Source organism: Capsicum annuum, chromosome 4, assembly GCF_002878395.1.
Source record: "Capsicum annuum cultivar UCD-10X-F1 chromosome 4, UCD10Xv1.1, whole genome shotgun sequence".
NCBI lineage: Eukaryota > Viridiplantae > Streptophyta > Magnoliopsida > Solanales > Solanaceae > Capsicum > Capsicum annuum.
In genome coordinates this window covers 56,939,642-57,011,730 of record NC_061114.1, presented here as the reverse complement: position 1 = coordinate 57,011,730, position 72,089 = coordinate 56,939,642, and the positions used below count along the sequence as shown (strand labels likewise).

General features: G+C 35.2%; 1 protein-coding gene across 1 annotated transcript; it reads left to right on the top strand.

The window, feature by feature from the left end:
* The first annotated feature begins 50,667 nt into the window (after nucleotides 1-50,667).
* Nucleotides 50,668-56,916, top strand: LOC107868161. Its single transcript, XM_016714766.2, has 3 exons — nucleotides 50,668-50,941; nucleotides 51,814-53,662; nucleotides 54,804-56,916. The coding sequence occupies exons 1-3, from the start codon at nucleotides 50,907-50,909 to the stop codon at nucleotides 56,892-56,894; spliced, it is 3,975 nt and encodes a 1,324-aa protein (XP_016570252.1). The 5' UTR covers nucleotides 50,668-50,906; the 3' UTR covers nucleotides 56,895-56,916.
* The last annotated feature ends 15,173 nt before the right edge of the window (nucleotides 56,917-72,089 follow it).

Genomic DNA, 72,089 nt, shown 5'->3' with positions numbered 1-72,089 from the left:
CTTCTGATTTCCCCCGTGGAGTTCCACTGGTCTCCACTGACCCTACTCTAAAAGGCGAAACTCATGCCTAGTCACCTCAGAGAGATGTTACCAATGTCGAGTTTTGGCATTCTATTTATCTGTTAACCTAAATAGTGGTCTCTCTGTCACGACTGTTTGGTCCTATTAGTGTGAGAAAGAATAAGGCAAGGGCGAGATATAGGTAGAGCAAAAAGTCCCAGTATTCAGACCGGGAGAGGGGCCGGGGCCAAAGAGTGACACAACCCAAAATGGGCCATGTTGTTTGGGCACCTCAAGCCCACATGAACTGGAGTTCACCCCGATAACCCAACCTAACAATCATCTACACCACAAGGGTCGGGTGAATCCCGACCATAAGGTTAGATAGCAAAAGAATTCTATAAGTCATAACTTAAACATGTCTAACACTTCATTAGATTCATCAAACTAGTCTTTACACCCAAGTCCACAATCATCCACAATACCTCTATACAAACCGATGTTTAGAAATGTATATGCCGAGACAGGCCCCCGACAATAGACAAACCAAGTTAAAATAAGAGTAAGTCTAAAGATAGGAGACCAAGAATGAATGTTTTCCAAATTAAGGAAGATCACCACTCCAAAGTCAATGCATGAACTACTACGATCACCTAATCACTTCACAGGAAGAGAAGATGATGCTCCGGCCCCTATGTTGCATAGAGACATAACGTCCAAGAAAGTTAGTGGTTAGAGCACCAGGATGTAACTCACGTATAAGGATAAAATAGCATCATCAATCAATAACAAGTCAATATATCATATTCAACCATATTCATGACCTTATCCATACATATAAGTATATCACAAGCCAAACAAGTCTTAATAACATCCTCAAAGCACTCAATCATGAGACATAAAGTAGAGGACTCCGACCTCCCACACTTAGATTCAAATAATTCTTATTAGGTATGGGACTTCAACCATATTCACATATTACTTAAAAGAACGACTTTAACCATGTATGCACTCATTAAGCAAGGGAATTTAAACACATACATATTCATTCAAGCAAGGGACTCTAACCACACATACACATTCATTAGGGCAAGGGACTCTAACCACATGCTCACACATTAGGCAAGGGACTCTAACCTCTTGCTTTATTAGATAGGGTACTTTAACTCAAGCCATTTCACTTGGCAAGGCACTTTATCCTCAAGAGATCTCATTGTGCAGGGTACTTTAACCACAAGTGATTCTATTAGGCAAAAAACTTTAACCTCAAGCCATTTTATTAGGCAAGGGACTTCAACCTCAAGACATTACAACTATCCTTAGTCTACATTGGGAATTTAACCCTTTGCCCATACATCAAAATCTATTCAATTCACACTTAAGGACTTTAACCCATTTAGCCAATTCAACACTATACATGACCACACGGACCTCATGGGAGCCTTTATTGCTCAACCATTTCAATCGGTAAATGCCTTAACTCAATTCATCATACAATAAAATTTAGGGTCATAAAGACCTTTACAAATATTCACATATCATGAGCAATCTTATACCACATTCTCACCACACTTTAGTTCAACACACAATTCAAGTTCATATTCATGTTTCAGGACTTTAACCCCTCATTAGCCATCAACCAACAAGGTCATCAATTTCACAATACATGGTTTATAATACATTTACAATATCATTTAAAAATTATTCATAATTAGTGGGTCGTTGCCCTAGTTCAAAACATCACCAATATATGACTAGATAATTCACTTAGATATTTTCACAAACACCTTGTGTGCATGCCTTTACTAAGGCCATTTTTATGGTAAAAATCATCAAGATTAGGGTTACTCAAGACCCGCATTTTAAACCACATACAACAAGCACCTACATGTGCAAATCATCAACAATAACATGTATAAATACAAGTCTAAGCAAAAGTCAACATTATTCATCATTAGGCAGCAAAACCCTTTTTATTTGATTTCAAAATCACCATGTACACTTACTAATCCAAGTGTAAAATACATGGTTTTAGAGTTATTTATCAAGGGGAAGAGTTACATGCCTTAGAAAACCTAATTCACCAAGAGTATTGACTTTACTTTGACTCGTGAAGATCACTCTTGAAACCCTAGCCTACAATTCTACACAAATGAGTTTGAGAGAGTATTTAGGATGTTTGATCTATCAAAAATGGATGTTTAAGAGACTATAAACACTTATATAGTGAGGGTACTTAGGGTTTTGGGTGTAGGAAATGACCATAAGGTCCTTAACTTAAGGCTGGAAAATAAGCCTGTGTAAGGGTATGACTCACTTAAGAAACCACACCCTAGGGTACGAATGATGCCCTAACTTATACCTTAGGCTCATCTTAGGACACCTACACTGGTTAGGGTATGAATACACACCACTGAGCAGTATCCAAAGGGTATGACTCATGCCCTAAACCGTATCCATCAATCATACCAAAAATAGTCCACTCTAAGCTAAGGCTTCACTCTATACGATTGGTCTTGGTACGACTCATACCTTAAGGTACAATTGGTTGGAGGCTCTCCCGTACCTAAGCAATGAGTAACCCTCACCATAATTCCTAGGGTATGAGAGGGGAGGGAAAATATGATATGACTCATATCTAAGGGGAACGACTTATGCCCCTAGTCGTATCTAGCTTAGAGACACCAAATCAGGGAATTTTTTAATTATTCATAGTCTAGGTGTTTCAATTCTCCCCCACTTGGATCATTCATCCATGAATGATGGTTAAGGAAAGAATAAACATAATTTTACACATTGTCACACATCAAACCAACCTTTAAACAAGTTGTTACAAAGCACACCGCAAGAATGCAACACGTATTATAATCGTTATCAATCAATCATTCATTTCATTGGCTTTGGAACTCAAAGCCATTATTTATCAAATGCACTTGTTCATTTCAAAGATTAGGGACTTAAACCCCTTAGTTATCAACACTTACTCATTTCACAACTTAGGAACTTTAGCCCATCAACTTATCAATGATGTTTACTCAATTCAAGGACTAGCGAATCGATCTCATGATTGGAGACTTTAACCCATTATCTAAACAAGGCATAAATCAATTTAACACATTAGGTAATTTAAACCATTTTCTATCAAGACATAAATTAAGGCAAGAAGATTGACACATAACTTCATCACAAGTTTCCAGGACAGGAAAAAAATGAGGATACTTGAACTTCATGTCCTCTTCCACCTCCTAAGTAGCTTCCTCAGACTTTTGGTTCCTTTATAGAACCTTTGTCAAAGCTATTTCTTTCATGTGCAATAGGAGAAATTTCCAATCCATGATCCTCACCGAGATCTCCTCATAGGACAAAGAGTCCAAGATATAAAAATCCCTTAAGGGAATAACCAACGAAGGATCACCCATACATTTTCGAAACATAAGACATGAAAAACTAGGTGAATGGAGTTCATGCTAGAAGACAACTCACACTCGTAGGCAACATTGACAACCCTCTTCACAATCAAGTAGGGACCAACATACCGAGGACTAAGCTTTCCCTTTTTACCAAATCACATCACTTCCATCATGGAAGACACTATCAAGAATACCCAATCACCAACACTAACCTTTAAGTCCCTATGACTTACATCCATATTGAAGTTTTGGCTTTTGGGCATTTTTCAATCTATCATGAATTACCTTCACCTTCTTTAAGGTTGGTGAACTAAATTGGGGCCAAGTAACTTACCCTCACAAACTTCGTACCACCCAATAGAAGATCAATATCTCCTACCATACAATGCCTCAAAAGAGGCCATGTGCTAGAGTTGTAACTATTATTATAGGCAAACTCAATCAAAGGAAAGTGGTCATACCAACTACAACCATAATCAATCACACAAGCCCACAACATATCCTCTACTATTTGGATGGTCCTCTCCACTTGCCCATCTATTTGCAGGTGGAAAGCAGTACTAAGGCATACTCTAGTACCCAAATTATTTTGAAATGACTTCCAAAAGTAAGATGAAAATAAAGGACCATGATCTGAGATAATTGAAATTGGAGCATCGTACAACTTCACGGTCTCTACAAGATACAACTTAGCATAATTTTCTACTGAGTAATTAGTCCTCACGGACAAAAAGTAAGCAGACTTGGTTATTCAATCAACAATGACCCAAACAGAATCACATTAATTTTGAGATTGAAAAAGACTGGTAATGAAATCCATATTAATTGCCTCTCACTTCCATTTAGAAAACACAATTTCTTGGTACAAACCACTGGGCCTCATGTGCTCAACCTTCACTTGTTGACACACCAAGCACTTGGTCACACACCTAGCCACATAACATTTTATATTTCCACACCAATAGAACTATCTAAGATCATGATACCTCTTGATAGAACTGGATGTATAGTGTACCGAGATTTGCGAGCCTCGGCCATGATTCTTTCCCTCAATCCATCAACGTTGGTAACACATAGACTACATTGATATCTCAAGATACCATCACCTACAATCATAAAGTATAAAACTTTGTGCTGACCCATATTACTCTTGATCTTCACATATCATGAGTAACTTATACTATATTCTCACCACACTTTAGTTCAACACATAATTCAAGTTTATATTTATGTTTAGGGACTTTAACCCCTCATTATCCATCAACTATTCATACTTATTATACCATTTACCTAGTTTACAACATCACCAATATATGACTAGACAATTCACTTAGATATTTTCACAAACACCTTGTGTGCATGCCTTTACCAAGGCCATTTTCATGTTAGAAATCATCAAGATTAGGGTTACTCAAGACACATATGTTAAACCACATATAACAAGCACCCACATGGGTAAATCATCAATAATAACATGTATAAACACAAGTCTAAGCAACATTATTCATCATTAGGTAGCAAAACCCCTTTTATTTAACTACAAAACCACCATGTACACTTACTAATCCAAGTGTAAGATACATGGGTTTAGATTTATTTATCAAGAGGAAGAGTTATATGCATTAGACAACCTGATTCACCAAGAGTCTTGACTTCACTTTGCCTCTTGAAGATCACTCTTGAAACCCTAGCCTCTAATTCTTCACAAATAAGTGTTTGATCCATAAAAAATGGATGTTTAGAATGCTACAAATACTTATATAATGAGGGGACTTAGGCTTTTGGGTGTATGAAATAACCATAAGGAACTCAACTTAAGGCTAGAAAATAAGCCCGTGTAAGGGTACAACTTACTTAAGAAATCGTACCCTAGGGTACAAGTGGTACCCTAACTCATACTCGAGGCTCATACTAGGTCACCTATACTGGTTAGGGTATGAATACACACTATTGAGTTGTATCCAAAGGGTATGACTTATGTCCTAAATTATATCCATCAACAGTACAACAGTACCAAAAATAGTCCACTCCAAGCTAAGACTTCACTCTATACGATTGGTCTTGGTATGACTCATAACTTAAGGTACGATTGGTTGAAGGCTAAATCATACCTAGGATAGTGAGTGAGCCTCACCATACTTCCTAGGGTATGAAAGGGAAGGAAGAGTAGGATACGACTCGTATCTAAGGGGTACCACTCTTGCCCCTAGTCGTACCAAGCTTAAAGACACTAAATGAGGGGATTTTTTAGTAGTTCAAAGTTTAGGTATTTTAGAGAGATAGTGTTAGAGATGGTGGACAATGGTCTAAGCAAGTTAATTCGGGGAGTTCCCATATGGTTGTTAGTGTCCCTTATCCTCAGTCTTCTAGTGAATTGCATTTTCAGACTGATGGAGCTCGGTCAGCCCCACCCTACCCTCACTACCAGTTTTATGGTCGGTTGCACTGTAGTTATTTCTATGAAGGGAGGAATTAGTGTTTTAGTTATGATCAGTTGGGTCACACCTAGTGAGAGTGTCCCACAAGGTTGCCACTAGGGAAAATAGGATCTTGATTTCTGCTTCTCTAGCTCCTACACCAAGGGGTGATGCTTCTAGCTCTAGCACTGACTGAGACCATCTTTATGCTCTCACTACCTTTTGGGAGTCCGAGGCATCTCCTGATGTCATTACTGGTATGTTAAAACTCTTCTTTCATGGTGTGTGCTATTTACTTGATCTGGGGGGTCAACTCTTTCTTATGTGACCCCATAGGTGGCTATTTATTTTGGTTTTGGTCTTGAGTGTATTTCAGATTCCTTTTCTATTCATACTCTAATGGATGACTTTATGGTTGCTAGGAGAGTCTATAGGAGTTGCATGATATATGTTGGTGGTAGGGAAACTTCAATGGATTTGATTAAATTAGATATGGTTGATCTTGATGTCATCTTAGGAATGGATTGGTTGCATTCATGCTATGCCTTTTTAGATTGCCAAACTCATAAGGTCCTATTTAAATTCCCTAACGAGCTAATTTTAAAAATGAGAAGGGAGATCCCTAATGCCTTAGGAAAGGATCATACCATATCCTAAAGCTTGGAAGATGATTTTTGAGGGGTGTATTTATCAATTGGTCTGGGTTAAAGATTTTAATTCAGAGGGTCTTTCCGTACAGTACATTCTCATGGTTAGTGGATTTTTGAAAATTTTCCCTGGTGACCTTCCTGGTATCCCTCATGATAGAGAAATTGATTTTGGGATTGATCTTTCTTCAAATCCTTGTCCTATCTCTATCTCTCTATATAGAATGACTCCAATTGATTTGAAAGAGCTTAAGAAATAATTAAAGGATCTTTTTTATAAGGTTTTCTCCACTCTAGTATTTCTCCAAGGAGTGCTCCTATATTTATCATGTGTAAAGAAGATGGGCCTCTTCATAGAGGTATAGACTATTGGCAGTGGGACAAGGGGTTTAGGGTAACCTCTATATTGGTTAGAATTTGTAGGATTTAGAGGTGTATGGTGGTCATGCTAGACACTAAGTTTGAATCTTAGATATTGATTGTGGTGAAAACTTTTGTGACAGTGATTGAAGGTGCTAATTTTGGTGGGGATATCCATAAAGTGAGTGTAGTAAAGATAGGCTAGAGTGTGGTGATTGATAAATACCCAATCATTTTGTTATGCAGCTATAGCTCATTGATTAAGACCTACGGTTTCTTAATTATGGTGATAAATTTGAGTAGTATTATTGGATAGGTGTAAAGTATAGGGTCACATGGATTACACTAGCACCTTTAACTTTGAGTTAGGCTTTAACATGAGAGAAATTTGTAGTTATACTTAGGCTTTGTAGTTATGTATTTTGCGGGAGAAATTAGGAGATTGAAATAGTGGAGTGTTGTGTTCAGAGTTGAAAGCATAGTGGTAAGCATGGTTAGTTTAAGGGTTATTATATGTGATGTTTGGAAAGTGGAGGATACTTCTATGTTATTCTTATGTCCCGCAAGAATTTTGGTTCGTATCTTGTATCAATGTCCCATAGTTTAAATACCCAAGATCGTGTCTCTGTCATGTCTCGTTATCGCATGGTTGGTGTTTATACTATTCACTTGGGGGTGTCATGAGATCCAATATCCAATCCTATTTCCCTATTCTAAAAAATAGTACTCAAGGTATGTGTTATCTTGACATCTTTATTTTCTGACTTTGTTAAAGAAAATTGTGATTCCTTAACATCTTTGTTTTCTAACTTTACTAAAGGCAAGTGTGGTTATTAGTTGTGTTAAATCATGCTAATACATGCCTTGTCCTATCATTGAGGATGAATAATCCTAGGGGTGAGTATGAAACGCCTTGGGTTTTGTCCCTAAAAATTTCTTGAGCTTTGGGCTCACTGCCTTGGTTATGACACACCCTACGAGCCATAGGGTGTCTTGACAGGTCATGAGACCCTAGTTGTAAGGAGTCCAGTGGATATTTCTTTAGTTACTGTCCTGGGTATGACTTATGGGTACGAGTCATAGGGAGTGGTTACGGGTCCTAGGGACCCAAGTCGTAACCAAATTAAAGAGTTAGTGGCTAAGTTCTTCTTTGAGCATGAGTGGCACACTAAAAGTCATAAGGACTTGTTACAAGTCATGGGATGAAATCGTAGGGTGTTCCGTGTCTAACCCATTTGGATTTTGTGTTGACTACGAATGGACCCTATGAGTCGTAGGGTCTCCTTATGAGTTGGTTGGTTGAGTTGTAAGGTTTGCAGTGTGTGGTGTCATAGTCACTGTCTTTGTTATGATTCATGGTGATGATTCGTAAGGAGTGGTTACGAGTCAATGGTTGACTCGTAGTCAAAGGCGACACTTTTTTAGCTTTTAAGTTGAGGGCATTATGGATATTTCCCCTCTTGTACATCTTGAAACCCACGTCTTTTAACACATTTAGGGTATCATTAGCACTAAGAAACAAATCAAATAACCTCTTTAATCTCTCTAAAAAAAGAAACTTAGGGTTTCCAAGAAGTGGTCACCTTAGGGCTCAAGGGGTCGATTTCTCTTCGTAAATCTTTGTAATTCGGGTATGTTACTTTTTCCTTATTGTAAAATTTGTAAAAGCATATGATTTTTAAGTATTGTTCATGGGGTATTAATGTTAGGTTCTGAACTATGGGTTGAGGGTTTTGAATATAAATGGTTTAAATGCCTCTTCTCTGATATTTGTGAACTTGTTTTGTTAAAATTAATGATTGGTATATACTTAGGGGTGCATGGGAATGGTAGCCGGACATGGTATAATGGAATCCCTAAAATTGGTAAATTATGGAATTAGGGGTACAAAGGAATCCCCAAATTAATTAGTTTGGTATGGGAATTGGTAACAACCTCAACCCACTTGCATAATTGATTTTGAATATGCATCATCACTTGGTTTGATTTATTTCTTGGTATTAATGTATGGTATAATTGGTAAATTGGATGGTAATGGTCTTGAAAACCTTACGAGGTACACGAAAATCCCCCAAGTAATTTTCTTATAATGGAGTCTGCGGGGTACACGAAAATCCCTAAGTCTTGACTTAATAACATTGTCTGCAAGATATAGTCTGTTTGACGATACCACTTAATAATACCTTAAAAATTGACTCCTAGAATTGGTGGTTTGGTTATGTGCTAAATATTTAATTGGGTAATAATGAAGGTAGTGCTAGCTAGCCGTAAAGGTGTGAGTCCAAAGGATGGAAACTGAAAACTCTTATTTGCTAACATGAGGATTGGTCTTGATGACCAAGTTCTTATGGGGTACAATGGAATAGCCCAAGTGCATATACATACATATGTATCATAGAGGGTGAACGGTAAAAGGGAATCCTCGGCCACTTATGGTATCTTCGATTTGTGTGGATAACTTGCACTGGGGCTCGTCTGCGGGTAACACTAGACCCATATAGCCCATGAGTAGATTTATGATGGTGAAGATACACAACCCAGATTAAGGTTTTAAAGTGCATGCTAAACTTGTTCCCTATCCTAGCTTGGTAGGTATATATATATATAGATATATTTATATTTATGTATATATATGTATATATATCTATTTATATTTTTGTATATATATGTATATATTTATATATATATATATATGGTATTTTCATATGGTTGTGTGCATTGGTTTGACTTGGTATTGGATTGATGGCATTACCTTATCTTTATCCCTAAGTTACATGCTAGTGTTCAACCTCCTAATCATCTTCGAATGCTTTATCCTCATGCAATGCAGGAATCGACCATACTTTCACTTATCATGTATAGTGTCTAGGTGATTTGGGGACAACTTTGAGTCAGACTTAAGTGGTGAGCTTTCATACTTTGAAAGACCCAATTTTATGCTATGCATTTATTTATATCTTTACTATTTATTTAGGTCTAGGTTTTGGCTATGGCCGGGGGCATGTCTTGACTAGATATTCTTTGGTTTTGATTAGAGGCTTTGTTGGACTACTGTGGACATGGGAGGTATTGGTTGGTTGTATGGTTGTTGGTGGTTGGTTTTAGTTATAGATTATCACAATGTCTTAAATTAATATTCTCTTATCTTGTTATATGTTCAAAATTCATCTGACATAAGGTGTAAGGTGGTTAATGGTTTGGGGTATTAGGGGTGGTCTCTGACCCTAGTTGGACTCGAGATACCCATCATGGTCAAGCCCTGTTTTGGGTCATAACAGAGTCATAAATACTAAAGATGAGTCATTATGTCCTAATCGTAGGGTTTCTAGTGTGTCATCCTAAATTTGTTGTTGTCTTGAGTACGAGAAGTGGTTCCGAGTCATTAAGTGTGGTTATGTCTCAGTGGTATGAATTTTAGCCAGATCAGTATGGGTCCTTGGTGGTTCTTTCTTGAGTACGACTCTTTGCGATGAGTCATAATGTATCCTTACGAGTCGTATAATGACCCGTAGTCACTGACGACTAAATTTTAGTTTTTGAATTGAGGGCATTTTGGATAATTCCCTTCTAACACAATTAAAACCCCATGTCCATAAAGTACTTAAGGGGTGTTATATTTTATCCTTAACGTACTCAAACACTTTAAAAGCTCTCTCAAATTCCCTTAAGCAGCCATACTTAGGGTTTCAAAGAAGTATACCATCCAAGGGCTCCAAGGTTGATTTCTTTCCGTGAAACTTGGTATTCCAGGCATGTTACTCTTCCATCATTGTTAATTTATTAAAAGTATATGTTTTAAAGTATTGTTTATGAGATATTTATGTTGATTTTGAAAACATGGGTTGAGGGTTTTTATATAACTATTATTTCTAAGATGTTTCATGTTTGTTCCAGCATGGATTGAGTTTAAATGATGGGTTTAAAGTCAATTTAATGCATGGGGATGGTGAATGAACTAGGGTTGTGATTTCCCAAACTTGTGATTTTTGAATTGGTTATGACCCCAACCCCATATTGTGAAATTGGTTTTAACTATGAGGAATGTGGGAATTTGAACAATCCTTGAAACATTGTATTATGATTTTAAATTAACCTTATGAGGTTATGTAATTCCCCAAGCTAATGTAAAATTAAACCAAGGGGGTAGCGAATTTCCCAAGTAATGTAATTGGTTTGGCAAGTTAATGTTATCTTGAGAGTGTAGTTGGTATGATGTTACCAACAATGTATGCCTTAATGTGTAATATGGTTCAATAAATGAGAATGTGTGATACATGTTTAAAATTTGGATTAACAGAGAGTTGTGTAGCTGAGTCGTGAAAGTTTTGGTTCTAAGAAACCAACATTGGAAACCTCGATTGCCGATACGGGGGTCTATATAATATCGGGTGGTTTGAGTCCCCCTTATTACTATTATTTGATTGGGAGGTTCGAGCCCCCCATATCTTATTACATGATTTGGTGCTCATGTTACCTTAGTATACAGGGAGGTTCAAGTCCCCCATAGTGTATATGTATGTCCTTTGGTTTGTGCAACCACACATACTAAGGCCCTTCCAGATGGAGAAGAGTTGGGCCCACATAGCCCATGGGTGCCTTGTATGTTATTACGGTTGAGCTACATAGTCCAGGATCAAGTTTTAAAGTGCATAACAAGCCTTGTTCCCTATCTCGGTATGTAATATATATATATATATATGCAATTGATTATATGCATTGGTTTTGAATGATTTTGAACTATCGATCATGACATTATGTTATCCTTATCCCTAAGTTACATGCTAGTGTTCACCCCACTAATCATGTCCGAATATTGTATCCTCACGTGATACAGGCACCAAAGCTAATTCTACTTTTCCTGTACAGAGTTAGGTGGATCAGCTCTGTTCGTCGATTCATTGTAGTGAAGTGGTGAGTTAGCATACTTTGGAAGACTTAGACATTTCATTAGTTCTTATCCTAGAATACAGTTGAAAGATTCATTATCATTAACATTATCATTTTTATTATCATTATCCTCTGTCAGGGTCGGAGATATGTCCCGACCAAGACAGGTTTTTGGTTCTTGTGTTAGAAGGTATTATTTGGATTATTGTTGATATTGGGCAATTTTGGTTGATTGTTTGCCCGGTCAACGGTCGTCGGTTATACACATGTTTTGAATTTTCTTAAGCTTGTTGCATGATATCTTGTTATATGTTTGAAATTTATCTAACATTATGGAATGTTGTTTTTGGTTTGGTTAGGTGGACAGGGTTGATCTTTTATCTATGTGGGACTTGAGACACCCGTTATGGCCATAACCTAGCTCGGGTCTTAACAAAGATCATATCAGATCCTAGGTTTGGTGTCATTAGGTGTCTAACAAAGTTGTGTCAAGTAGAGTCTCGTTTATAGGTTTGTAGCATGCCACACTTATAAGAGAGAGGCTACAAGTCATTTAGGAATATTTACCTATCTTGTTGTTCTATTTCAAGCTATAGAGTCTAAGGTCTTGAATCTTCTCTAATTTATATGTGTTCACCTTTTAGATCATGCCTCCCAAAAAATCTGATGTTCATGGAAACTCTTTTGTCCTATCTAAGGACAATATGGATGGAGCTCGACCTACTCCAGGAGTTCAGACCCGATCTAAGTTCATTGCATCTGATTACCCAGATGGAGCTCCAATGATTCCCTCTAGCCCTTCTTAGGAACCTCAAGTTGATGTGTTTAATGTTGAGTTTTTCCAATCAATTAACTTGCTTACTTAATTTGTGGCCTCCGAGACTAAGCAGGCTACTTCTATTGCTTTATCTTCTGAGGTTACTAGAGTTGGCCAATTAATGAGATTGAATCCTCCTACTTTTACTGGTTCTAAAGTTGAGGAAGAATCTTAAAATTTTATTAATGAGATGGAAAATATCTTTTGTGTGATATATGTTATGATGTGGAGGGTGTAAAGTTTGCTACTTATTAGTTGAAGGATATAGCATATCAATGGTATGATGAGTGGACCAGTCTAGGGGTGACGATGGTAAGTTCGCTTTGTGGGGTGATTTCTCTAGTGCTTAAGACTTGAAGTTTCATCAGTTGTCGCATTATGCTCCTGAGTTGGGGTAGTATCATGAGTTATTCTTGGAGAGCAAGGCTGTCTTGATGAACAGGGATATGGACATCTCTGGACCTGTGGTGTATATGCAACAAGTAGAAGAAGAAAAGTAGAAACAAGCAGAGATGTGTGAAAGGCAGAGTAAGAAGTTTCACTATTCAGATTAGGGTGGAGGTTAGCAGAAGAGTGGTAGAGATGGTTAAAGTGGTCTAAGAAGAACAGGTGAAATTCTGGTTCCTACTCTACGGCTAGTGCTCTTTATTCATCGGGTGATCGTCATTCTTAGCATCATAGTGGGTTTAGAGCACCAGGAGACCAGCCTAAGACTAGTGGGGCTCAATCAGCTCTATTGTATCCTCCTTATAGATTTTGTGGTTAGGTGCACCATGGCGTTTGTGAAGAAGGGAGGAACAAGTTCTTTAAATATGGTCAAATTAGTCATATGTATATGGATTATCCTTTTAAGGTCACTTCTGGGGCAAATAATATTCCTATTTCTACTTTTTCCGCTCCAGTACCAAAAGGTGCTACTTTTGATTTTGGCTTCGGCACTGGAAGAAACCGTCTATATGATTTTGCCACTCACAAGGATTCTGAGGCATCCTTCGATGTTGTTACTGGTATGCTTAAACTCTTATCTCGTGATGTATATTATCTAATTGATCTAGGGTCTACTTTCTCTTATGTGACCCCTTATGTGGCTATTTATTTTTGTTTTGATCTCGAATGTATTTCAAATCCCTTTTCGGTGTCTACTATGATGGGGGACTCCATTGTAGCTAGAAGAGTCTATAGGGGTTGTGTGATGTTGTCTATGGAAGAGATACCTTGGTAGATCTGATAGAGTTGGACATGTTAGACTTTGATGTGATTTTGGGGATAGATTGGTTACATTCGTGCTATGCATCTCTTGATTATTGGACCCGAAGGGTCAGTTTTTATTTCCCTAATGAGTCAGTGATCGAATGTGAAGTTAGTTCCCTAGTACCTAAGGGAAGGTTCATTTGTATCTTAGGTTGCCTCTATCACTCAGTGCATGTTAAGGAATCTAAATCCAAAGGTCCTTCTTTGCAGACTGTCCCTATAGTCTGTGAATTTCTCGAGCTATTCCTTGATGATCTTCCTAGTGTTTCTCCCAGTAGGAAAATTGATTTTAGGATTGATCTTCTATCGAACACTCATCCTATCTCTATCTCTCTTTATAGAATGGCTCCAACTAAGTTGAAAGGACTCAAGGAGCAATTGAAATATCTTTTTGACAATGGTTTTATCTTCCCTAGTGTATCTTTATTGGGTGCTCCCACGTTCTTCGTGCATAAGAAGGATAGTTCTCTCCTAATGTGTATTGATTACTGCCAACTGAATAACGTGACCGTAAAGAATAAGTATCCGCTTCTGAGGATTGATGATATGTTCAATCAGCTTCAGGGTGATAAGTTCTTTTCTAAGATTGATCTTCTGTCGGATTATCATCAGTTGAAGATTAGGAAGGTGAATATCCCTAAGAACACTTTTCAAACCCGGCATGGTCAACGAGTTTTTGGTGATGTCTTTTGGTTTAAACAATGCCCGACTGCATTTATAGATCCTACGAATTGGGTTTTCCATCAATTCTTGGATTTGTTTGTGATTGTCTGTATCAATGATATTTTGGAGTATTCCAAGAGTGAGGAGTATCATGGTGATCACCTTCGCGTTATTCTACAGACCTTTAAGGATCAGTGGTTGTATGCAAAGTTCTCTAAGTGTGAGTTCTGGTTGAATATTATGACTTATCTGGGTCATGTTGTTTCTATTGAAGAGATCATAGTGTATCCACAAAAGGTTGTGGTGGTTAAGAAGTGGCCTAGACCTATGACTCCGTTCGACATATGGAGATTCTTGGGTTTAGCCGATTATTATAGAAGGTTTGTGGAGAGTTTATCTTCTTTGCAGCCCCATTGACTAAGTTGACTAAAAAATATGAAATTCTCGCAGTCTGATGCTTGCAAGGGTAGTTTCGAGAAGCTGAAGGATAAGTTGACTTCAGCACAAGTCTTGACTCTGCCTAAAGGAACTAATGGTTTTTATTGTCTATTGTGATGCGTCTCGAGTAGGACTAGTTTTTGTGTTAATGCAGCATGGCAACGTGTTTGCTTATGCTTCTAGATAGGTAAAAGTTTATGAGAAGAATTATCCGACCCATGATTTAGAATTATTAGTTGTGGTGTCTGCATTGAAGATTCGGCGACACCATTTGTATCGGGTCTATGTTGATATCTATTCTGATCATAAGAGCCTGCTAAACGTGTTCACTCAGAAATAATTGAATCTCAAGCAAATGAGATAGCTTGAGTTGCTCAAGGACGATGATATGTGTCTTTACTATCATCCAGGTAAGGCTAATGTGGTTGCTGATGCTCTTAGAAAGTTGTCCATAGGAAGCTTATCTCATGTGCACGAAGAGAAGCAGTATTTGATAAAGGTTATTCACCATTTGGTTAATCTTGGACTTCGTCTTTTGGACTCCAAAAATGATGTTGTGATTATTCAAAAGGTGGCGAAGTTATCTCTTGGTACTGATGTAAAGGAGAAGAAGATGTTGGATCCTATCTTGTTGCAAATTAAGAATGATGTGGGTAGGCAAAAAGGTGATGATTTTTGAAATCGGTGATGATGGTATCTTGAGGTACCAAGGTAGATTATGTGTTTGATATTGAGGGGTTGCGAGGAAGAATTTTGGCCGAAGCCCATGAGTCATGTTATACTAGTCATCCTGGTTCGACAAAAATGTATCATGATCTTAAGGAGATTTATTGGTGGAATAACATGAAGCGGGATGTGGTCAATTTTGTAGCTAAGTGCATGGTATGTCAGCAAGTAAAGGTGGAGCACTTAAGGCCCTGTGGGTTGACTCGAGAGATTGAGCTGCCGGTGTGCAAATGGGAGATAATTAATACAGAATTTGTTATAGGTCTTCCGCAGTCTAGCCGTTAGTTTGATTTGATTTGGCTCATCGTGGATAGGATGACTAAGTCTGCTCACTTCTTTCTAGTGAAGACTAATTTTTCTTCAGAGGATTATGCCAAGTTGGTCATTGAGGAGATCATAAAGTTCTATGGTACTCCAGTTTCAATCTTATCTATCTAGGTACTCAATTCTATCTCACTTTTGGAGGTCATTCCAGTGAGATTTGGGGACTAAGGTGACCCTTAGTACTGCTTTTCACCCACAAACGGATGGGCAAGTGGAAAGGAAAATTCATACCTTAGAAGATATGCTTCAGGCTTGTGTGTTTAATTTTGGTAGTAGTTAGGTTGACCACTTGCCTCTCATAGAACTTGCCTACAACAACAGTTATCACTCTAGCATTAGTATGGCTCCGTTTGAGGCCTTATATGGAAGGAGGTGTATATCTCTTATTGGGTGGTTTGAGGTTGGTGAAATTCACCAATCCATGGAGAAGGTAAAGGTGATTCGAGATAGACTTAAGACCACCCAAAGTCACCAAAAGTCCTATGTGGATGTAAGACAAAGGGAGTTAGAGTTCAGTATTGGTGATTGGGTGTTCTTAAGGGTGTCTCCCATGAAGGGAGTGATGCTATTTAGTAAGAAGGGAAAGCTCAGTCCCCGTTATGTTGGTCTGTATTTGGTTTTGAAGAAGGTTAGTAATGTTGCATATGAATTAGAGTTGTCTTTTAGTTTGAGCTTCATTCATCTGTTGTTTCATGTTTCAATGTTGAGAAAGTACGTGGGTAATTCTTCAATGGTTGTTACTTTAGAGAAGGTAGGTATTTCAGACTCCTTATCTTATAAGGTGGTCCCAGTAAAGATTTTGGATCAGTAAGTCTGTTGGTTGCGGACAAAGGATGTGGCTTCGATAAAGGTTCTTTGGAGGAACCAAAAGGTTGAGAAAGATACTTAGGAAGCCGAGAAGGACATAAATTCCAAGTATGCATTCTTGTTTCCCGTTCCAGATAATCGTGCTTGAGGTATGTGTATTCCCTAACATCTTTGTCTTCTGAATTTTTTAAAAGAAGTGGTGCTTTCCTTGGCATCTTTGTTTTTTGTCTTTGTTAAAGGTAAAAGTAGTCGTATGTGGAGTCAAATCATGCTAATAAATGTCTTATCCTATCATTCGAGGATGAATGATCCTGAGGGAAAGGAGGTGAATATGTAACACCTTGGGTTTTTGGTCCTTGAAAATTGCTAAAATTTTATCCTCATTGTCCTGAATACGACTCCCCTGATTAGTCATAGTGAGCCTTAATGGGTTGTAGGGACTCAGTCCCAACTTAATCAGAACAAGTGCCTTAGTATTCTACTCTGAGTACGAATGGCTCTCAACCAGTCGTTAAGACTTCTTACGGGTCATAAGGACCAAGCCATAAGGTGTCCAGTAAGTTTGGCATAAGAAACTGTCTACTTTACAACCTGAGGCCACGATTTGTAAAGACTCATAGTGAGTTGTTATGTCCCAATCATAGGGTGTCCAGTGCGTCGTCCCAAATTTGTTGTTGTCTTAAGTAAGAGAAGTGGATACGAGTCATTTAGTGCGGTTACAAATCGGTGGTATGAATCATAGTCAGACCAGTATAGGGCCTTGGTGGTTATGCCTTGACTATGACTCCTTGTGATGAGTCATAATGTATCCTTACCAGTCATATAGTGACCTGTTGTCACTGACGACTAAATTTTAGTTTCTAAATTAGGGCACTTTGGACAATTCCCTTCCCACCCAATTAAAACCCTATATCTATAAAGCACTTAAGGGGGAGCGGGGGTTATATTTCATCCTTAACGTACTCAAACACTTCAAAAGCTCGCTAAAATTCTCTCAAGCAGTCATACTTAGGGTTTCGAAGAATAGACCATCCAAGGGCTTCAAGGTTGAATTCTTTCCGTGAAACTTGGTATATCAGGCATGTTACTCTTTCCTCGTTGTTAATTTGTTAAAAGCATATGTTTTAAAGTATTATTCATGAGATATTTATGTTGATTTAGAAAAAATGGGTTGAGGGTTTTTGTATAACTATTGTTTATGCGATGTTTCATGTTTGTCCCTGCATGGGTTAAGTTTAAATAGTAGTTTTAAAGTCAATTTGATGCATGGGAATGGTGTGAAGTTCAAGAGGGGTGAATTGAAATTTTTCTTCTGTGAGTCGACTATTGACCCTTCACAGTTGACTCGCCTGCATATCATAACACTTTACAAACAAATTAAATCTAAAACAATTAAGAAAGAAAATAATAAGAAGTAAAGTAACAACACGAAGAGTTATCATGGTCTGGCACACCAATATAGTGCCTACATTTAGGCCCCTTGGGTTTTGAAGCTTCCTTAGATCTTTGAAATTTTGGCTCGAGTACAATAATAGGAAACAAGTTCTAGAGACTTATTTTGCTCTTTAAATCTTGTGACACAGCTTCAGTTGATGTTAAAAAGTTGACTCGATCCTACTCTTTATATAACAATTGTAAACTAAAGTTACAGAGCTTTGTAAGAGTAAGAATGAGACACTTTGAATTTTCTCCTAAAAGTTGTGTAAGTAGTGTCTGCCTATGGTCTTCTTCTTTTATAGTCTTCGACTACTACTTTTCATGGGGAAACCCAAGATATTTCTTCTCAATCAAAGATTTAAATTGATTCCTTAATTGAGGAATATAGCAGTATGATATGTCCATATTAGATATGTCCATCTGTGGCTTTGGATCACGTCCATATTAGATATGTCTGTGATCTATTTTTTTTTTTTCGATTTTGTAGAGATTAATTTTCTTCCAAATGTGCTTGTAATCTTTTCTTCCTGATTGATGTGGTCTGCCTTGATTTTGGGATTGTGATCCTTTTTCCATTTCCATGATATTTTTTTGATCTTCTTGTAATATTCTTTAATTGTTTTTCGGTTCCATTTGCCATGTCGTGATCTTCCATATCTTCCAATATCTTGAAATGATTTGGAAATTAGATTCTCCTTTCATTTGTTCTTATTGTGATTGATTTTCCTTGGATACGTGGATGTCCTTCTATTGCTCCATTATCTTTAGCAGTTGAACTGATACACTTGTTAGTTTTTCATTATTAAAACATAAACTTAGGAGACTAACAATCTCCCCATTTTTTATAATGACAACAAGAGTAAACATCAGTTAACTTCCATGTTTCTTAGCTTGATCCCCTTGACTTGTGTAAGTATTAGCTGACTTGTGAACTTGCTCTGCTCCCCCTGACTGGTAAGCTACCAGGCTACTCTATTGTTCCTGCTTTACTCCCCCTTTGAAATAATAAAAAGAAATAATATACAGGCAATTTATAAACATAGAAATGCACTAAAAATGAAGCAATTTTTCTTTTGTTAAATATCATGAATGCTAAGAATACCAAGTCTTTTTCATAGAGAGAAAAATATTTATTCTAGCAGAGGTTTTGTAAAGATATCTACTAGTTGATTTTCAGAGTCAACAAATTTTAGACAAAAGTCACCATTTTCGACATGGTCTTGAATGAAATTATGCTTGATATTAATATGTTTAGCCCTAGAGTGATGCACAATATACTTAGGTAGGCTGATGGCATTGGTGTTATCACACATAATAGGAACAGATTCAAAAGATAAATCAAAGTCAAGAAGCCGATGCATAATCCATAGGACTTGAGTTCCATATCTTCTAAAAATTATATTCAGATTTTATGGTCGAGAGAGCAACAAAAGTTTGTTTCTTGCTATGCCATGAAATAAGAGAATCACTAAGAATTTGATATGTTCTAGTGGTGCTCTTCCTGTCACTTTTGTCTCCTGCAAAATCAGTATCTAAATATCTGATTAAATCAAAGTGTGAGGAGCAGGGATACCATAAATTAAGATCTTAAGTTCCTATTAGCTATCGTATGACTCGTTTGACGGTAGTGAGATGAGATTCCTTAGGAGTCAACTAGAATATGGCATATTTACACACACTAAACATGATATCTAGCCGACTTGCAGTTAAGTATAGTAGAGATCTGATTTTTCCCCGGTACATATTTTCATCAATATCTTTTCCAGCCAGATCTAAATCAATGCTTGTGGATGGGCTCATGGGTGTTCCATAGTCCTTTCCCTTTTCCATGCCGAATTTTTTGATGAGTTCTTTCGTGTATTTCACTTGACTGATTTAGGTGACCTTGGGTGTTTGCTTGATTTGTAGTCCCATAAAGAATGTGAGTTCGCTTATAAGACTCATTTCGAATTCTCCTTTCATCAAATTAGCAAAATTCTCGCACATAGAGATGTCAGAACTACCAAAGATGATATCATCAACGTAAATTTGCACAATGAGGATATTTGAATCAAGCTTTTAAATGAACAGAGTTGTGTAGATTTTGCCTCTTTGAAAATTATTTTTTAATAGAAAAGTACTCAGTCTCTCATACCAAGATTTTGGAGCTTGTTTGAGGCCGTAGAGTGCCTTTGATAACTTGAAAACATGATTTGGAAATGAGGGATCTCCAAATCCAAGAGGTTGTTTTATGAAAACTTCTTCATTAATAAACCCATTTAAGAAAGAACTTTTAACATCCATTTGATATAACTTAAAATATTTGAACGAGGAAAAAGCTAATAAGATTCGTATTGACTCTAACCTTTCCACGGGGGCAAAGGTTTCATCATAGTCAATACCTTTCTGCTGAGAATAGCCTTGAGGTACGAGCCTGGATTTATTTCTGATAACCTTACCTTCTTCATTTACCTTATTTTTGTAAACTCATCTGGTTCCAATTACTGAGCAGTCTCTTGGTCTATCAACTAGAGTCCAAACCTGATTTCGTTCAAATTATTTTAGTTCTTCCTTCATAGCTTAAACCCATGATTCAATATTGAGAGATTCATCATTTTTCTTTGGTTCGATATGGTACACAAGGGTAACGGATGCCTGTCTCCTTAATGACGCTCTGGTTTGCACTTTTTTTTTGTATTTTTGATGATCAGTTCATTTGGATGGTTGGCATAATGCTTCCCTTCTTTTAGAATATTTGTCTTCACTGTTTCTGCTGTAGGAGTCAACTTTGTCGGGGATGTAGTCTACTTGTCTTGGGAGGGCTCTGGAGTTGTGATGTGATTTTCTCTAGTCGGTATAGTACTCACCTACTCTTCATCAACACTTATACTCGTAGGGAGGTGGTTAGATTCATCAAAAATAATATGTATAGATTCCTCAACACATAGAATTCTTTTATTAAAAACCCTGTAAGCATGACTAGTTGGGGAGTACCCAATAAAAATACCTTTGTCACTTCGTGGGTCAAAGTTTACTAGGGTATTCTTACAATTCTTGTTAATAAAGTATTTCTAGCCGAAAGGGATGGAAGTAGCCGATGTTGGGATTCTTTCCTCTCCAGATTTCATAGGGAGTTTTATTTAAAATAGGTTTGATCAGACACCTATTGATGATATGATATGTTGTACTACCCCTCCATTTAAGGACTGGTTCATTTGGAAACTGAAAATAAACTATTCTATTTCTATAATCAATGGAGGCATAACATGAGTGGAGCCAATCCATGCCAAGAATGACATCAAAATCTATTATCTTTAACTCTACGAGATCAACTGAGGTAACTTTTTGAGATATTATGATCGGATGGATCCTGTATAACTGTCTGGCTACAATGGAAATACCTATTGGGGTAGACACTGAAAAGGGCTCTACTGGAGTTTTGGGACTGACTCTGAAATTGACGGCTATATATGGAGTTACAAAAGAAAGAGAAGCTGCAGGGTCTAGTAAAGTATAAGCATATAAGTGAAAGACCTGCAACATACCAATAACTACGTCAGGAGAATTTTTCTGATCCTGGCGGGACTAAAGAGCATATAACCTATTCGGGTGCTGACCACTAGTAGCACTGGAAGCGGCACCCTGCTGAGCTGGGTGGCTGAATGGAACTGACGACTGATGGGACTGGCCATGTTGGTGCGCATCCCTACCTTTCTGAGAAACTACCCAACACTTCCAAATATGATGGCCTGGCTTGCCACACCCAAAGCACACATCCCTACCTACTATACACTCACCTTGATGGTGTCTACAATACTTCTGACATAAAGGATTGGTATAAACACTGCTAACACTGACCTGGGACTTAGGGCCTGGTTCCCTATCCCTATTATCATTTCTCAATTTGGGTACTAGGGTATTGGCTAAAGAGGGCATTGGGCTGAAGACTTTTGATAAAATTGAGGACGGTTACCACCCTCTGACTTTGGCTGATTAAAATTAAAACTACTCGTCCTAGCTCTCTTGTTCCCTCTCTCTCTCTCTCTCTCCTTAATATTCTACTTCTCTATCTGTTGAGCATGGACCATCAGTCTAGACAAGTCCATCTCACTAATCAGCATTGTGGTCCTACACTTCTTGACCATACTATCAAACACGCCAGACACAAACTTACCCATCTTGAACCTACTGCCAGCTACTACATGAGGAGCATATCTAGCTAACTGAGTGAACTTGGGAGAATACTCCCTCACATTCATGTTGCCTTACCTTAAATTAATAAATTCTAACACCTTGGTCTCCCTCAACTCCAATGGTAATAATCTATCCAAGAAAGTCATCGCAAATTCTTCCCATTCTATAGGCCCTGCATCAACACCTCTATTAACTTTCCATTGCTTAAACTAAGTATAGGCTATATCCTATAATTGATAGGAAACCAACTCGACACTCTGACTAGACGTCACCCCATAGAATCCATTACCTTTTGAACCATATCTAAGAATTCCTGTGGATTCTCTTCAGACATGGATCTCGTGAAGGAAGGAGGATACATCCGGGTGAAGTCCTAAATTTTAGTTGCAGCAGTATTGACCAGTTGGTTGGCAGGAATAATAGTTGGTCGTTCATTTTGTGCTGCTATGGAGTTTGCTAGAGTAGTGAACGCAGCCCTGAGTTCTATGTGAGAGACATGCTCGTTTAGAGGATTTACCTGGACAGGCTGAGGGGCTGGCTAAGTTCATATTCTTTTTCCGTTCTTCTTGGGAGGTATGTTCTATAAACGAAAGGAGGGAATGGATTAGACTAAAAGTTTAACTTGAGATCATGCTCAATCGCATGACATGAATAATGAAAGAAGAAAAACTTTCCTAAATGCCTTGTAGCCTCTTGGCCATAAGTATGGCGGCTAAACACCCATCCACAAGACTCTACTCAATGCGACTTTCAGATTTTCTAGGACACTTTAAAACTTTAGGCTTTGATACCAAGTTTTTAATGACTCGAGACTACCCCCTAGTCGTTACACGGTGCTTACGATCCCGAGGGACCACAAGCTAACCTATGAGCTGGTACCTGCTGTGAGCACTGAATAATATATCATGAATGCGGAAGAATAACTGAAATACCATAAGGTTTTGTTAATGAAACTACTACTGAATTATGAATCTGGCATGATACTGAAATCTGAGTAATTTGAATAGCTAACTATAGTGTATGAAAAGCCTCTAAACTGAATAATGTGAGTTGATGGGACAGGCCCCCAACTAACTCTACTAACTACAGAGATAAATACATAAAGTAATATAATCTATCCTCAGATGATGAGGACTCACCACTGCTACTGTACTGCTGATAATCTGAGAACCTAGGTGTGATCCAAGAACTGAGCGTCAGCACCTACGATATGAAATATCATAGTGCAAAATAAAAGTTATGTGATCAGTACTTTGAATGGACTAGTATGCTAAATGAGGTAGGCTGACATACAAGGTTTCATGAATGTGAGTAATAAACTATCTGAATATACATATAAAGCATGAGGTACTGAGGTACTGAGTATAGGACATGAAACCTATAGATACTAGAGATATGTAAAGCACGTAAAAACTGTATATGCATAAGAGTCTATAAATACTGAAAATACATGAAAATCTATAGACCTTGAGGATTCATGACCAAGCATATAACATGGAATGAGTAAAATCTGTAAATTGAATTACTGATAAAATATTGATATCTGTATGCTTTGGTCGAACAACTCTAAGACTGCATAACTAATCTGGGACTATATCTGAGACTGTGGGAAGTATCATCTAACCGAGATGCTCCAATCTAAGCTAATCGGGGTCCAACCTATAACCCCAGTTGGATGGGTGTTAATATCGTACAACATATACTAACTTGGCTATGTGGATCCACTAGACTGATATAATGTCAAAAGGACTAAGGGTGTCAAGCCTGAACTGATGGGTAACCCCTATAAGATAGTCAAGCCTAATCTAACGGTTAACTTCTCATATCCTATGCTAGCTACACAGTTCTAGAGTATAGGGACTGCTAATAACGACTCTGCCTATCTGACGGGGAAGCCGCCATCTCTATACTCGCTCGATGCTAAATCCTACTCCCAACTGAAAGACACTGAGATACTAGACTGTTCTAGGTTTAATGACTGAGATCTGACTATTCTGATAATGCTCATAGTATAATCTAAAGACTATTTTGTAATGTATTGAGACTAGACTAAATAAAAATCTATCGTTTTTTGGGTATTCAATACCCCCAGGATTCAAAACAGCAATACTGAAGAGACACTAAAACTTGAGGGACAAAGCATGAAAGCTTTTATTAAATCCATCACTCCTGTAGGCATTTTGTCAAACACTTGTAGTTCATGGTTTAAAACAATCATAGGAATGTCATGAAGATTATAGAAATAGCATGAATTCAACATGGAGGATTGGATAACAATAATAATTTCATTGAATCATGGTATAAAATCAATAGTACATGGAAATTCATGGGTGAAATCACAATTTAAATCAATTAACTTGAAAAGATAGTAGATTTGTAATTAAAATGGATACTTGGACTCCATGGATTAAAGGGATCCTTGGAAGAACATCGAACATACCTGGAATGATGAATTTGGAAGGATTGATGGAGAGTTCTTGAGATTTGACCTTGATTCTTAAGGGTTAGAGTTTTGCTAATTGAGATAATGTTCTTGATTTTGGGGGGAAAATGATTAGAATAATGCCCAATTAGGTTATTAGGGACTTAATTTCATGTTTAGGGTTGACTGGGTTAAGGAAAAAGTACTTAAAAGCCCTTGGAATTAAAACTCGGAACAGATTGAAAATCCTAATTTTCTGGGCTGGTGTGACTTGGCGTTATCACGCCGTGTCACTGGAATCAGAAAACTAGGAAACTAGTCTATGACGCAACGCGGGGAAATTGCGGTCCTTCACTGATTAGGACCTTGAAGTTCACCGCGATGCGGTGGTATCACGCTTCGACACTGGAAATGGACAAATGTGAAGTGGGACTATGGCGCGATGCGCCAGAATAGCGGATCCTCACTAAAATTTTCCAAATGGGAAATTAGCCTGCTCCGCGATGCACTAAAAGTTAAAATGATGATGTTTAACGACTGAAACTTAAAATCTCCATAACTTCTTACCCAGTTATCGGATTTGGGCGAATTTTATATCATTGGAAAGGTAATTGAATTTTCAATGCAATGGAAGGATCTAAACTAAAAAATAATGAGTGTTTCAAAAATTTCATATATGAATACTCACGTATTAGGTCTTGGATTATGCTAGGAAAATACGGGGTGTTACACACTGGCCCTCTTAAATCTCGATAATACTAATAATAAAGCTTCAACTTTTGTATGCATCAACTTAGCTGCATAATTACCAGCAAAGTATTATTGACCTCCAAAAATGCATATCGTAAATAAGATGGGAGGGCTTAGAACTCTAAGACTTGTGGCTTCTCAATAGACGAGCGATTAGGTGGAGTAGTTCTACTCTTTAGATCCAAATCAAATTTCTTTGGTGAAAAACTATATGAACCATTCCCATAAAGTGCACATACTATCTCATCGTAGTCATCAATACCATCTTTGTCAAAGTTCATAAACACCCAGACTTTCTTTAATAGGAACAACCACAGAAGTATCATCCCAAATAGTCATTGCATTAACATTATGGAATGAATCCATTCCTCATCATAAAAGTCAATAACAGATACTACCCTTAACTTATTAAGCTATTGCATGGACTAGCATACATTGAATATCACCTTCTCATTATTGAATCTGAACATCAGATATCCCAACTCTATATCAATCAGAGTCCTTCTTATAACTAGGAATGGCATGCCTAAAATAATTAAAACTTGAAAGTCCACTTCACAATCCAATATCACAAAATCAGCAAGAAAGATGAAAGAAGCCACTTTCACCTATACATCACATAGAATACCAACTAGCTTTTTCACCGTTCGATCTACCATCACTAGTCTTATGGTGGTTGGTTTGGGAGCTCCCAACCCTAATTACTTAAACACAACTAGTGGCATGATATAGATACTAGCTCCTAGATTACATAGTGATCGAGTGAAGATGAAAGATCCAATGGTGCAAGGAATAGTGAAAGAACCAGGATCCTCATTCTTTTCTACCAGTGATCTAGTAGTGATAACACTACAGTGATGGATATTATCAGCTGGCTCATAACTGACTCTCCGCTTCTTAGTGACTAAATTCTTCATAAACTTTGCATAACCAGGCATTTGTTCTAATGCCTCTACAAATGGAATATTCACAGACAGTTCCTTTAACATAGATAGAAACTTAGGATATTTACCCTCTTATTGCTTCTTTCTCAATCTCTGAGGAAAACAAGGGAGAGGACTTAGGATAATTTTTAAAACAGGCTCCTAAACCTTGTCATTTCCTTTGTTTTGCTTGTTACTTCTCTTACCATCAATAGGATCATCATCATTCTTTGACTTGATCACAATAGGTGTGGGAAGATCCATGGTGGTTATACCACTCCGAGTAGTAATGGCATGACAATGACTATCATTCTTTGGGTTTTACACCATATTACTAGAAAGAATGCTAGGCTGCCTTTGACTCAATGTGGCCGACATTTGGCCATACTAATGCTCCAGTTGTTTGATTGTGGTAGCATGTGACTCAACCTTCTAATTCATCCCTGATAGGTCTACTTTAATCTCCTTAATACAACTCTCTTGACTTTCTTGGCCTTTGACTAGTTTCAACAACATTGCCTTCTTTTTAGACTTGGTATCCCTGCTACCTGGTGGGATAAATCTATCACTCTTCTCTTTATAGTCATTCTTACTTCTCCAATTACCATCTATATATTTGCTCTAGTCTCAGTATCTATCATTATAATAGTTACAACCTTGATTCCCTTGCCCTTGGGCTTAGAAATCCACCAACTGACGATCAATATACTTTTTTTCCTCTCAAGACTTAGTTTTGTAAGTTCTAGAAGTAGAACTCTACGCTCTTACTGTATTCACTTTCTCAGAACCCACTATTGTGAATTATTTTATAAGAAGCCCAATATTTGTTTCAAGCTGGGAAACCTCTTGTGCCACTAAATCATGAGCAATTCCAAAATTATTACCTGCTCTAATAGCATATATACCTGTACCTCTCTCAGTATCTCTAGTGTGCCAACCTTAATTAGTTAGAAAAATATCATCTAGCATATCTTGTGCAGCATTCCACCGAAAATGCATAAATGCATCTCCCAAGATCGTATCTGTCATTGCTCTAGAACTAATATTTAAGGATCAATAGAAGACTTCCAACAAATTAGACCCTATAATTTTATGATTAGGTACCATGCTCTATTTTTTTTTTTGAACCTGAACCATGCCTCATACATGGATTCTACAAGAAGTTGTCTAAAATTGTACATTTCATCTTTCAACTATAGCATCCTTGCAGGAGGAAAGAACCTATTCAAAAATTGTCTTTACAACTCATTCCAAGTAGTGATTAAACCTATCGAAAGTTTCCCTAACCATAGTGATGCTTCTCCAGTCAGCGAAAATGGGTATAACCTCAACCTCAAAGCTTCCTAGTTCACCCTCGGAATAGTATACGATGTAAAAATCCCAGTAAATTTAGCAAGATGCATGTTCACATCATCTATCACTAATCCCAAAAACACACCCTTTAAGTTTAGCAATTGGACCATTGCACTAGTAATGTAAAATTTAACATTGAGGGGTAGAGTAGGAGGTATGATGGCTCCTGTCTCAGTGGGCTCAACATATCCCATATACTCATCTTCATCGTATGGATGTAGCTGCTGATATGTAAGGATTAATGGAGCTCTTTCTCTTTGAATTATCTCTGAATGCTCAGCCACCTGGCTTGGCCTAGCTAGTTCACCTTGCTGAGCTAAACTAACCTTTTCAGCTGACCAGGCATCTTCAGCTAATCTAGCCTCTTCAATTGCCTCTACTAAAAATTGCTCCGTCTGTCTATATATAATATTTTTTAATTCAGCAGGTAGAGGAGGAGGTAAAATCTGAGGGTCTCGAACCCCAGCAGGAACACCATAACGAACTTGCTCTGACATCCTTTGTGGTGTTTGTAGAATTTTTTCGGGCTCTAGATCCAATAAGAGTAAGGGTTTGCCTCTACTCCTAGTGTTTAGCATACACCAGCGTATACCAAATAAAAAACAAAAAATTATAACGCCTCAAGATCCCATCCTGAGACGTCTCACGGTGCTTATGGACCCAAAGGACTACAAGCTAACCCTTTTCTAATATCTATACCTGTACACTATATCATATCTAAAATAAATGAAGAAACATGCCATAAGGTTCAACACATCTATAAATACTCAAAACTGAAAACTAAATACTAATACATCTATCTGAAAATCCTCTAAACTATCTGAACTGTAAAGTTGATGGGACAGGTCCCCAACTAACTCCATCAACTGAAAAAATAAACAAAATCTAAAACAATAATAGTAAACTGAGATTCATCCTCAAAAAAAGAGGACTCACTACTACTGCTGCTGATGGGGACTAAACTGCTGAGGATAATCTGGATCCTGTGCCTCTGAACCAATAGTGTCAAATAAAACACCATAGCGCAAATGCGTCAGTACAGGAATGTACCGAGTATGTAGACGAGGTAGGATAATGCAAGGGCTAATGCATGCACAATATCTAAACAGAATAATCATGAAAGATGGCGCATGAGAACACATACATGAATACACAGAACATTAACACAACCATCGCAACTCTAGATACTAAAACTCGCATACCATTTTACTGCAGACTGAACTCACTACTGACACTGAGATACTGAATCACTGACTCTTCTGATACTGATAACTGAGGATCTAGATGTGCTTAAATCAAGGACAGTACTCTGAGCTTACTACTTTCAACTGATAGAATTAGAGATCAACTTTGCTAATAGATCATTCTGGAAGCGAATATCAATGATAAGAAGTATGATTATATCTGAATCTGATGACAGGAATATTCAATAGAAATATGATACTGTGATTAAGCTTGTCTGGCGGCATATCTCTGAATATGATATCAATCAACTGTATATGTGACCAAGACTATCTATTGGGATGGTCCATGAATCAACGGAACTATCTGAGTTTCTCATAAAGATAGATGACTGTATCTGACAGTCCTGATTTCTGAAGATTAATTCTAAAACAGAGACTAAATCTAAGACAAAAATTTTGGGAAGAAGTCACTTAACAATATGCCCTAACCTATCACAGGTGGGGTCCAACCTCTACCCCCATTGGGAGGGTGCCAATACCGTGCCACGGGTAAAGACATTATCTTTATGTGCATTATCTTTATGTGACCCTCATCTATTTGGTGCTCAAACAAGAACGGTGGAGACCTTATCTAACAAGTTAAGCCACCTCATCTACCCTCATCTAATAGGTATGATGTCTCTCATCTACCCTCAACTAGTAGGTATGATATCTCAACCTACGCTGGCTACGTAGTTCTGGAGCACCAAGATTGCATCTAAGAATCACACCCTCTACTAGTAGGTGAGTTCCCATCCTTGAGCTCGCTCAGTGCTAGTTTCTACTCCTAACTAAAAGACACTAACTAAATTCTTAACTAAGCACAACTGAACTGAATCTGATACTGATCATGTTTCTCAAAAGATCTAACTGAGTTACCCTGAGATTACTTAGTTCCATATCTGACGGAAAAGATATTGAATCATAGTATCTGATTGACAATACAGAGCTTGGATAGATTACTCAAATCACTTCTGATATTAGAATTGAATAACTTGAATACTATTAGATCTGAGCTGATTACAAAACTAAGGCTAGATTACTAGCGATACAGAGATTACAGAGATTTCTGAGATTACTAAGCTTTCTTAAGTTCCGCACTTGTCTGAGGATACAGATTCTATAGTTCACTGAGTTCTGAGAATCATGGCTCAACTGAAATTATCGATAAACAGACACGGGGTCTAGACGAAAGCTCTATTTTTGGGTATAAATACCCCAGGACTCGATAGCATAACAGTAAGCATCATCATTCATTCATCATCACAAATATTCATGCATTATCACAATCATTCAAGCATCTTCACAAGTAATTTAGGAATCATGCCATATGTTCACCTCCATAGTCATTAAACATCACCTCAAGCATTTAAGGATCTCAAACGTCTATTCATCATCACTTTAGGCATCTCAAAATCATAATCATATAATAACGTAGGGGAAATATGCTACTAGATTGTACTCCCTTCAACAATGTTTTACCTCAGCTATTTCATACCTATATCGATCTTGACATGTGTTTGGATATCCCATGGATTGGGGAGACTTCATACTATCACGTCATAACTTACTTGCTAATGACTTGGCATGTATTAAAAGCTTAACATATATCAAGAGCACATAATTGATGGAATTTACAATCGTCATATCTTGACTTGTTCACTAGGGTCTTTCAACAACCACTAGACATGACCGATTTTACACCTACTTAGGAATTTTATGCTATCTTGGCACATTTTACTCACTAAGGCATTTTATCAAACACTAGGCATGCATGCACTAGCTCACAATTTGGGGTTTCTTATTCAACATACTATAGTGGCCCTTATGCTTCACCTAAGCTCTTTATCAAACCTATGGGGAATGTTCTTCACTTATTCAACCATTTCTACACCCAAAAGTCATGAACACATCACATGGAAAAACAACTTCAAGAGGGTCTATCACAAACATCACATGAATTCCACATACTAGGGTCAAAGCTCATAAATTTTATAGGCAAACATAAATCAAAACTCAACAACACATTAAACAACCATTTCAACTCATACAAATCATTACCAACTCATAAACATAAAAATCTTTTAATTTTAAAAAGGTTTCTTGAGCTTCTTGGATGAAAGGGACCCAAGAATCAATATCTACATACCTTAACCTTTGAAATTGGATGAACTTTAGTACTTGAAACTTTATCCACACTTGAAATAAAGAAATTCTTGAAGTCCACACTATGAGGAACTTGATTCTTGAAGAAACCTTGAAGAATTTATAGATGAATTTTGGAAGATTAGGGCTCTTGAATGAAACCCTAGATATTCTTGAGAGAATTGAAAAAGAAAATGATTGAATTAGAGTTTGAATGAGGGTTTCTCATATTTATAGAGGCTCAAAAAAGGTGAAAATGACCAAAATACCCTTGCAAAAATGCCCTTAAATTACTGGAAAAATATACTTGACGCCATCCATGACAGGCCGTCAGGTCCATGATAGGCCGTCATGAATGGTCGTCACAAAAGGGGTCCAAATTCTTAATTTTCTGCCCAGGGCTGACGACGTCGTTAGAAATGTCGTCAGAATGTGACGACATCATCAAAAAGGTCGTCAGAAACGTCATCACCATTTTCTAGCTTGACATGCTGGAATAAAATGAGAATAACTCTTTGCTCCAATATCATATTTAGGCGAAATTGGTATCGTTGGAAAGCTAATTCAAAGATCTTTTATTTGATATATATATAAATCCACCCAGTTCTTAATATACAATGAATTATGATCGATTGAAGTTAACCCAAATTTTTACGGTCACTAAAACTTGAACGGTAGGAAAACTTTCAACTCGATCATGAGTTAGTGGGCCTCTATGATCTTAATTCATGTTCAAATAGATTTCCACACGATTTAAAGTATTTCATACTTGAGAGGATATTTCTAAAACATTTTGACTCAGATTTTCGTTTACCAAATACGCTCTTAGGCTCAGACTTAAAGAGGATTTTATGGGGCATTACATTTCTCTCCCTTGAGAACATTCATCCTCGAATGTCGCTTAATAGACTGAGATTACGGATAAACAGAACTTACTCAAGAAATGTAAATATCTCTGATCCAAACTACACAACTGGAACGACTGACATATAGAGTTCTCACACTGGGCATGCATATATGATGCATGGAATACTCAACTGATGATACTCATAGCTGAATTCTCATAATACACATGCATATATGATGCATGGACTCATAACTAGGATGATCTCATGAATACATGACTGAACACACACTGACAATATGAACTCTTTCTACTAAATGCGCATATCTAATGCATGAATGTCCGGCTAAACTGACTTTTGAAAGCACGATGTGACAATACAATAATGATTGATGCTAACTTTATAAGGAAAATCTAAACATGCATCGACATGAATCTAATGGAATACAACATCATAATACCATGGGGTATCTCCCCCATGGGACTCTATGTCCCTCTAAACACACTTCGCTAAAATACTGGAGCGGTGCGCGGGGCACCTATAGGCTGGGTCATAATTGACCGATCAAGATCTCAAACTTATGCATGACTCATGCTAACATATAAGCTCAAATGAGAGAAAAGTATCTATCAATGCATAACATAAAGATGAAGGACTAATAATATACCCGGGTCAATTTCAGGGGATCTTTCCCGATCAAGGCGAGCCTGAAGTGAATACAATCTATTATGAGCTGAAGGATGACTATGCTGACTTTGGGGACCTAGCTTAGGACAGTCTCAAACTTTGTGACCGGTCTCTCTATATCCAAAGCACACATCACTACCGGCTCTACCTACACCCTTATGATTCTTACTACATTCTTCACATAACGGGTAGGTACGAACATCACTAGTACTACTCTGGGCTTTGGAGCTTAGCGCTCTCTCAAATCTGACACCCCCAAATATAGGTACGAGTACACTAGCTGAAGATAGAGTTGGAACTAAAAATCTCCGACCATATTGAGAACTACTACCACCTTGAGACCCTGACTGTAAGAAACCACGACTACCTGTCTTGGCTCTCTTACTCACTCTCCCTCTTCCTCTTTCCTTCAGCTTATCTGCCTTAATCTGTTACACATGAATCATTAGCCTAGAAAGATCCATATCTTTATTGATTATGGAAGCTCTACACTCTTTCAACACATCACTTGATACCCCAGTTAAAAACTTACTCATACTCGCTTTAGGGTCAGCTATCAAGTCGAGAGCATACTTAGCAAATTGGTTAAACTTAAGACAATACTTTTTCACTATCATGGAGCCTTGCCTTAGGTTCATAAACTCTTCTATCATAGCTTCTCTAATTTCTAATGGGAAAAACCTATCTAGAAAGGCACTCTAAAACTCTAGCCAAGTCTCAGAAGCTTCATTCTCCCCTCTACTTTTCTCCCATATCACTACCCAATTATTACCAATATCTTTCAACCTATAAGATGCTAACTCAACACTTTCCTCCTCTGACACATGCATAATCTGGGTGATATTCTTCAACTCCTCAAGAAATAACTGCGGATCCTCACCTACTACTGACCCAAAGAATTCGGGCGGGTTCATTTTTATGCAGCTTCTAATCCTGGCTGCGGCAAAATTCCTATCTTGCTGAGGTGGGACTGCAGCCTGACGGTTGCAATAAACATTAGTCACCGCCTGGGCTAGCGCCTGAAAAGCTACACGAAACTCTGTATATGACATACTCTCATTTTCAGGATCTACTGGCTGAGGGGGCTGATCATCAACCCTATGGATAAAGTATCTGCGAGGAGGAATACTCTGTAACTAAAAGAATAAAGTGGATTAAACTGAGGATCAACTTGAGCTCATGCTCACTCGCACGAAATGATCACTGAAAGAAGAGGAATTACTCCTAAGAATATCCTGTAGCCTCTTGTACATAACTGTGGCGTGCTATACACCCATGCACAAGACTCTACTAGATGTGGCTTTTCAGACTCCCTAGGATACTCTTGAACCTTAGGCTCTGATACCAAGTTTGTAACACCCCGAGATCCCATCTCGAGATGTCACATAGTGCTTATGGACCCAAAAGATGACAAGCAAACCCTTTTCTAATATTTGTACCTGTACACTGTATAATATCTAAAATAAATGCGGACACTTTCCATAAGGTTCAACACATCTATACATACTCAAAACTGAAAACTGAATACTAATACATCCGTCTGAAAAGCCTCTAAACTATCTGAACTGTGAAGTTGATGGGACAGGTCCCTAACTAACTCCGTCAACTGAAAATAAAAAAAATCTGAAACAATAATAGTAAATTGAGGTTCATCCTCAAAAGAAGAGGACTCACTGCTACTGCTGCTGACGGGGACTAAACTGCTGAGGATAATCTAGATCCTGTGCCTCTGAACCAATGGTGTCAAATAAAACATCATAGCGCAAATGCGTCAGTACAGGAATGTACCGAGTATGTCGACGAGGTAGGATAATGCAAGGGCTAATGCATGCAAAATATCTAAACAGAATAATCATGAAAGATGACGCATGAGAACACATACATGAATACACAGAACATAAAAACAACCATCACAACTCTAGATACTAAAACTCGCATACCACTTTACTGCAGACTGAACTCACTACTGACACTGAGATACTGAACCATTGACTCCTCTAATACTAATAACTGAGGATTTGGATGTGCTTACATCAAGGACTGTACTTTAAGCTTACTACTTTCGACTGACAGAATTAGAGATCAACTTCACTAACAGATTATTCTGGAAGCGATTATCAATGATAAGAAGTATGATTATATTTGAATCTGACGAAAAAATATTCAATAAAAATCTGATAGTGTGATCAATCCTGTCTGGTGGCATATCTCTGAATATGATATCAATCAACTGTACATGTGACCAAGCCTATCTGTCAGGATGGTCTATGAATCAACGAAACTATCTGAGTTTCTCACAAAGATAGATGACTGTATCTGGCAATCCTAATTTCTGAAGATTGATTCTAAAACTGAGACTAAATCTGAAACTAAAACTGTGGGAAGTAGTCACTTAACCAACATACCCCAACCTACCACAGGTAGGGTCCAACCTCTACCCCCAGTTGGGAAGGTGCCAATACTGTGCCACGAGTAAAGACATTATCTTTATATGCATTATCTTGATGTGACCCTCATATATCAGGTGCTCAAACAAGAACGGTGGAGCCCTCATTTAACAGGTTAAGCCACCTCATCTACCCTTATCTAACAGGTATAATGTCTATCATCTACCCTTAACTAGTAGGTATGATGTCTCAACCTATGCTGGCTACGTAGTTCTGAAGCACAAAGATTGCATCTAAGAATCACACCCTCTACTAGTAGGTGAGTTTCCATCCTTGAGCTCGCTCGGTGGTAGTTTCTACTCCCAACTGAAAGACACTGAATGAATTCTTAACTGAGCACAACTAAACTGAATCTGATACTGATCATGTTTCTTAAAAAATCTAACTGATTTATGCTGAGATTACTTAGTTCCATATCTGATGAAAAAGACATTGAATCATAGTATCTGACTGACGATACAGAGCTTGAATAGATTACTCAAATCACTTCTGAGATTAGAATTGAATAACTTGAATACTATTAGATCTGAGTTGATTACAAGACTAAGGCTAGATTATTAGCGATACAGAGATTACAGAGATTTCTGAGATTACTGAGCTTTCTTAAGTTCCGCACTTGTCTGAGGATACAGAGTTTATAGTTCACTAAGTTCTGAGAATCATGGCTCAACTGGAATTATCGATAAACTGACACGGGGTCTAGACGAAAGCTCTATTTTTGGGTATAAATACCCCAGGACTCGATAGCATAACAGTAAGCATCATCATTCATTCATCATCACAAATATTCATGCATCATCACAATCATTTAAGCATCTTCACAAGTAATTTAGGAAGCATGCCATATGTTCACCTCCACAGTCATTAAACATCACCTCAAGCATTTAAGGATCTCAAACGTCTATTCATCATCACAGTTGCCAAGGAGTCACTTTAAGCATCTTGAAATCATAATCATATAATAATGTAGGGGAAACATATTACTAGATTGTACTCCCTTCGACAAGGTTTACCTCAGCTATTTCATACCTATATCGATCTTGACATATGTTTGGATATCTCATCGCTTGGGGAGACTTCATACTATCACGTCATAACTTACTTTCTAACCACTTGGCATGTATTAAAAGCTTAACATATATCAAGAGCACATAATTGGGGGAATTTACAACCATCATATCTTGACTTGTTCACTAGGGTCTTTCAACAACCACTAGACATGACCAATTTTACACCTACTTGGGAATTTCATGCTATCTTGGCACATTTCACTCACTAAGGCATTTTATCAAACACTAGGCATGCATGGACTAGTTCACAATTTGGGGTTACCTATTCAACATACTATAGTAGCCCTTATGCTTCACCTAAGCTCTTTATCAAACCTATGGGGAATGTTCTTCACTTATTCAACCATTTCTACACCCAAAAGTCATGAACACATCACATGAAAAAACAACTTCAAGATGGTCTATCACAAACATCACATGAATTCCACATACTAGGGTCAAAGATCATAAATTTTGTAGGCAAACATAAATCAAAACTCAACAACACATTAAACATCCATTTCAACTCATACAAATCATTAACAACTCATAAACATAAAAATCTTTTAGTTTTAAAAAGGGTTCTTGAGCTTCTTGGATGAAAGGGACTCAAGAATCAACATCTACATACCTTAACCTTTGAAATTGGATGAACTTTAGTGCTTGAAACTTTATCCACACTTGAAATAAAGAAATTCTTAAAGCCCACACTATGAGGAACTTGATTCTTGAAGAAACCTTGAAGAATTTATGGATGAATTTTGGAAGATTAGGATTCTTGAATGAAACCCTAGATATTCTTGAGAGAATTAGAAAATAAAATGATTTAATTAGGGTTTGAATGAGAGTTCCTCATATTTATAGAGGCTCAAAAAAGGTGGGAAATGACCTAAATACCCTTATAAAAATGCCCTTGAATTGCTGGAAAATTATACTTGACGCCATCCGTGACAGGCCTTCATGTCCGTGATAGGCCGTCATGAATGGTCGTCACAAAAGGGGTCCAAATTCTTGATTTTATGCCCAGGGCTGACGATGTTGTTAGAAATGTTATTAGAATGTGACGATGTCGTCAAAAAGGTCGTCAGAAACGTGATAGCCCATCAGAAATGTCGTCAGCGTTTTCCAGCTTGACATGCTGGAATAAAATGGGGATAACTCTTTGCTCCAACATCAGATTTAGGTGAAATTAGTATCGTTGGAAAGTCAATTCAAAAATATTTTATTTGATTTATAGCAATTCAGCCAGTTCTTCATATACAATGAGTTATGGTCGATTGAAGTTGACCCAAATTTTTACGGTCACTAAAACTTGAACGATAGGAAAGCTTTCAACTCGACCATAAGTTAGGGGACCTCTATGATCTTAATTCATGCTCAAATAGATTCCCACATGATTCAAAGTATTTTATACTTGGGAGTATATTTCTGAAACATTTTGACTCGAATTTTTGCTTTACCAAATACGCTCTAAGGCTCAGACTGGAAGAGGATTTTACGAGGCATTACAAAAATAAAACCCACAAACTTCACCAACTTTAATCAATAATTCACACCATCTTCGCTGACAATGAGGCCAAAATTTGATGTCGCTCAAAACTAATCTCCCAAGAAGTATGCTGCAGTCGATGTCAAATATAGTAACCCAAACAAGGTTGGGATCGAACCCACAGGGAAAACATTGAACAGTCTCTCAAACTTGACAAAATTCATGACCAATGCAGAAAAGTAAATAGGGAATTTGAAGTCAAAAGTGATTTGTAACAAAACTTGAATGTTTGGGTTTGTAGATAGTAGAAAACAAACACTAAGACAGTGTTCCCCTGGCTTCTCAACTCCGTTAACTTCTCGTGTTCAACTCACCTATTCTCTTGCCCTGAATGTAAAGTCGACAAGCTATGTATTATCAACCGTCTTGTAAAACTGTTGATAAATCTAACCCTTTACCTTGTGAGTCTCAAGGTGGCGCCTTATTTCCCCTTGCCTATAACCTCAGTTCAATTTTTACCTTTTGAGTCTCAAGTTGATTAGATGAGATGGCAGAATTATAGGATGGACGTGAATCTCAAATTATTGTCTTAATCCCTTTTTCTTAATCTCAAACTCCCTTGTGAGGATGTTCTCGAATATGGTCAATCCTCAAGCTTCTGTAGCAGCTCTGAGGTCAATTAATATGAAGAAGATTAATATACATATGACTATAATAGAATAGATAAATCTCCCACTTTCTCTACGTAGCTAATCTTCTAGGGTTCCCACAACTCTAGCCAAGAAAATTAGCTGTTCATGTTCATGCAATAATCCATGATAATCAATAAAGAACACATGTAATTAATTGCACAATAATGAGAGAAAGAAAATCTAAAGTCTCCAAATAAATAAAACCTAAAATCTCAAAAACGAAATCTTAATGATCAAAGTATACTAAAGTAATGTAAAAGTGTGTAACCTAATAAAGAAATAACCCTAAGGTATTTATACTATCTCAAAATAATAAAGAAGTCCTAATAAAAGTGAAATAGGAAAAGTAAGTCAGCATTCATATTGACTCTGTAGTCCACTCATAAGGGCTTCTTACAAGTCGTACGGTGTTAGTTGTAAGCAATCCAGTGACTATAGTTTGGGGATCCAAGCTTCTGTTGTCCTTACGATTCATTACCACGAGTAATATTTAATCCTTACGACTCGTGGCCTTCACTCGTCATCACTTGAGCCTTAGATTTTTAGGGCTTTGAACCATGGTCTCTTCACGACTTATCCTTAGAAGTCGTAATCAACTCTTACAACTTGTAGTCTTCTAGGACCTCACCTTTTAATGTTTGCTTTGGTTTTTCTTCTCTTTACGAATGCTCCTCACGACTCGTATTTAATCCTTACGAATCGTGGTCCTTCTTCACTTAACTTTTTTAGGTTGTCTTTTGCTATTGTTTTACCTATGAGTAAGGCTACGAGTCATATAATGATTTGACAAATCATATGCCAGACTTGTAAATTGATCAGTCCTCTCTATTTTTAACAATTTTTCTTCCATTTTTCTTATTCCAAGACCAATGTTAATCTGTTTCACCTGCAAAACACACACAACCATATCATATATACCCAAATAACCTAAGTCCAAGCATAAATTTCTTATTTTAAGCATAGAATGTGTCATGTTTCCACGACACATCATTAGGTGGTTATGATGATGCCTTTTAATAGTATAGAGATGAAAAAATAAGTACTAGTATCTCTTTCTCGTAGATATTGGAGGCAAGATTTTAACCTCTAAAAAGCCTCTTCAAGGCAAAAGATAACGACATTGGTTAGGTCAGAAATGGCTTAAATTATACGTGTGCGACCATGCCCAGTACTATGGACAACCTCAGGAAAGTCTGGGTGTGAAAGACAAATAGTTTCAAAAAAGAAGATAGGATTACCTCTAGGATGGTGAAATTTGTTTAGAAAGAGGAATAGAGGATAATTATCAAAAAAAAGTGCATGGAAAGTCTTGTATGATCGCGTCGGGGAATAATTTTAACTCATGATAATTAGTGACAATACGATCAAAATATTCAAGAACTAAAAAGCAGTTTTTGTGTTTATTGGTCCAAGTGTAATGACTCCTACAAAAATCACGGTCAACTAAATTACATGTGTTGAGGCAGTCAAGCATGCAGGTTGCACGTGTGTTATTAATGGGTTTCCTTCAAAATTTTTAAAGTCGTGTGTGATATGACTAAAGCCACCACCGACCATCCAAGGTCCTACCACAGTTGTAAAAATATTAATAAGATTATCTCAAAGATTTTATGGGGGGTAGTAGAGTTCTTAGAATAAATGGCAAAAAACACAAAGAAGAGAGCAGAACAATGCACTAAAACTCCTAATTAGTAATAGATATTTCAATGATAGTAACCAAAGTCTTATTCCAAAGAATTACTATACCTCCAGAATTCCTTTGGACAGTACTTTGATGAAGTGAATCCAAAGTCATGACAGAAGGCGATATGACTAGAGATATGGGCTTTAAGTAGGACAACAAAAGTGGGCCTGTAATAGTTGAGCATGTTACAAAAGTTTCTCTAAAAATTTGGTGATTGAGAACCATGACAGTTCCAAATAACAAAATTCATAGAGTGTGTGGAGTGTTAAGGAAACTCAGTCATTGTCATGTTCCTTAAGAAAGGTGCATGGTATAAGGTTGGAGTAACTAGGACCATGTATTTTTATGCCTGTAGGTTGGAGATAGGGTGTAGGTCGATGCAACGCTCTATCATTTTAGATGGCCACTGAGAAGAAGCTTTTTTTTTAATTTCCCTTTGAGAATAGAGATGTGACATTCTCCCAACCAAATTGAGGTCATTCTTGTTTTCCATATCTAGGATCTTACCGCTGATATTTCTTGAGATGTGAGTAGTTCTTGATCCTTTAGTACAATAGGTATTAAAGAGATAAGGGTCAGACTATTTATTGGTTCCAATGAAGTATCCATAGATGAAGGAGAGATTGGTGGGTTTGTGTGTGTTTGTGGAGATTACAGTCCTGATGTATCCATGGGATCGAAGACAAATATAATGGGTAGAATAAGAGGTCCACAAAAGAGTTGGACGAGGGTAGTGGCGAAGTAACATTTGGGTTTAGCCAGTGTGATGGTAGGAGATCACTATTGGGAATGGGCTCCATTGGACAGAAGGTGGAGTTATTACCATATGATACTAAGGATAAAGATCCTTGGCCACATGAATTCCTTCCGTCACAATTTGAGCTCGGTCCAATTTATTCTGGATGCAGACTAACACTTCTTGACCATTGAGAGTCATGGTGAATATTAGAGAATCTCTTTGAAGACTGAGTTCTAGCCATGATTGAGGAATCATAAAGTTGGTTAGTGATTGTGTCATGTACACTACCTCTGAGTTGGAGGTATGGAGTGATGCGTGTGTCATGGTCATCGATATGAGGTGATGAAAGAATTTTGATTGAAATAAAAGAAGGTTTGAGTGAGGGAGAGAATAAATGGGAGAGGCGGGTATCGAGTACTGTATGGTTTGTAGTAATAGTAATATTTGACTAAGACGTAGTAGTAGTCATTGGAGAAGACAATGTAGTGTTAGTTATAGAAGTATAAAATGATGTAATTAAAAGAAACAGTAGTTGAAGATTAGGTAATTTAAAAGGTACAATAAAAAGAGTTTGGTCATGTATGGTATGAATTTCCTTATGGACAAAGGAAAAAGTAAAAGTCTTGTTAATTAATAGGCTATCATGATTAAAAATAGAGTGGGGTATTGGACTACATTCAATAGTAGTAGAAATAAGAGATTTTGAATGTAAAGTTGGTGATGAACCTATTTGTAGATGTGGCAGTAGGGGACAAAGAGATGATATTAATACTTGTATTTGTAATATTAGATTGTGAGTTGTAATATGATGTTGGGAGAAGAGGAATTAATATTGTAGGGCTTATGATAGAGTAGGAGGTTGGGCCTAGGGTTGAGCGGAATAATATAGGGTTTGGGCTTGATCCATTAGGACTTTCTCAATATCTATTTTGTAGTCCTTAATTAAAAGAGAATTGAACTTGTTGCTTAAGATAATATGAGGCAGAGGGGTAGGGATAGAAGTGGCGACCAGCGAGGACTTTCCTGGCAACACTGCTGCAAAAGTGGGTGCAGTAAACTTAGGCGCAGGTAAAGTGGGGTCGACTTGGGTCTCATTTTTTTAGTTTATATTTGACTTTGCTTGCGAGATCCTTGTGGAAATCTAGCCATTTTTTATTTTGATTGGGGGTAGAGATGACCGAGTCAGGCTGTAATACCCCGTATATTTCTAAGCTAGAAAATGAACCATTGTTCCAATGCATGAAACCTCCTATCCTGTGATTCATATTTGAGTACATGAATTAGACTGAGTATCCTAGTGATAATAGAGCTTAGATGTGTTAAGCATGTTCATAAGAGTCACTTAGAGTAAGCCAAGCTAAGAACTTTTGAATCCACCAAGTTTTCGTATATGATTTCACATAGGTCATCTTTGAACGAGAATAACTTGGTTTATAGGTGGTATTTTGGCATATTTATACCCCCCAAATTTTAGATAATTTAATAAGTTTTCCGTCGATACCAAATTAGCCTAAAACAAACATTCGGTAAAGAAGTTATGGCGATTTAAAGTTTTAGTAGCATCATTTCAGTCAGTGGCGCGTCGCACCATAAGACAAAATGACATTTGTCAATTTTCAGTGTCTCTCCGTGATTCCACCACATCGCGGTGAGTTTCCAGGTCGAAAATAAGTGGCAACGCGATATCTCCGCATCATGCCAGGGGCCCAAATCAGGAAATTTTCACAGAAATTAAATGACGCATCTAAAGGGGTATTTGGGTCATCTTCCCACCCCTATATATATTCCATAAACACAGAATTTAGCCCCAATCCAACCACAGTATACTCTCTTTTCTCAAAATTCTCTCAAGAACTCCATAGGGTTTTCATAGGAGCTTCAAGATTCAAAGGATTTCACCGTTAATTTTCACGGATCTTCTTTCTAAGGTATGCGTAGTGTTCATCCATGGATCCCTTTAATCCATGGAGCTCAAGAATCAAGTTTTAAAATCATGAATTGTGATTATGATGCTGTGGTATGATTATATTAATGTTGATGGTTGTTATTTGGTATCTTGATGTATTTTTATGAAGTATGTGAGCATGTTAGTTGGAATCCATGAATTTGGGCGGCGTAAGATTGTTAAATTGATAAGTATACCTATGCCCAAAGTTGTGCATGTAAGATGTTTGATAAAATACCTAGAATGATAGAAATCATGTATTATAGCTTAGAGATGAACTATATGATAAATTTATGCTTGTCTATTATGTTCAAAGGGCTCACATGTTATTGTTATGAAAAGTATATGTTGTTGGAATGCCCGTGATATTAGAATATGAGGTTGATAACTTGATTTCAAGCATTCCCATTCATGTTAGACATTATGATGACTATGTACTTCATGAAATCCCTCATTCATGTATTATGGATTATTATTGACTGTCATGTATTCAAAAAAGTCATGTTGTGTCAATTTCTTTCCATCGAGTCCTGGGGGTATAATATAGTTGTGTGCCTAGATCCACGTCATGTTATCACGATACTCTCAATCAAGCCATGATCTATAGAATTCAGTCAATCATGTGACTCAGGAAAACTAAGAAATCTCAGCAGTCTCAGTAGTTCAGTAATCTCAGTACTCAGTAATCTCAGAAATCTCAGTAACAGCAGTATTCCTAGCAATCTCAGTAATTCCAGTACCCTCATTCAGTCTTCAGAACTCAATACGTTCTGTCAGTCAAAGAAACTCAGTAAATATAGTTTAGCTCCGCTAAACAATACCACTAGTATCAGTTCAGTTAACTTAGTCCAGTTCAGTTTAGCTAATCAGTTTAGTTTAGTCAATCAGTTCAACTCAGTTAATCAGTTCAGTCTCTTCAGATGGGAGTAGATATTAGCACCGAGTGAACCCAAGGATGGGAACTCACCTGTCAGATTAGGGTGTGATTCTTAGAAGTAATCCTTGCATTCCAGAACTATGTAGCCAGCATAGGTTGAGACATTATAGCCTATTATATGAGGGTAGATGAGGTGGCTTAACCTGTTATATGAGGGTTCCCACCGTTCTCACAAGAGTTACCTGTTATATGAGGGTTACTCACATGTTGTCCTTACCAGTGGCGTGGTATTGACACCCTTCTAATCAGGTCATAGATTAGACCCCAGCTTAGCTATTATAGCACCTTTGGGGCATATCGGTTAGATGACTACTTCCTACAGTCTCAGTTACAGTCTCAGTCTCAGTAAAATAACTTAGATAGTTCTTCAGATTTTAGGACTGTCAGATATAGTCAATTCAGATACAGTACGAAACTCAGCTAGTTCCATCAGATTCAGGACTGTCAGATATAGTCACTCATGTAATCAGTTATATCAGTTCTTAGAACTCATGTTATTAGTTATATCAGTTATTAGAACTTATGTTATCAGTATTTAACTTTAGGACTGTCAGATACAGTCAACCAGACCAGTTCTTGATAATCAGAACTGTTAGACACAGTTATTCATATATCAAAAACATAGTATCAGTCCCTCAGTATTCAGTAATATAGTATCATTCTTCCTCACTCATCAGTGACTCAGATGTCAATATTAGTAAACTCAGTAGTTAGAACTTAGTATTCAGTCCTATCATGATGTCAGTTATAGTTACGTATGTATGTATGTATTCTCACGTTCATATCAGTTAGTATTGTTCACGCTTATAAACCCTTTGTATTTAGCCTACCTCACTCGTATACTCAGTACATTCAGTTGTACTGACACATTTGCGCTATGATATTTTCTCTTATGTTACACCATAGGTTCAGAGGCACGAGTTCTAGAGCAGCAGTAGCATTAAAGATTTCGGCAGTCAAAGTTAGAAGTGAGTCCTCATCCTTCAAAGACATGATTATTTCTTCATTATCTCATTAGTAAGTTTATTAGACAGAGTTAGTTGGGGACATGTCTCATCAACTCCTTATTCAGACAGTTTAGAGGCTTTCAGACTATAGCATGTCAGATAGTTATTTCAGATTTATTTTGGTATTGCTATACCTCTTTCAGACATTATTTTTATCATATGTTTATCCAGTTTGAACTTTATGGTCTTTCAGTACATGTTTCCATATTTATACAGACTATTATGCAGTGTTTAGGTACAGATATCAGTTATGGGTTAGCTTGTGGTCCTTCGAGGTCATGGGCACCGTGTAGCATTCCGATTCAGCAAATTGAATCGTTAAACAGGTATGGAGCTTAGCTGAGATGAAGGTTATTATGGCCATCGGTGGCGACACTGGTAGTTTCCTTGGAGGTTTTTTGCAGAGATACATGGGGATATTATTATTTATTATGCCAAAGGCGGCCACAAGAGAGGCAGAGCATGGTAACCCCTTCATACAAGAGTTGTTAATGGTAAGTGCCGATGTAAATATGAGAAACAAGAGGTTGTTCTAAGCGTACTTCGCCGCACATACAAGCATAGAGACCTCGTATTGCTAAGGAGGTACAAGCATGGACGGTGAGGAGCTTCTTGATTTTGCATCCCGTGCATTGTAGAATTTTTGAATCGTAAAACTCCATTGGGAGCTCTAACAAATGCAGCCAAATTATCGTGTAGGTAAGACTTTGTGGAGGCACAAAACTTTGGTTCCCAATGTCAGACAAAGAGAAAATGGTTAAAAATGAACCAAGGTCTACCATGGAGTGCCAAGTTCATGTTGCTTTCATTGCAGAACTTGATGAGAGAAAAGGTATAACCTAGTTATATTAGTGTGAGCAGCTTAGAAAGTTTTCAAAGAGTTTGCAGCTTTTGGTTGATTGTCTAGTGATTCACCATATAGTCAAGCACCTTGATAATGATGGAGTTGCTTGTGAAAAAATCACTTTTCAAAATAAATAGATTTTAAAATTTTAGACAAATAAACTATTAATGAATATAAATCGATTTCATTTAATTGGCTCATGTTTACTTGATGCTACTTAAGAAAATATTTATAAGTGTTATTTTATTAAACTAATTTTATTAATTAATATATTTTAAAAATCTAAATTTGACTACTGGTAATATCTTATGTAGTCATTTAATGACACTGATAGTACTGGAGGACAAAAATATTTTTTTATTGATTTTATAAATCAGAAAAGTACTCCCCTCATTCAAAATTACTTAGCACTTTTTGATTCGACACACCTATTTTCAGTAAGAAGGTCAAGTACAATAAAATAAATTTCTTATTATTACTCCATTTGTGTGTCTTATTGGTTCAATAAAGGTAGGTTGAACACCATAAAGTCTCAGGTTCAATTTCCCATAGAGAGAAACATTAGGTGATTTCTTCTCATCTGTTCTAGACTTGGTGGACAGAGTTACCTATTGCTGGTAAGAGGTAACATGTATCATGTTTAATTAGTTAAGGTGTGCACAACCTAGTTCGAACATCAAGGTTATTAAAAAAATTATTACTTCATTTGTTTTTAATTTGTTTGACCTGTCTTGACTTGAAAAGAAATATAAGAATATAAAGAAGACTTTTGAATCGTGTGGTCTTAAATTAATTATATCAAATGCATCAAAATATCCTTTTATGTTATGGTCTTAAACATGCTATATGAAAAGTTGATAAAAATTAAGGATTACTAAAAAAAGAAAATAATCACTCTTTTTTAAAATAAACTAAAAAGAATTTAGGCCAAACAAATTGAAATAGATGGAGTATATTATGAAATATGAAGTAAGAATAAGAATAAATAGAGAGAGAAGAGAGGAGACTTCTTTATTTCTCTTGAGGGATGAGGATCATCTTGAAGGATGATTTACAATGAATAAAATTCCTATATTTGTAGGAAAAATTTCTTTTAATTTCTCTCAAAAAGATAGACATTTCCTATCTTGATAAGCATTTACAATATCTTGATAGAAACTCACCATATCTTAATATACATTCACTTTAACGTAAATATATATGTTTATAACACCCTCCCCCTTGAATGTCTAATTGATAGATAATATGTCTCACTAAAACTCTACTAGAGAAAACTCAATGAAAAAAATCTAGTGAAAAAAGAGTACACATCTCTAATAATAAACGCATTTCGGCTGACTCATTAAAAATCTTACAAGAAAAATTCAATGAGACAAAATCTTGACAGGAAAAAAGAGTACAACGTGTATTTGCTTCTCCTGATGAGAACATCAATTTTGAAACTTGGATCATCACATTTCAATCTTGTGCATCATCTTCTCGAAAGTTAAAATTGATGAAGACTTCGTGAATAATTAGTCATATGACCACTCAAACGAATTTATTGTACATTGACATCATCATTCTGTTGGAGCTCATGTATATAGAAAAGCTTTACCGAAATATGCTTCGTTCTATCTCCTTTTATAAATTCCTCCTTGAGTTGTGATATGCATGTTTCATTATCTTCATGCAAAATCATGGTTACTTTGTCACATTTCAAACCACATTTTTCTCAAATAAGATGTATCATTGACCTTAGCCACATACATTCTCAATTTTTTTTATGAATGACTATCATCTTAGCATTATATGAATGTCATGTGTACATGGTATTTCAGTGACCCTTCATGACAATAGGTAATTTGTCTGTATCAAACCATCATGTTGATCATCTGAATATCATGTGTATTCAAAAATTTGATGATATATATTAACATAAACACATTAATACAAGGACTTTCAATTGCAGTATGCAAGTGATCTACTTCACTATCTCTATATAGAAGTAAAACTATATCATGCTCATAGTTGCAGCAAGATGTGTAAATACATTAATTACACAAGATATAGTACTTTATAACCAATCTTGTTCTGTATATTTCTCATTTCAACTTCTTTCAGCGGATAATCCATCAATTTTGAAAACTCTCAAAGAGTTTCAATAATATTCAAATCATCAATTTATCCCTTAGAAGGATTATAATAAGTTTTTTAGAAACTTTTATATGCTTCCGACATGTTGAATCCTTCAGGATTTTTATATAGAGTTTGTCAAGTAACAATATTCAACATTTCATATATAACATTTTTTTAGTGTCTACACTAAAAATCAAATAACTTTATGCTTACCAAGATGCATCCTTCGGTTTCACTTAATAAATGTTTCTACACCAGCATGCTTAAATAAATGTAAAATTCAGATCCTCGTAATCTTTAATATTGCGCCAATATTGCATAAAATATATTATCGATGATATATCATTTTATATTGGTTCACAATGTGATATAATATTTTGAGATCTCATCACTTTATTATTTTTAGGTACCAGAACCTTTCATAAGGTTTTATTAAGTGTTATGTCGTAGGCTCTTTAAGAGCACATTACCTTCTTATTATGATCATTTGCTCCTTATCCGTTTCAAGGATTATTTCATTTGGAACTGATTAGTCTACCATGTTTTATATATGCATATACTTTGTCTTTTAGTGACATACAATAGGAGCACTTGCATCTTAAATATGAGATTAAAATTTGAGTCAGCAAATACTTCCGACATTTGACTTGAACTATCTTTTGTATGAGGATCTGATGATGATTCCTAACATACTTCATAGCTGCTTATAATCCCCCCCTCCTTATGTTAGCAAAACTAAAATACATCTCCATCTTCTTTGAGGAATCCATCTTTCTGAATCATGGTATATTCATTAGTCATATACACACATCAAAATTATTAGATGGAAAATGTGTGGTTCCTAACCCTAAACCAACTCTGAGGGAAAACTAATCATAATTTATTGGTTTGATGCATACAAGTACTTTTGTATATAATATATCATATTTCAAACCAATAAATGAAGTTTTGTTCTCATTAGCAATGATTCAACTATTTATCGAAGACATTTAATGCCAAACCAGCATGATCAAAATGAATTATCTTGATTACATATTATGAAAATTATGCTCTTAACTCAATTTTATCGACAAACAACTTTATGAATGTCAAACTGTTGATTGACGATAAACGCACATGTGATTACCTTATTTTGATGCATCTTAATAGATCACATGACAAGTGAACGGACCCATATTCACTTTTTATACTTTTCAGAATTTTATGCGATCCAATTTGAACATTCGTTGGACCAATCAATTTATCATGAGAACAAGCAACATAAATTTTGAAGAATCTTCTAGTTCTTCATTAAATGTCTAATACTCAATATACACAAATTTGGAATGTTATGAACTTATTCATACAAGTAAATTCCAAGTTTATCATGATATGTGTTATTTTCTTGAGTAAATTTTAGAGTATTTCTTTTCAATTGTTCTATCTTTTTTGAAGGTGAGTCGTGATCCCATCATGAAAAATTAATATTTGTATTAATATGTCTTACTAAATATTATCACATTCACCCTAGGAAATGAATCTGTCCATATAACAATTAAAATTTGCATTTCCCAAGAATGAAATATAATTGTGCCTTAAACCTATTAAATTATGATAACTTATAACCTCTTTCAAGATAACGCTACTTCAGCAGCAAATTGAGGCATACATACGATGAGAGTTTTCTCTAATATATCTTTCAGATTTATCAGACTTCAAAGTAATTACTACTTCATGAGCTTATGAAATACTATGAAGTTTACCTATTTGTCTTTTTTAGATATATAATGCATTACTCCACATTTACGTCAGGAAATGGAGCTATTCAACGAGATAAATTTCATGATTCTCAATCAAATACATATTATTTTGTCATAGACATCATTATATCATCAGTATGGTGTACGTAGATTCAAACTCAATATCTTTATCCATATAAAGGTGTTTTAGGTATAAATCCATGAGACTTGAACTCAATATTTTATCATCATGATACATCATAACTCTAACCCGATATCATACCCTTTTGATGTGACGAAACTTGAATCCACAATTTTACCCTAATCAATGACATAATATGTGAAACGAGATCGACATTGATCATCCCAAAGCCACTCAAACATGCTGTTAATAATGCCAATTGAATCTTATTTACATTCATAAAATTTTTTGCACCGCCTCTACATTGTAATTAATGCAAACAAATATGATAAAATAAATCACGAGAATATCACCCAAAAAATTCTCTTCTCGGCATTTGACTCTTAAAAAAAAAAAAATCGAGCCATTACATCATAGTCTATTAACAATAGAGACAAAACAGACTAACAAAATCATGTACCATCTTTGCTTACCTTTTCGAGATCTGCAGATGAAAGGTTTTCTTTTCAAAAGAAAATAATGTTTATACCTGCTAAGTATTAATTATTATTTCAACAACAAAAAAAGTATATGAGGGAATCAGGTCAAACCTTAGCTTGTGATTACAACTTCCACGATATATTACCTTAGGTAGTATAAAAAGTTTTCATCTTTTACCTTTTTCAATTCTTTCTCCCGTGATAAAGTCTCGATGCTGATAACGTATTATGGAATATAAAGTAAGAAAAAAAATAGAAAAAAAAGAGAGGAAACTTCTTTATTTCTCAAACAATAAAATCCCTCTATTAGAAAGAAAAACTTCTCCTAATTTCTCACTATATTAATAAACATTCACTATATCTAGATAGACATTCAATATATTGTAAATGCATTTATAATAGAGTATTATTTATTTTTTTTGAAATTTTGATAAAATAATTATATGTCATTTCTTAAAATATTTGAAAGTTATAAACTATAAAAATTAATTATTTTGTGTAATTGTCGAATATAAATTTTGATTTTTGACGTTAAAAAGGATAAAGAAAGAAAATCAATGTTAAAGTTCATTAATTAATCTATAATTATCACTACATGGCTTACCATGGTCCATCCTTTTGCGGTGGGGCAGTTGAGTAATTTCATTCCTTGATGAGTCATTTTCTCTTTGTTCTTTCAGTATTTTTTAGTTTACTATTTTTTTTCTCTATGTTATCAGGTGTACCCCTTTTGAAACAACTGCATCTTTGTTGTTTTGTGTTATTGTGTGTGTTTCTCCATGCACTCTTCCCCTTTTTTTTGGGGCCTAAAATCCAATCCTTTATCAGCCCTAGCCACCACCACCACCACCATTATCATCATCAGAAAATAATTCTTTAATTTCACTCATGGTCTTTTTCTCTCTTCTACAATGAAATATCTAACCCTAATGATCGGACATCAAAGGTAACAAATTTTTCCCTTTAATTTTTTCGGTAGCAGAGTCTTATAGTAATAGGTAAAGTTACTGCCATGTGAGGATGTTACAATAGACCCTTGTGGTCTGGCCCTTTTTCAGACCTGCACATAGCGGTAGCTTTATGTGCACCGCACGCTGCGTTTTGATTTTTTATTTTTTGATGATTTTCCATGTAGGTGTGTTGTTCTTTGTCATTATTTTGGAACTTTTGAATGTCTATTTTTGGTATGTTTGCTTCATAAAAATGCAAAGGCTCTTTTTTTACTTAATGAGCAATGGTTTTTTAGTTGCTTATTTAATAAAGACAGCTGAAGCATCAACATCTTGTAGTTTTTTCTATTTTTACATTGTTTGATTGTCTGTTATACTATTTTCATTTCATTTCCAAAATTAGTGTTTTTTTTTCTGACTTATTTTCATTCCCAAATTTGGTGCTTTTTTTAAAGGTGTAGTTAGGGGGCGTGTGGCGATGAAAAGTGTGAGTATTTGAAAAAAGTAATTTCTTTTTTCAAAGTGTGAAATGATATTTGAAATTTGGAGCTGTGTTTGACCATGAATACAAATTGGAGTTCCGTGTTTTTCAAATTCCGAAATTATATGGCCAATGTGTTGAAGTACAAAATTTTCATGGCCAAATGCCCCCTTAACGTTTGTAATGTTCTTGTAGTAGTTATGGTGGAGGTGTTTGTATCTTCCCTAAGTTTTAGTGTGTGTTTGTATCTTCCCAAAGTTTTAGTGTGTGTTTGTATCTGTCCTGCCTAATAGCTGTTTAATGTTTTCGTCTTTCTTGTAAATGATCATTGATGTTATATTTTTTATTTTTACGTCAGCTATTAATATGTATTAGTAATTTCTTCAGGAGAGTGTTTCACCATGGTGAAGCATTCTGCTTTACGATGGTTCTGTTCAATATCATCGTTATTCTGGCTAAAGGTGAATCATGTTCCATGAAGGGACTGCAAAAGCAAGCAGAATATGATGCATGTGTGTCCTACAAGCCCAATGAAGAGGATGGCTCTGGTGGTGATTTGTCATCCGGTTTTGTTCTTGAGAATCCTGTCCCTCATCGAAGTCTTGATGGCGTGTGTTCACATACAAACATGTTTTGCTTTCCACCCAGGTTGCGTGGTTTTTTGTTTGAAGAGAAGAATGTCCAATCACAAGTGGAGGAAGTTTCTGGGGTTCAATCCGATGTTGCTTTGCCTATAGGATCAGATGAAGAGAATACAAATATTAGTAGGTCATCCAATTCTTGTATTTTCAAGTTCTTGGGTGGAAGAACGATTTCATGCTATCTGAGTTACCAGGAGTGTTACAGTGAATTGCCTTGTAGTTGTATAAGAAGGACTAGAGAAAATGGTGTTTCTTTTGGTGGAGGGCCTGTTTTTGATGATAAATATGAAAAATTGAAACCAAAAGGAGAAGACGAGACAGACAGTTTCAAGTTTTTGGCTGGTTCTTCCCCTCATGTCGAAATCAATCCTCCTTTGCTTGACTGGGGGGAGAAATATTTATATTTTCCTTCATTAGCTTTTTTAAATGTTAAAAATACACAGAGAGACAGCACACTGACTGTATATGAACCTTATGGAACCAATTCTCAGTTTTACCCTTGCAATTTCAGCGAAACGTTGTTGGCACCTGGTGATATTGCATCGATTTGTTTTGTGTTTTTGCCTACATGGTCAGGTCTCTCTTCAGCGCAGTTGGTTTTGCAAACAAGCTCTGGTGGTTTCTTGGTTCAGGCTAAGGGATTTGCTGTTGAATCCCCATATCGCATTCAACCCTTAGTCGGTCGTGATATTTCCTCTAGTGGAAGGCGGATTAAGAATCTTTCTTTGTATAATCCTTACAATGAAGCCCTCTATGTGAAGGAGGTAACTATTTGGACGTCTATTTCTTCGGGAGATAATGCCCGTTATGCTAAGGCAGTTTGTAATATGAATAACGATGAAGATTCAAACAATAATCTCAGCTTGCTTGGTGTTAAGGAGTGGTTGGATGTCAAGGATGATGAGGCTGGTGTCCTTCTAGTTGCAATTAGACCCCATCGGAATTGGGAAATTGATCCTGACAAAACGGAGACCATCATAGAATTAGATTTCCCTAGTCATACTGGGGAAGGGATATTCGGTGCCTTTTCTCTGCAGTTGCCTAGTTCTTCCAAAGGTAAATCTGATACAATTATTGTCCCTCTCAAAGCAGAACTGAGCAAGAGTTCAGCTTACAGTGAGCTCACAGATCCACTTTCTTTGTCTATTCAAAAGGTAGGACCATGTGCTGTTGATGGTACTAGTGTTGTTGCTCTGTCGGTGAGAAATGATTCTCCTTACATATTGAGCATTGTCAAGGTAAGTGAGTCTGGAGAGAACACCAAGCTTTTTCGTGTCAGATATGTTGAGGGATTATTACTCTTCCCAGGCACTGTTACGCAAGTGGCTGTTGTCACTTATAGTTCCCCATCTATTCAGTTGCTTGATCCTCTGGTGCAAGCTCATGAAATGAAAATGAACTGTAAATTGCTCGTGTCAACTAATGACTCGAGAATTTCTGAGATTGCAGTTGCTTGTGGGGATGTAGTCAGCCTTTGTTCAGGAGGTAAATATGACTCTTCTATTGGTCAAGTAGAACACTCTGATGAAGTAGAACTAGGAAATACAAGAGCAATTTCTTCCAGCCGCAGCATGCAGTCACCATCAGAAATCAAGGTATTGAATTCTGGTATTGGTTCTTATTATCTCTTATTTTGCAGGTGTGACATCTCCTTCTCAGTGGTTATTCTAAACACTTAGTGAGTAAAAATAATTTGTCAAACTTCTAGAAGTTTCAGGATTGTAAGAATTGGGAATTTAAGATTGTGTGTTTTTCCTATTTGAGGAATTTTCTTGCAAGCATCTGGAATTTATATTGATGCTTTTATCTGAAACTAATATTGTGGCAGGAACTCAAACTAAGCCCTTAAAAGGATCTGTGTGCGTCAAATTGAAACTGGTAGAATGTAGAAGTCCTATATTATTAGCATAAAGTAAGATTGTGTCCTATAACATGTGATAGGTGGAGTATCAATACAATATCATGTATAATGCAGGGGCTCTTCTTTTCTATTTAATCTGTAGTAGTAGATGTGTCTTTTTATATTTAATGTATCAGAAAGACAGAAATGCTGTTTTCATTAATAGTTGGCATGGTTATTCATTGTACCTCTAGAAACTTCCTTGCCTATCACTTTGTTTTCTGTTCTGTTTTGGACTGGAAGCCACTTTCTCACTCATAAGGATGTAACTTATAGTATGACTTCTGGTTTGGACTTTTTGTGATGTTTGATAACTGATGTTTTCTTCTGTGGAAAAAGAATTGTGTGTGGTCAGTGTGTACTTCAAGGTTGCATACAATTTCACCATCTGATAAAGTAGTTGTAGTTCACTTTGTGTTTTTTGAATACACAATAGGGAGGAAAGTCTTCTGTAAATATACTCATATGATAACTTATAATGATTATCAATAGCTATTCTTTTGATTTTTTATGGTTGAATCAGTGTAACAACTCTCACAGAATTTAGCAGAAATGATATGGGATGTCCATAATGAGCCATGTTTACTAGTTCAAGCAGAGTTGTATTTCTGAGTCGAATTTATTTCATGTGAAGCTTCACTTTTATTTCATGTGAAGCTTCACTTTGTTTTAGCTTTTCTTAAACTGAGTGTACTTGTGGGAGTGTGTTGTTGTTGTTGTAATGTGCTCGTAGTGGGGATAGCTGTCATTATTATATTTGTCGTATGCCTCCGTTTAGTACAGATGTATATAGAATTAGCTCCTGATTGTTGATTTGTCTATCCATTTATATGAAGGCCGTGGATACAACAGTAGCAGATGAGTTGGTATTGAGGAACTGGAAATCTCATGCTACTGCAAATGACATGTCTGTACTGGATGAAAGTGAAGCTGTGTTTCCGGTAATTCAAATTGGAAGTCATCACTCTCAGTGGATCACAGTAGAAAACCCAAGTCAAAAACCAATCTTGGTGCAGCTTGTTCTGAACTCCTGGGAAATTATTGATGAGTGCAAGACTTCAGGAAGCCATTTGCAGCCTTCTCTATCCAGTAGAATAGTTAGTAACTATTCTATTGCTCCAAAGAGATATGGCTTTTCCCTAGCAGAGAATGCAGTAACTGAAGCTCTTCTTCACCCTTTTGGTAAAGCATTGTTTGGTCCAATTTTATTTCAACCTGCAGCTCGATGTCATTGGAGAAGTTCAGCTTTGGTCAGGAACAATCTTTCTGGTGTGGAGTGGTTAACTCTTGAAGGATCTGGGGGGTTGCTTTCTTTGGTCTTGCTTGATGAGTCTGAACCTGTACAGAACCTGGATTTCAAATTAAACATGCCAACCCCTCTTAATCTCTCTTCTTCGGGTTTGTTATATAACATGAAGGATAAATTTCATGCATGTTCTTTGTCATTGTCCAAGGAGCTTCATGCAAAGAACGTGGGTGACTTTCCCCTGGAGGTAAAAAAAATTGAAATCTCTGGAACGGAGTGCGGAACAGATGGGTTTGTAATAAATGGCTGTAAAGGCTTTTCTCTTGAACCTGAGGAGACTATAAAGCTTGTGATATCATATCATACTGATTTTTCTGTTGCCACTATACAGAGAGATCTTGAACTGGCTTTGTCAACTGGCATACTTGTTATACCAATGAAAGCCAGTCTTCCTATCTGTGTGCTTCATTTCTGCAAGAAGTCTTTATTCTGGATGCGGGTGAAAAAATTGCTCTTCACTATTCTTCTTCTAGCTTCTTTGTTCTTTCTGGTTGTTTGGTGCATCATACCCCAACTGGTGGCCTTTGGCTCCCATGAGTGCTTGCCTAAGAGTGGAAAAAGCTATATGACGTCTGTTAGTCATGCCGGAAAATTGTCTCACTTGCATCCCACTGAGAAACAGATTGGCAAATTCGTCTTCTCTTCTAAATTTAGTGGTTTGCTTAGATCAATTGGGGAAAGTGAGGCGCTGTCAGTTGAAAGTTTCAGTACAAGTGAAAATAGTCAAGCTGTCTCCCAAAATCATAGTGTAACTGATCAGACCCTGAATCATTGTGCAGGATATAACTCTGTATCAGACACTCAAAAGGGAATGGAAGGGTTATCCTTTGCAAAGTCTCTAGCAATTCAGAGTTCTGATTCAAATGAAACCTCAAGAACTGGTAATCTCACTGTCAAAATTGGAAAAGAAAAAGGGAGGAGGCGGAAGAAGAAAAAGAATTCTGCAACTGCTTTGGTTGGAGTTTTTGACGTTTCAAGTAGTCATAGTGGCAATTCTACACCATCTTCACCCTTGTCTCCTACCTCAGTTTCAACACCTAGCCGGCCATCTCCACAGTATGCTGATGTGGAACGACCTGTTAAGCTCAGCAATCCCTTTGCTGATGTTGGTAACCATCAGTGTAAAAAGAGTATACGCTCTGAATTTGCATGTGAAAGGAAGGTTTTACCGACAGTGGCAACACTAACGTATGGTGGCAAAAATGTTCGTCCTCATCCTCAAGAGAAGCCTGCTGCACCTAAAATATCAGCCAGCAAACCTGTTCTTCTGCCTTCAGCAACCTTTCCCTGTGCTGATAAATCTGCTCCTCGCTTGATGTGTCGTCAACCTGCATTGGCTTCAAGTTCTATAATTGCTCCACATTTGCGAGCTCCTGGATCTAAACCTCCAAATCAGGTGGTAGTTAAAACTGATGAAGAGCTGGGTATGGAAGAAAAGTTCACTTACGATATTTGGGGTGACCATCTATCCAATCTTCCCCTTGTAGGTAGGTCAAAGGAGGTATTGGAGATGCCTCCGCATGTTTTAGAAAACAGCTCCAGTAGCTTCTTTCTAAGGGATCCACAGACCCTTATTACCAACTACCAACAAATAACTGTAAGTTCTGACCATGAAGGTTAATGATAATTTAGTTAAAATCTAATCTGCTGTGTATGTTGGGTACATGTACCTCTTAAATAACTTTTACAAAAAATGTGCATAAACATGATTTGATAAAAGACAAAGTAGGACACAACTAATTGCAACTATAAAACAGACCAATAGACACACCTGCATAATGATATTTTACCAGGAAAGCATCAAGTTACAGAGAGTTTATTTTTTTGGAACATGCCGGGGGTTTATTGGAAACAACCTTTGTACCTCATCTTTGAGGTAGAGGGGTCTGCGTACACTTAACCCATCCCCAGACCCCACCTTGTGGGATGACATGGTGTATGTTGGTCTGATAAACATATGTCTGTGTCTTGCAAAAACGTTTAACTATAGCTGCCACTTAGTATTCTTGATATAATTAGCTATAATTTTGAGTAAAATTATTGCAATATATTGCATGTCAAATTCCATTCATGAAGTTATGGATCTGCTCATCATTTAATGCTAGATCGTCATGTGATTGGCTTCTGTCATTGGCCTAATAGATCAGTTATATGGATTTCTCACCCTTTATTTCTTTTGCTGAGTAAACAGTAGGAACAAGTTAACATACTTTTGAGAAACGGACCATGGTGATTAGAAAGAAGTCATACAAGGCAGGTGACAAGTGACGGCCAATCACAGAAACTGGAAAAACTTTGTTGCGTGCTTGACACAATTGAGGATAGTTGTGCGAGACTTCTTTTAGTCTCACAAGTAGACGGACCCAAATCATACACTTATGGGTCCACATACTTTGGGTTCATTAACTTGTGCGATAAAAGGAAGCCTCAAACTACTATTGTCAGGAACAAAGCAAATTTTTCTAGAAACTGCAACCTAGAAATTTTCCCAACTAGGAAAGGCTTCAAGTTTATTTACCATACTTGGTATTCTCTTAAATGCCTATTTTCACTTCTCATTGTTTTGCTAGTGTGTCTTAACCCTCTTTATTATCACAAGAAGTTCAGCTTCACTTTTGCGTCAAAATAATCAGGAGCTGGCAGGCAATGGCGCTGTAAAATAACCTTTTTTTTAATAACCGTGGTGTCTGGACCCAACTTGCGTGAACCTCGACCAATTCCACACCATATCTGCCACCTCCCACTAGCAATAGGTACCAGGTAACTCTGTCCACCAAAGTTAGGACAGATGGGAAGGGATCGCCTAGTGTGTCCGTCTCCACTGGAATTTGAACTTGAAACGTCATGGTCCCCAACCACTTCATTGACTACTAGGCCACAGCCTCGGGGCAAAAATAGGCTTTTCTAGTGCCACTCTCATACACTACTCTATGCATATGAGCTCTGTTGATCCAAATTCTCCTTAGAACTGGCATGTCTAAGGGGGATCCTTTTGTTTCCAAGTTACAGAGTGAATTCATGCATTGTGATGATTTTAGCACAAATATATTTCCAATTGTCATGTATCTGCTTGATATAATTCAGCGAGATTGGTTAGAAGTGTAACCTTTCCTTTTTTAGCATTATGTGTGGAACTTATTTCTTCTTGTTTGGAAAAGGGTCTGGGTCATTTAGGTACATGGACTTTTCTTAATGGGATATTTCAAAAATAGCAGTATTTTGCTATAAACCCTACCTTCCATAGCCACATTTTACATAATTATCATTTATAGTCGCTGCATTCGATTTATATCCGTTGTATTTGCTTTTACAGATAGTATGTATTCATATAAAATATGAATACAGTCCCTATTTAGTCGCGCAAAAAATAGGATTCAATATTTTTTAAAAAGAAAAAAATTTCAATCACGCTTATCTCGTTGAACTGAATATTTTTTTGCCTAACATTACCATTATCTTTTTTTATATTTTTTTACTTTTTGTATTTTTCCCGTTTTTTTCTTCTTCTTTTTTCTATTTTTTCCTTCATTTATTTTTTTCGTTTCTTTCTTTTTGTTTTTTTTGTTTTTTTCTCTCTTTAATCTCTAACTTCTATTCTCTTTCTTCCTTTCTTTTCTTCTTTGATTTTTTTTATTTTCATTTTTGTACTTATTTTTTTTTGTTCTATTTTATATTTTTTGTATTTTCGAAAAATATGACTAGTCGAGCACAAGTCATGAATGATAACATAAATACCATAATTATTTATCATATTTATAGTCACACCGTCATTTATACTTTTGTATTTATTGATACAATTGTATTTGTATTTGTATTTTAAAGTTTGCACTCGTATTTATATTTTATAGTTCGCATTTGTATTTGTATTTAATAGTTCGTGCTTGTTTTGTATTTGTTAGTTTGCGCCATTATTTATATTTTATATAATTCACACTTGTATTTTAAAAAACTATTTTGTATTTTTATTTTATATTTGATTGCATATTATGTTGGATTATATTTATATTATTGTTTTATTGTGTTTATATATTTAGATTATATTTGGATTATACTTGTATTTGCATTCTATTTTCTTCATTACCTTTTTATTTTTAAGAAATTATTTTATATTTGTATTTGTAAGTTGATTGCATATTGTATATAGTCGTGATTATGTACAATTTATCCTTTGTATTTGTATACAAACAAGTAAGTGCATTAATTGTATTTTCATGATTCTAAAATATATAAATATGTAATGTATCATTTGATACAAATGTACTGTTTTGTATCTGTATATCAAAATTATCATTCATATTTGTAAATAAACAAATATCACTTGATACAAATACAATGACAAACAAATGAAACAAATGATTTTTTAAATACAAATACAATATGTATTTGTACATATTATATTTGTATATAAATTTGAGTTGTATTTATTTGTATAAATAAGTACTACTAGTATCAATAAATACAAACAAGTATTCGTAGAAAGAAAATCAATCGTTCCTTAATTTAAAGATACAAATGATAGTTCACACTTGTATTTGTATGTTGTAGTTCACATTTGTATTTGTATTTTATAGTTCGCATTTGTATTTGAATTTTATAGTTCACACTTGTATTTGTGTTTACTAGTTCGCACAAATGAAAAGAAGAAGGAAAATTGAAAAGAAAAAAAAAAGAAAAATGAAAAGGAAAAAAAGAAAAAAGTGAAAAAATAAAAAATAAAGAGAAAGCAACAAATAAAAGAAAAGAAAAACTAAAGAAAAAAAACTGAAAAAGGAAAAAAAAGAGAATAATAGTAAATAGAAAAAGAGAGAAAATACATGAGAAAAACTATGGATTGTAATTAGTAATATTTAATAGGCAAGAGGGGGTTATGAATTGTAATTAATTTAAAATTAGGCTTTAAGTGGTAATAAAACCTCAATAGTGGCTAAGTCGGATAATTTTTCCGGGGATCTTTCAAAAATAACAGCATTTTGCTATAAAACCCACCTTCCATAACCACATTTTACATAATTACCATTTATTGCCGTTGTATTCGATTTATGCCCGCTGTATTCGATTTTACAGATAGTATGTATTCATATAAAATGTGAATACAGTCCCTATTTAGTCGCGCAAAAAATAGAGTTCAATATTTTTAAAAAGAAAAAAATCTCAATCACGCTTATCTCGTTGAATTGAATATTTTCTTGCCTAACACTACCATTATCTTTTTTTATATTTTTTTATTTCTTGTGTTTTTCCCCTTTTTTCTTCTTCTTTTTCCTATTTTTTCCTACTTTTATTTTTTTCGTTTCTTTCTTTTTGTTTTTTTCTTTTTATCTCTCTTTAATCTCTAACTTCTATTTCTCTTTCTTCCTTTCTTTTCTTCTTTGATTTTTTTAATTTTCTTTTTTATACTTATTTTCTTTCTTATTTTTTTGTTCTGTTTTATATTTTTTGTATTTTTGAAAAATATGACTAGTCGAGCACAAGTCATGAATGATAACGTAAATACCACAATTGTTTATCGTATTTGTAGTCACACCGCCATTTATATTTTTATATTTATTGATACAATTGTATTTGTATTTATATTTTAAAGTTCGCACTTGTATTTATATTTTATAGTTCTCACATTTGTATTGTATTTTTTAGTTTGCGCCATCATATATATTTAAATAATTCACACTTTTATTTTAAAGAACTATTTTGTATTTGTATTTTATAATTGATTGCATATTATATTGGATTATATTTATATTATGGTTTTATTGTGTTTATATATTTAGATTATATTTGGATTATACTTGTATTTGCATTCTATTTTCTTCATTACCTTTTTATTTTTAAGAAATTATTTTGTATTTGTATTTTTAAGTTGATTGCATATTGTATTTAGTCTTGACTATGTACAATTTACCTTTGTATTTGTATACAAACAAGTAAGTGTATTAATTGTATTTTCATGATTCTAAAATATATAAATATGTAATATATCATTTGATACAAATGTACTATTTTGTATTTGTATATCAAAATTATCATTCATATTTGTAAATAAACAAATATCACTTGATACAAATACTATGACAAACAAATGAAACAAATGATTTTACAAATACAAATACAATATGTATTTGTACATATTGTATTTGTATAAAAATTTGAGTTGTATTTATTTGTATAAATAAATAAACTAGTATCAATAAATACAAACAAATATTCATAGAAAGAAAATCAATCATTTCTTTTCAATAATTAAAAAATACAAATGATAGTTCACACTTGTATTTATATGTTGTAGTTCGCATTTTGATACAAGCATGAAGAGCACAAAAAGGTACAAGGTATTATCAAAGGTTCAAGTTGCGGATTGAAGACCTTTTGGAGCCTTTTCGAAAGCTTGTTCAAGTGAAGAAAGAAGGAGGGATCTTACACTCCATAGGCGCCTCTCATTAAGGGCATGATGGACTTTTTACACATTAAAATGACACTCCATGGGTGCCTTTCCTAAAGCACTTCATTAAGGGTATTTAAGTCATTATCTTGTAATAGTATAAATAGATACCTTAGCTCTTATTTTCCTTAGTTTGGAGAGAATGAATTGACTGACTTTTAGATTGTAATTTTAATGGTAGATTGTAGTCTTCTCCTTCTCCTTACGAGAGGAAAATCGAAACTTGGACCTTGAATACAATTGGAATTGTTTTTTCACTTGTATTGGGTTATTTGACAAAAAAGGTGTTCTTGAGGAAGTGTGAGTCCTTTGGATCACCTAAAAGAGTGGTTTGATCTTACATTGGTGATGTGTGTTTGAAGGTTTTAATACACCTCTTAGTGCTATTCATTGGTGGAAGTGAGGATCTCTCTATTATCTTTACTTTATGCATCTCTTCTTCATCTCTCTTTCTTCTAGTTGCTGTTTTTTGTTCCTTGTGTGTCAATTTCGTGTTTTAGCCTTCCTTTAGGCTAACACATTTATATTTGTATTTTATAGTTCACACTTGTATTTATATGGTATAGTTCGCATTTGAATTTATATTTTATAGTTCGCACTTGTATTTGTATGTTATAGTTTGCATTTGTATTTGTATTTTATAGTTCACACTTGTATTTGTGTTTACTAATTCGCACAAATGAAAAGAAGAAGAGAAATTGAAAAGAAAAAAAAAAGAGAAAAAGAAGGAGAAAAATACAAACAAAGAAGAAGAAAAAAAAAGAGAAAAAAAAAAAGAAAAAATAAAAAATAAAGAGAAAGCAACAAAAAAAGAAAAAGAAAAACTGAAGAAAAAAAAACTGAAAAGGGAAAAAAAAGAAGAGAATAATAGAAAATAGAAAAAGAGAGAAAGTACGTGAGAAAAGCTATGGATTGTAATTAGGAATATTTAATAGGCAAGAGGGGGCTATGAATTGTAATTAATTGAAAATTAGGCTTTAAGTGGTAATAAAAACTCAATAGTGGCTGATTCGGGTAATTTTTCCTTTCTTAATGGTGTAACGACAAGGAATATTTTTCTGGAAACTGATGGTTTAACACTATGTTGCTCGAATTCTAAAAATATGCTGCTGCACCCGTGACGGATCCTCCAAAAGTATATAATATCTAAAATTTATATATATACACAAGGTAACTTTACCTTATTACATAAAATTCCATATATAAAAAGAAACTACAAAAATTCCAAAGTAATTACTTAAACTCCTTAAATTTACTCTTTTTCTTTCATCCCACTCATACATATTAAAATGCTATTATTTGCTCTTTATTTATGCACTGATTTTTGCTCCATATCTTTGCTCCTTTATTTATGCCTACAATCAAGCTAACATGATCTGCGAATTTTCAAAATTTTCAGTTATCAACCATTAACTAAACAAAGTTCACCTTCATTAAATTTTAAGTTTTTTTTTTCAACTTTACCAAATCAAATTTAGATTCGAATTTTTCTTTGGTACTGGTAATGATTCAAATTTGAACTCCGGCATCCCTGCCACCGTCTCCGGCTAACCTTTCGACAACAGCTCCGCCACTTCGCCACCAAATACAGCGGCAAAGTTGTGGTAGAAGTCAAAAACAACCGTTCATTCGCAGTCGAAGTCGACGCCCCTATACTCCAAATTGATTTATGAGGATATGCTCTTTCCCGTCGAGACTAAAATCGATGTATCTTTGTTGTTGGAGTATAAATTTCATATTCGTTGTTTGTATTTTATAACGATGTCTAACTATTATACATAATGGTAATGTATTATACCATCTCATACAATAGTATTTAAGGTCATACAGATATTGTTACTTCAATCCTTATACATTACTAAGCAATGTATGAGAACGTGGTTAAATTTTGTTATTTGTTCAATTCAACCCTCATATATTACTAAGTAGTGTATGATTATGTGATAGATATCTGTTGTTTGTTCATTTTTATACATAGCAAGTTGTATATAAGAAAGCATTATTCTTAAGTTAGCATGAGTTGTTCAATCAATAATTCACATAACTATAATATAATACATAAAATGAATATGTATAAAGTTACCATACTAATGTATAGATTAAAATATTCAAGAACTTATATTATTTTAAAAAAAATAAAAGTCACCTGGTGGAATTTGATTTTTAACATTATACATATCAAGTTAAGTATATTTTTCAACATAATACATTTTGAAATTCCGCTAATGTCAACATTATACATTTAATTAATTAAACTATACATAAGACTGTTATGTATAAGGTCAATGTAACCTATAATGTTTTCTACATACATACATATCACCTCATCTGATGCAATTTGATTTTTAGACCTTATACACATCAAAATTAATGATTTAAAAGAAATAATATTTTTATGAACTTTTTTAAAAACAATTGCATATAAGAGGTCGTATTATGTATTATACATAGATATTCATGATTTTTTTTTTCATTTTTGAATGTATTAAATTATTTTCAATTTAAATTACTGTAACTAATTTTAAGATATTACTAATCAATAAATTAGTAATTTTCATTAATTAAGGTGCTTGATTTAAGGTTTTTAATTTATTTTACTTAAATATAGGTGTCTGGTTTAATCAATAAATTAGATAATTAAGGTGGCTGATTTAATTTTCTAAAATATAGAAAAAACGATTTACCTTATACATTCCCTTAATGTATAAGATGTGGTCGACATGTATATGTAACTTTATTTTATTCCAGATCGTAATCGACCAAAAAAGAAAATTAATGTTGATGTTTAAGACATTTTCTGTATTTAAATTTCAGTTACTATATTTAATTATACATCACATAATGATAGATAATTAATGACGTTAATTAAGGAACATAAAGATAGTATCTGATTTATCTTTCCATAAATATAGGCTAATCAGTTTTCTCATACATTCCAACAATGTATGAGGGTCCACAACATGTATAAGTATTTACCCAAAATCGAAAGAGAGAAAGCCAGCCGGAATTTTAAGTAAATAGTATCATTGTATTCAACGTATAATATAATACAATACATACAAGAAAATAAAATAACAAACCTTAACAACTCTATACAACAATTGCAATTTCTATTAACGATTTGTAAATTTATAAAGAAATAATGCACATTCAACAAAAACATCAGATTCAGTTCCTTTAACACAAAGAACAACATCGGTTTCACGATCAAAATCAATCTCTTTATTGGACTTGCCAAACGTTGTAATCCACAACGGATAATTAATAAAACTGAAAAAATTTTCTTCAACTCAATGCATGCTCTCACTTCATTATCATTCCTTATAATAATTGGAGAAGAATTACCTTCAACAATGTGCTTTACTTCAATTTTTTTCCGACATTCATCAATATTCAATTCGTACCAATCGTAGAAATCAATTTCAAGAATGTGCTACTTTCTGAAACCATAATTCCATCACTTTTATATTTTTCATAAATAATTTCCGATTGCCAAGAACAGAAATGTCGAAACAATATAGCAATGTTCATATTGATTTTGAAAAAAAGACGAAAGAAGATGTCAACTGATTTTTTTTTTTTCAGTTTGTATTCCAAATAGAAATTTAAAAATAAAATAAAATAAAATATTGCGGTGATATTTTTTAATTTGAATATCAATTACTACTTTTAAGCATCCAATAAATCACATCTATTAATGCCTTAAATTAAGCAATTAAATAAGGATAACTGATATTTTATTTCCATAAATATAGGCCAAACAGTTTCATCATACATTGAAGCAACATATGAGGATCAATGACATGTATATGTATTTTTCCAAAATCGGGAGAGAGAAATAACACAAGGGATATTATGTAATTAGTTTCATTAAGGAAGGGATTTATGTTGTTTACACATAATATTTGTGTCCCATTAGCTGAAGAAACTTGTTCGAGGTATATATGCGTTCTGTTCATGGATATCTCTTGCTATGGGCAATCCATCACGAATAATCATATGAAAGTATTTGCTAAATGGCTTCTATGCTACCCTGCAGCTGTAGTGACAGTGTAAATGTTAAAACACATCACAGCCTCTTCAGTACTATGAAGATATTGAAATATTTAGTATGTCTATATTAATTACGTTATGGCATTTTCTTTTTGACCACCGTAGTGCTCGGGCCATTTGCGCATACCTCGACTTATTTCATGGGATACCTACCACCTTCTACGAGCAACAAGTACCAGGTATAATGACATTTTTATGTGTTTTCTCAGCACTGTTTGTTGTTTGATAACAATTCCTGGACCCAAAAACGTTGTTTCAGTCAGAAACTTGGTATTCTTGCTACCAATAAGATTGCATATAAACGCACATCGAGTGCAAAGAACTATGGGAGAACCACAGTTTTCACAGGTTTTAGGAACTTTAATTTTTTGTTTTTGCTAGGTGATTAAGATACATCTTGATAATGCACCATTTGGTGTTTATTGTGAATATCAGACGCCATAAGATCACTGGATTTACTTACAACAATCGATGAAAAATGGAAGTGCCAATGTGTGTGCATTAGTAGGGTGCAATCGATCAATTAGAGATGGAGCTAGAAGTCGGCTATGGGTCTTACTGAACCTAGTAGTTTTTGCTCAACTAATGTATCAAAAAGGGTCAAATATGCACATAAATACACAAAATTAAGCAGATACACCCTCCTCCATTTATAGTTTAGCTCACTCCTGCATTTATTGTTGAATGTTTGGTTCAAATATTTTTCAATTTAATTGGAGGGTTCGATTAACCTAACTAGTTTATTTATAAGAGAAAAGGGCCAATATACGTTTATAGCATGGGAAGCTGACAATATATGTTCTCTTATTAAAAGATTCAGCAAGTATGTGGAAATATTAAATTTAAAACCTAGATTACCACTTGAGATTATCATTTTAAAATTTAGAATTCATATAATTGAAATTCTGCAAAACTAAAATTCCGCTTGTCTCTCCAATCTCTCATTAGCAGACCAGCTTGTTAAAAAAAAAAGGCGATCTCTAGGGCTTTTTTTTTCTTGATTTTTGTATGTAGGCTATTATTCTGAGTTGAGTTGAGCATTCAGCTTCATTTTCTTCACAAATTTCGCTCTCTGTGGCCAAGAAATAGTCTTCTCCCACAGTGTGCAACATGCACAAACGAAGTTAGTCATGAGTCATAATTGTGTTATTTTTTAAGTGTTTTTACTATAGTCAGACATTTTTATAATCGTTATTCTTTGTAACAACATTTCATATAACAGTCAAGTTTTCTTTTGAAATCAATTGCAATATTAACTTATATTATATATTTTTTTATAATATTATTTGTAAAAATAATATCAGAATAAATGTAACAAAGAGGGTTAACTGTACTTACTTTACAAGAAATTTAGCAAAATTGATATTGTTCATCTTTTATTTTTGCTTGACATATGACAGTTGGGTTATCCATCATTTCCTTCTTTTGATGAGCAACACAACTCTGTGATTTTTATTGTATAGGGTTGAATATCCGTAACATTTACCTTTTTTGAAAAACTTTAAATATCTGCATTACATTATCTTCTAAAAGGAATAATTACCTGTGGTGTCGTCATAAGAAATAATAGCCAGCAAATAAATATATTTTGTATATTAAAATAAATAAAGATATAGTATACACAAACAATTAGACAAATGCTTAAATATATCTATAATCTATATCTATATTTATAATCTATAATCTATATATCTATAATCTATAGTCTATAATATATTCAAAGTGTGAAGGGCCTTAACAATGTTGTTTGAACTTTTTACCCTTCATTAAAAGTCTTTGTTTTAGATAAAATCATCTTTTCACTATTTTTTTTAATATTTAAGAGTTGAAAATTAATTAAATATGTTAATTTGAAAAATGATTAAATATAATTATGGTAATGGGTAAAATCTTTCCTTATTAGAAGTTATCAGAAATAATGACAAGTAATACTTTTTTCATTAGCTTAAAAATTCTAAATTAACTAAATTTGATTTTTTAATAAGATTTGAATCTATATGTTTAATATATTGAAGTATGAAGGGTCTTACAAATGTTTTTTTGAACTTTTTACTCTTCATTAAAAGTCTTTGCTTTAGGCAAAATCATCTTTTCTCTATTTTTTTTAATATTTAAGACTTGAAAATTAATTAAATATATTTATTTGAAACTTAATTAAATATATTTATGGTAATGGTAAAATTTTCCCTTATTAGAAGTCATCAGAATTAATGACAAGTAATACTTTTTTCATTAGATTAAAAATTCTAAATCAGCCAAATTTAATTTTAATAAGATTTGAAAAATGTAGATATAAATATAAAAACGTTAGAATAAGAAAGATTTAAGAAGTACCAAATTTTTAAAAGTTTAAAATATATAGTAAGAATGTAATAAATGATTTTATAAAGATTTGACTTTAAAAACAAGAAAAGATTTGAAATATAGAAAAAAAAAAAAATAACCGTACCACAACCAGGTTCAAATTGATGCATCTTTTTTAGCCTCTGGTAGGGCGAAGAGGTACTACATGACAAATGCAAAAGTAATGATCCGTCAACCATTTGAAACTTCTTTAAAAAATGATTTAAACTTTTACACTTCATTAAAGATTTCCGCAGTAGATTAAATTATTGAATTTTAAATAATCAAATGTTACACGTACGAATAAATTAGTCCCTCTATATATATAGAGTGATCATTCCTAATCCTAACTGGTATGGGACTTTGAATCCATGTAAAAGGAAAAAGGAAGAAACGAGTAGTGCTATTCATTGTAACATGGGGAAAACGAACAAGTTTTTGAAAGTCTGGTGACTTTATTTTTGGCAACTTCAGTTCTTTCCTTTCTTTAATGTGCGGTGTGTCATGTTTGGACCAGTTTTACCCCAGCTTAACTGACCCATCAAAAATCTTTAATTTTCTATTAACTCCGAGAGTGTTTATAATCATTAAATATTCACTGGAAAAGGACCTAAATGCCCTTTAATTATATGAAATGGTGTAAAAATGTCCTTTGTCTACTTATTGGGTCTAAAATATCCTCCTCAAACACTTATTGAGTCTAAAATGTTAGCCCCATATTCTTATTATATGTTTTAATAAGAATAAACTAATAAACAAATATCTTGCAGGACAAACCAAAGATACAAAGGATCAAACAGAATCAATCCAAAAAGGAAGCAAGTATCTACTCACAAGAAAGCCAACTCCAAGATTGGAGGAACATCAATCATGGAGATTATTGGCTTCCAAGACTTACGACAAGCGAATTAATCAAGAACAAGAGCAAAAGGAAAGGATACCACAATATCAATCACAAAGATTACTGACCTCCCAGAATCACGGCAAACCAAATCAATCAAGACTAAAAGCAAAAGGAAAGAAGGCCACACCCTCTACGCGGATATATCTGATATGGACATGTATGACTGTAGAAGCTGCACCACGTATGAACATATCTGATATGGACATACTTTATGGTGCCATTACTCAATCAAGGAATTAATTCAAATCCTTGATTGAGAAGAAATCTCTTGGGTTTCCTTATGAAGAATAGAAGCCGAAGCAACTTAAGAATATGAAAGAAAGAGTTCAAAGATCGAAGTACTTACACAACTTCAAAAAGAATCTCAAAGTGTCTCAATCTTAGTCTCACAAAGCTTTGTACTTCTTAGTTTACAATTATTATGCAAAGAATAAGATTGAGTCAACTTTGTAATACAAACTGAGGCTGTGTCACAAGATCTGAAGAACAAAATAAGTCTTCGAAACTTGTTCATCACCATTGTACTCGAACTCCACTTTCAAAGATCTAAGGGAGCTTTGAAACCCAAGGGGACTGGAAGTAGGCACCACATTGGTGTTCCGAACCAAGATAAATCTTCGTATTCTTATTTCAAGTTGATTGCTGCCCTAGTCAATGAATACGAGCTGTTCAAAATAAAAGAAAATGAGAACGTTGGATCAATGTTTACAAGATTCAGCAAAATTGTATGTGAACTAAAATTAATGGGGATGATCTATCCGCGGAGCCTACAAGTCCATAAGCTTGTTAGAAGTTTCCCTAAATTATGGGAAATTAAAGCTGCCATTCTAGAAGACGGATACCTTCAAAACTTGACATATGGAGAGCTATGAGGTAATCTCATTGAATATGAATGAAACTATAATAACAAGTACAATAAGAAAGAAAAGAAGAAACCCATAGCCTTCAATACCATGCTAACTGAAGAGAAGGATTTTCTGGAAGAATCCAATAGTGAAGGAATGGCTCTCATAAGTCGAGGGGTAAGGAAAATCATGAAATAGAGACAACAAAGAATCCAAGGAATCAGAAATAATGCTTCCCTAAGAACGATGATCGCTGCTATCATTGTGGAAGGCCGGGCTACTTTAAACAAAACTGTCTAAAATTAAAAATAAGATCGTCTCAAAAAAATAAATATTTTAGACCTTAGAGCGATGAAGATGAAACTAATGAAGAAACAAAAGCAGCCAACATGTGCTTCATGACAAAAGGTGAATCAAGTGACGTAAGACCACATGACTTTCGTAATTGTGATATTCTTGAATCTACTTTAGATATGATAATCGACGTGCATCAAAAAATTATAGTTGAATACAATAAACTTTCTCAATAAAATAAAAATTGAGAAGCTTGACTTAAACGAAAACTCGAAGAGGAACGAAAAAATTGTCAAGTTGAAATTGAAGCATATCAAATTGAAACTGACTTACTTTAAGAAGAGTTTGATGATGTAAAAATATAATTGAATAGCATTAAAAAATCACCAAGTTACAGTTTAGTGAGATCAAATTCTTTTAAAACTAAGTCAAGTTCCTCATCAAGATAGTTTAAATCAATTAAGACCTCTTTTTCCTCTCGAGGACCTATTTACCTGTGGATGGAAATGGCATAAATCTTACAGTTGTAGGTAAAAGCCTAAAAGTGTGTGGGTTTGGAGGCCCAAAGGAAGAACATCTAACCTGCAAGGACCCAAGACTAGGACTATTCAAAACCGAACCGTATCCAATAGCCACCCGCGAAATTGCCTTATTGACTTATTGGTATTAGCTTATCGGATAAATGGTTGGTGAACAGATTGAAATTTTTTAATTAACGACTTATTGGAGTGAGGATAGATTACACAATTTCCTTATTGGATAAATCGTTAACCCGTTAAGAATTATCATATATACTTATATTTTTTAACCTAAATATATAATATACATATTAATTTATATTATGATAAAATAAAAATTCAAACCTAATGGATCTATATTCTAACCTAAAGTCTCATTCCTAAATCCTAATTAACCCTTATATAATATAAAAAATTAAACAGTAAAGTAACCAAAGCAAAGAAGCAATACAGTAGTCAGCAAAAGGTTTGCCGACTTCATACCCTTAATCCTTATTAGTGTTTTTCTGTAAGGTGTTTGCATTCAAGTAGAAATTGTGAATATCCGGTAAACTGCTTGATAATTATTTATCCGTTACCGAACCAACCGATATCTTATTCGTTGGCTAGTGGATTTGTATATTTTAAAATCGATTACCGTTAAGCCAAATCGTTAAGTGTAATGGTCCATCCAATCCGTTTGATAAGCAGCCCTACCAAGACTACTTGGGTACCTAAACAAAATTAATTTTCTTATTTTGCAGGAACATGTCCGCAAAAGCTATAAAAGGGAATGTGGGTCATCGATAACGGATGTTTCATACATATGATCGAAAAGAAAGAAATTTTTTGTGTTATAAAAAAATAGAAGATGGATCAGTAAGATTCGGTGATAATGCTAGAGGTAACGTCATCGGAGTCGACTTAGTAAAGCTCAAATCTTCATGTGAACTTATTAAAGTGTATCTCATAGACGTCCTCAAACATAACTTGTTTAGTATTAGTCAGCTGTGTGACATTAGATTTGGAGTCTCCTTTAAAGCTGAAAGTTATTCCATCAAACATGATAAAACAAAATATTTCTCTCATTGGGGAACATGTTGACAATATTTATGTCTTAAATAGTCCTTGTCATGCTTCATTTTTTTCGTGAAAAGCGGGACTCGACGTGACCACTCTTTTTGAGTTTTTTAAGGAAGTGTAAATGTGAAGAGTCACCACCTAACGTATTAAGGTGCATTAGGGCACCAGTTTAGGCCAACTACAAACCTATTTTTGTTATTTTGTCTAGTTCATCAGAAATTCAAGTATGGGTTCAAATTACCTCAAAAGGAAGGTGTTAGGCACCTTTTGAAGTCCACAAAGGTGGTTTCCGGTCGAATTCGTATTTTACATGGGAATTTTATGTGATCAAATAAAGGTTGCTTATTTTATTAACTTAATT

Excerpts from the sequence above, each read along its gene's own strand:
- LOC107868161 (XM_016714766.2), top strand. The coding sequence starts at position 50,907 with ATGAAATATCTAACCCTAATGATCGGACATCAAAG. Across the intron at positions 50,942-51,813 it reads CTAATGATCGGACATCAAAG|GAGAGTGTTTCACCATGGTG; the intron begins GTAACAAATTTT and ends TAATTTCTTCAG. Across the intron at positions 53,663-54,803 it reads AGTCACCATCAGAAATCAAG|GCCGTGGATACAACAGTAGC; the intron begins GTATTGAATTCT and ends ATTTATATGAAG.